The sequence below is a fragment of the Entelurus aequoreus genome, linkage group LG04 (assembly GCF_033978785.1).
Source record: "Entelurus aequoreus isolate RoL-2023_Sb linkage group LG04, RoL_Eaeq_v1.1, whole genome shotgun sequence".
In the NCBI taxonomy this organism is placed as follows: domain Eukaryota; kingdom Metazoa; phylum Chordata; class Actinopteri; order Syngnathiformes; family Syngnathidae; genus Entelurus; species Entelurus aequoreus.
The window spans coordinates 56,771,777-56,843,865 of NC_084734.1; positions in this window are offsets into that span (position 1 = coordinate 56,771,777).

Consider the following 72,089-nt stretch of genomic DNA (forward strand, 5'->3'; position numbering starts at 1 on the left):
TCTTTAATGCGCCTATAGTCCGCGGTAAGAAAGTCGGTAGATCTCTGCATGTCAGTATCGCGCCTCTCACACACATACACATACTGTAAATATACATTCACTGTACAAACACACAAATACATATACTGTACATATACATTCACTGTACAAACACACATATACACATACTGTACATATACATTCACTGTACAAACACACATACTGTATACACATACTGTACATATACATTTACTGTACAAACACACACATACACATTATATACATATACATTCACTGTACAAGCACACATATACACATACTGTACATATACAAGTACATATGCACACATACACTCATGCACATAATCACGTTTCATCAAACATATATTAACGTTGTTGCCCTAGGGTAAACTGGGTATAACACATGGCACACTGACAAAGCTTAACCTATTGTTACTATAACAATCTACAAGGTTAATGTAGGTTGCTTCTCTTTCTTCCCCTCCATTTTTCTGCATTCTTTCATATCTCAAGTTATCATTACGTATATGTATTGTTGCATTTGAACAATTGTATTGTTGATAATAAAGGTAAATTATTGGTATTGTTTATTATCAATAGCACTATTTCTATTGGTATTCATATTGCTCCATTTTTAGTGTAATAATGCTCATTGTCATTTCTGTATTATTTTTTATTTTCGCTAACTGCTTATTTGCTATTACTTTTACCATCATATTTGTACATGTCATATTTGCTGATGTTGCTCTGTTGTTGTTGTTGTTGTTGTTTTTTGTCTCTCTGTCTAATCACCCTCTTGTAGTATCCAGAATAGGTATCCAAAATAAAATATGATATATTTGCGACCTAAAATTAGATAAAAACGCCAATTCCTGTTCGCGGCAATGCCTTGAGCTCTTATTTTGAAGGAGCTAAGAGCGGAAGTGGTGACCTGATGTGTGTATATATATATATATATATATATATATATATATATATATATATATATATATATATATATATATATATATATATATATATATATATATATATATATATATATATATATATATATATATATATATATATATACAATGTATACAATATATAACAAATCACAGTTACCATTCACAAGATTACAAAATATATAACAGCCACAGCCAAAAAAAAAAGGGCAGCATAAAATTATAAGAATAGATAAAATAAAGGTAAATGCAATAAAAAAATATACATTGTAAACAAAGAAAGGTCTGCTAACTTAGAAGCGGTCTGGTATTAGACAAATATCATCGAGGGATTATACAGCTGGATGGAATAAGGAATGAAGGAGTTCTTGAATCGCACACTGTGGGAGCGAAGCTGCAGGAGCCTGTTGGAGTATGAGCTCCGCTGTCCCTCGATTGTCTGGTGGAGTAGGTGGGTAGGATAGTCCATGATGGAGAGCAATTTGTCTAGTGTCCTCCTGTCCGTCACTGACACAAACACCTCCAACTCAATGACATGCGGTGAATTAAACACCAGGTGAGGCATAGATACTTTTGGAGTTTTTTTTCTTCTTTTTTTAAAATTTAAATTCATATGTGCAGCTCTAATCATTGTTGATTTAGGTTGCACATTAAAATCACAGGAAAAAGAAGGGAGTAATTTGCTTTCATTAAAACGTTATCATAATGATATTATGATATCCCATAGCAAACCAAAATTGAAGATGAGATCTCATGTATGTCTTATATACATCTCCTAGACATAAAAGAGCACTAATCGAGACCAAAGTAGTTTTCTCGTTCTTCTCAGATGTATCTCCTGAGAAATAAGGCTCACAGTGAGCACTGTGAGAGATCTCAAAGTTGTCTTACACTTATCTCTTTTCCCGATTTCAACTAAGACCAAAATGGGAGATGAATGAGCTGGTCTCCAATATGTCTCTGTGAAGAAGTCTCTGTCTCGGGTTCTTCTGGGACCACAGGAAAGGGCACAACACTCTGCTGCGGCGTTTTACAATTGTTTTAATTATTTTTCTCACTCTTTTGGCTTTTCAGCTCTTCTCCTTTTCAGCTCTTCTCCTTATCAAATGTCTCTCCTTTGGCTTTTCAGCGCTCTCCTTTGGCTTTTCGCCTCTGCTTTCCAGCTCCACCCCCTCTTCATGGTCTCCGACGCTGCTAATAAAGGAACAGGTGATTAGATAACTCGTTCCAGCTGTGCTATCCACTCACCTGTCTGCTGCTTCATGGCCGGCCCCTGCACACACCCCGCCCGCAGGGAACGCGTGAACCACGCCCCCCTCCACATGCCTCCACCGCCAGATTCAGGCCGGGCCGTCCAGGTGCGCCCACCCCCTTCCCACCCCCCATAGCGGGCCGAGAGAGGAAGTCGGCCACGGCCATCTGCGCACCCGGCCTGTGGACCACCCGGAAGTTGTAGGGCTGTAATGCCAGATACCACCGGGTGATCCACGCGTTGGCATCCTTCATGCGGTGGAGCCAATGGAGCGGTTTGTGGTCTGAGCAGAGACTGAAGGCACGCCCCACCAGGTAGTAGCGGAGGGTTCCGACCGCCCACCGGATGGCAAGGCACTCCCTCTACACCGTGCTGTACCTTGCCTCCCGGTCCGAGAGTTTCCGGTTGATGTACAGCACGGGGCGGTCAACGTCCTCCACCCGCTGGGACAGCACCGCCCCCAGTCCCCGGCCCGACGCGTCCGCTTGCAGACAGAAAGGGATGTCAAAATTAGGCATGCGCAGCACCGGCTCCTCGCAGAGGGCTGTTTTTACCTTCTCAAACCCCCGCTGGCACTGCTCCGTCCACTGGACCAGTTCTGAAGCACCCTTTCGGGTGAGGTCAGTCAGTGCGCTGGTCAAGTCCGCGAACCGGGGAATGAACCGGCGGTAATAGCCCGCCAGTCCCAAAAACTGCCTCACCTGTTATTTTGTCTTGGGGGGTGGACAGGCCGCGATTGCAGCTGTTTTTTCTACCTGTGGCCGCACCTGTCCCCCTCCCAAGTGGTACCCCAGATACTGTACCTGCCTCCGGCCAACCGCGCACTTCGCCGGGTTGGCGGTGAGCCCCGCCCGCCTCAGGGACTCGAGCACCGCCCCCACCCGCTGCATGTGTTTTTCCCAGTTGCTACTCTGGATGATGACATCATCCATGTAGGAAGCCGCGTATGCAGCGTGGGGTCACAGCACACGGTCCATGAGACGCTGGAACGTGGCGGGCGCACCGAACAAGCCAAACGGAAGTGTCACAAATTGGTACAAACCGTCCGGAGTGGAAAAGGCCGTTTTTTCTCGGGACTCTGGTGACAAGGGAATCTGCCAGTAGCCCTTGGTCAAATCTAGTGTCGTGAAAAAACGAGCAGTGCCCAGCCGATCCAGGAGCTCGTCGACCCGAGGCATTGGGTGCGCGTCAAACCGTGATTGTTCATTCACCCTGCAGTAATCCACACAGAACCGCACAGTCCCATCCTTCTTCCGAACCAGAACAATGGGACTGCACCACGCGCTGTGGGATTCTTCTATCACCCCCAACTCAAGCATGGTTTTTAATTCCTCCCGAACTACTTTGCGCTTGTGTTCGGGAAACCGATATGGCCGAGACCGCACCGTAACCCCCTGGCTGGTCTCAATATGATGTCAGATGAGATTTGTGCGACCGGGCCGAGAGGAGAACACATCAGAGAAGAGCTACTGTAACTCAGCAACCTCCGCTCTCTGCACTAATGTGAGCTGGTCATCACAGGATAGCCGAGGGGCCGGGCCAGATCGCGGGACCTTCGGCCCCAACTCCTCCCCCTCCCTCACTACTGTCACCATGAAAACAGGCTCCGCCTCTTTCCATGTCATCGTAGGTTCAGATGGTAGATCTGAGTGTCTCTGCGTTGGTCCGAGCGCCGAACCTCATAATCGACATCACCCACTTGCCATGCGACCTAAAAGGGTCCCTGCCACTTTGCAAGTAATTTGGAGCTTGAGTTTTGAAGCAATACAAGTACTTTTTCTCCCGGTGTGAATTTGCGTAGTTGGGTCCCTTTGCTATACGTGCGCCGCTGACGCTCTTGGGCACGGAGCAAATTCTCACGTAACAAGTGCCCCACCTTTTGGAGTTTTGCTCGCATGTCCATGACGTACTGAATTTCATTTTTGCTGGAGCTTGGACCCTCCTCCCAGCTTTCTTTAATGACGTCCAGCACTCCGCGAGGCCTCCGGCCGTACAATAACTCAAAAGGTGCAAAACCAACTGAGGCCTGGGGTACCTCCCGCATCGCAAACATTAGGGGGTCCAACCATTTATCCCAATTCTGTTTGTCCTCGTGCATAAATTTACGGATCATGGTTTTCAGCGTTTTATTTGTGCAAAATGCGGCTGCCCGTCTCCTCACCAGTACCAAAAAACTCGAGCACATCACCCCAGTGCTGGCCTCACTCCACTGGCTCCCTGTCCGTCACCGCATTGATTTTAAATTACTTTTAATTGTTTTTAAATCCCTAAATGGTCTGGCCCCACAATACTTGACCGAGCTGCTGCATCACCATACCTCGTCTAGAGCCTTGAGGTCAGCTGACCAAATGCTTTTGGCGGTCCCCAGATCCAGGCTAAAGACCAGAGGGGACAGAGCCTTTTCCGTTGCCGCCCCTAAGCTCTGGAACAGCCTTCCCCTCCACATTAGGTCAGCCCGGAGCCTGGGGGTCTTCAAAACCCTCCTTAAGACCTACCTCTTCTCGCTGGCCTTTGACCCGAGCTGAGTCCGCCCACTAGGCCACCATTTCTAGTCCCCCCCCGTAGCACTTTTATTATTATTATTATTTTTATAATTTTTAATTTGATTTATTTATTTTTTTTTTTTTATTCTGCAAATTTTTTTAAACTTATTTATTCGACCCCTTTTACCGTATTGCATTTGCATTATCTTGTTTAGCACACTCATTGTTTATGTTCTTTGTTTGTTTTTTTTGTTTTGCATAGTTGTTTTTTTTTTGTTGTTGGTTTTTTTTTGTTTTGTTTTTTTTTTGTTTTGTTGGTTTTTTGTTTGCTCCATGCTTTTTTAACCTGTAAAGCACTTTGGTGCAATCTAAAAAGTTGTTGAAAATGTGCTATATAAATAAAGTTGACTTGACTTGACTTGACTATTTAATCTCTCCACCAGCCCATCTGTTTACGGATGCTATACGCTGGTGAGGATCGCTTTAATTCCCAGTAACCCGTAGAGTTCCTTTATCGTGCGCGACACAAAGGACGTGCCCTGGTCAGTCAGAATCTCTTTCGGGATTTCAATTCGGGAGATGACCTGAAACAGCGCTTGCGCAACACTCTTGGCAGAGATAGAGCGCAAGGGCACTGCTTCGGGATAACGCGTTTCGTAATCCACCAGGACTAACACAAAGCGGTATCCCCGTGTGCTCGGGTGAAATGGTCCGATGAGATCCATCCCAATTCTCTCGAATGGGATCTCCATGAGCAGTAATGGGCGCAAGGGCGCCTTTGGGGTGGCCGCTGGGTTCACCAGCTGGCAGTCCGGGCAGGCAGCGCACCAACGGTGCACGTCTGCCCGGAGGCCTGGCCAATAGAATCGGACCATGACCCGATTAAGTGTCTTATCATACCCTAAATGGCCAGACATGGGATTAAAATGCTTTGACACCAACAACTGGGTGTGTTCCTCCTCGGTTTGAGTGTCACGGCCCACTCGGTATAATCTATCCCGAATAATTGAAAAATGGGGGAATTACCCACGCTTTCCCCGGGCGCACCAGCTGACCGTCAATGTAATCCACCTGGTCCCAGGCCTCGCGCAAGGTTTCATCACGGGACTGTTCGAGGGGAAAGTCCTCAGTAGGTTGCCACCGGGGGGCCGGGGGAGCATCCCGCGAAGCCCCCACCGGTTCCCGCTCGGCAGTACTGAATGAAGCCGCGTCGCTGCTGAGAACCGCGCGGATACTCCCCTCGCAGACTGTCCGTGAACGCACCCCCACACATTGTGTCACCAAATGGTTAAATCCCGGCCAATTCGTCCCTAGAATTACAGGGTTGCGTAAGGTGCGCACTTACGGCAACCTTGACCTTATGCTAGGTACTTGTGCACATCCCCATGAATACACCTAATTTTCACCCGTGTCGCCTGCCTCAACGCCCTGGGTCGAACCAGGTTTTGGTGGATCATGGACTGTTTTCAGCCTGAATCCACCATCGCCCGATATGTACCCCCTTGTACCCTTACCGGGACACAGTACGTCTCCCCCAGATCGGGGGAGGGTGCTGGAGGCCCGACAACCCGCATCACCTGCCCCACCTCCATCATGGAGCACTCCCGGCGCACGTGTACGGGCTGTCCGCACCTCCAGCACATTGGCCCTGGTGTTTGAGGTGCCATCTGCGAGGGAAGCCCTCTCCCCGCAGCGCCGGTACCCTGGAATGCACAAATCGGAGAGATATTATGACCCCGTGCCCCCCCCCTTGTCGTGTGTCTCTGGGTGCGTGTTCTTTTTTTATGTCCGTGTGGGGAACCTGTTCGCTGGCTCCGGGTGGCTCAGGCTGGCGTGGTCGCCGCTGCAGAGGCTCTCCCTCCACCCCCCCCATAGCGGGGCGAGTCGCCGGCGGGGTGCTGGGGTGGGTCCCTCGGCAGTCTTGGTTGCCGTCTCCCGCTGGACCGCCAGGTGTTCCTCCGCCAGTTTCACTGCAGATTTGACGTCTGGGGGGATGTGGTAACGTACCCACGTGGAGGTCCGGGCCGGGATGGCCTCCACGAATCGCTCCAGAACGATGGCTTCCAGCATTTTTGGATCCAGCCCTTTGGGCTGGAGCCAACGGGTTGCTGCGTCTCGTAGCTGGAACGCCAGCATGACGGGCCGGTCTCCTGGCCCCAACATCATGGCCCGGAACTTCCAGCGATGGTCTTCGGGGCTGCTGCCGACCCGGTCCAGTATGGCGCAGCGCAAGTTTGCATACTGCATGCGGGCGGTCGCCGGGAGACTCAACACCGACCGCTGCGTCTCCCCCACCAGGAACGGCAGCAGCTTCGCGCCCCATTCCTCCTCCGGCCACCTGCACGATGTCACCGTGGCCTCGAAGACATCGAGGAATGTCTGGGGGTCCTCCCCCTCCACCATGCGCTTCATGGAGGACATCCCTCCCGCCGCCTCTGCTCTGTCCATCAGTGCCTGCAGCACCTGTGTCTGCTGCCGGCTTGCCGTTGACACCTCGGCCAGTACTTGGCCCAGCGCCTCCAGCGGGGTTGTTGTCGACATTTCTGTGGTCCGCCTTGTTGGGTGCCACTTTGAAGAAGTCTCTGTCTCGGGTTCTTCTGGGACCACAGGAAAGGGCACAACACTCTGCTGCGGCGTTTTACAATTGTTTTAATTATTTTTCTCACACAAGTCTCTTTTGGCTTTTCAGGTCTTCTCCTTATCAAATGTCTCTCCTTTGGCTTTTCAGCTCTCTCCTTTGGCTTTTCGTCTGTGCTTTCCAGCTCCGCCACCTCCTCATAGTCTCCGACGCTGCTAATAAAGGAACAGGTGATTAAATAACTCGTTCCAGCTGAGCTATCCACTCACCTGTCTGCTGCTTCAAGGCCGGCCCCTGCACACACCCCGCCCGCAGGGAACACGTGAACCACGCCCCCCTCCACAGTCTCAGTTATGTCTCAGTGAGAGATATACATGGTTTTGTTTCTCACTACTCACTGTTTGAGTTCTCAGATGTCTCTTTTTTATTTCGGCAAAAAGAAAATTGATGAGTATTGGTTTCAATATGTCTCAATGATGTCTCAGGGAGAGATATACTTGGTTTTGTCTCTCACTGCTCACCATTTGAGTTGTTATTAAATACTTTTTGGTCCTATCTGCTTTTAACAAAAATAAATCAAGTATTGTGAGTGTATCTTACCTTTCTGTATTTGTATCTGAATCAGCAATAGTTATCCTCCATTAAAACGTACTTTGTATGATCACACTCAGTTTAGAGACGTATTTAATCTTGGGTACAGTATATAATCCTCCATATTGGCAGACACATTCATTTAATTCAATTTTCATTCCAAGCAATAAAACAATATTTTTGCATCTGACAAAAACACCCCAAAACGCTGGCTTACTCTAATAAAAATGCCATGTTTGTCATAAGTACAGTTAAAAAAGAAAAAAAAAAGACTGGCTTCCGCTGGAGAGACATGTGTCTGCTAGCTTAAGCGCTTTTACTTTTCCCAGTGTGGCGAGTCAGAGTACTGCTGAGGCTGTACTGAAGTGAAGTGAAGTGAATTATATTTATATAGCGCTTTTCTCTAGTGACTCAAAGCACTTTACATAGTGAAACCCAATATCTAAGTTACATTTAAACCAGTGGAAACAGTGTTGAAAACAACAACTTTGAGGCAGAGGTACTTGCTGCCTTTTTACCAACCCGCCTTTTCCCCGTGGCAACAAGGATGCGCCCCCTCGCACGCACACGCTAAATACACTTTGTGTGTAGCAGTGGAGGCACCACCCGTGGCTGTCTCACTTCTCGTCTGCCTTGTTATTTTAAACAGGAAACACAGAATTTTTGCGATTTTGACCATGAAAATTATCTAAATATTCAGGAACCACACCAAAATCACATAGAAAGCATAGACCAAAAGAGAAATATTAAAATGTATCTTATTTTATTACTTAGTTTTTGAACATCTCATGGTTAAGCCTTTTACCCCCTGGTGGCAAGGTGAGACACTGCCTCACTTGCCTGCCCTGACAGCAGGTCGCTGCTCCAACTGCGTGCCAATATACTTTCAAAATAAGCCTTTGAGGACTTCTCATCTTTTTTTTAATGTTTTTTGGCATCATTATCGTTTTCAACCATGTAACTTTCTAAAGTTAGAAAATACTGAATAAATGTTTTAAAGAAAGTAATACTAAGTGAATATCTGTTTTTGGCCTTAAAAATAAACATTTTACAGAGTACTATAATTAAATTGACTAAATCATGATTGTCAATGAACTCTCCTAAAATAACAGAAACCACATAAAGCTTCATAAACAAACCAATCCTTAAACACATTTTTTCAACTTCCACCCAAAACAAAGACACAATATGACAATACCAAAACAAATGCAGGGTGGATTCAGGCTCCTGACAACAAAATCGGCAATCATCTGACTCTGTCATATTCCATAATTTTAACATTTTCCCTGTGGGTAAGAAGTTATAAATAATTTTAATTTGAAAATAACGATTTTGCACATCGATAGTGGTTTTATAGATTAGTTTGAATATGGCATCCCATGGCAACGGGCAGTCAAAAAAATCCTCCCATTTTCCATTTGTGTTGTATGAGGCAGCCTTCAAAGATTTCTTTATTAAATAAAAATTATATATTTTTCTATTTATTTTAGTTCCCTTTTGCCAACTAGAATTTCTTATTAGAGGTTTACAAACTAATAATTTAGTAGTTCCACAATTAATTATTTGTTTCCATCTTTTCCCAATTACTCCAGTTAGTTGATAAAATGAAAAGCTTGAGCAAGCATCACCATACATAGCTCTAATTTCATCATACTTCATAATTTTACCATTCTCATTGATAATAACATTGACAAAAATGATTCCTCTTTCAAACATATTTTTCCAAAAGAAAGGCTTTCCATCTATTACAATATTAGAGTTCATCCATATTAACTGCTGCAAAATATTGTCTCTTTTTTCTGGCACATAAAATTGAAAACACCACTATGAGTGGATTGTTTCCTTTATGTTTCCCAGCAGACTCTCTGGGAGGGGATCACTTGTAAAAAAGGATACAATTTCTTTTGATACAGTACATGTTTTTTGTCCAACAGGACATTTGTGTACCACTCAATGTTTAAATACATCTTTGGAACAATTGATGCTTTTAAAGACAGACACATAGCTTCAAGGTTGAGAAGTTTCAGGCCCCCATATTCATACTCTTTGTACAAAACCTTTCTTTTAATCTTTTCTGGTTTGCCGTTCCAGACAAAATCGAAGACCCTCCGCTCATAAATCTTAAAAAAGTTTTGTGATGGAGCTGGTAATGACAAAAACAAATAAATAAATTGAGGAATAATTAACGAGTTGGCAATAGACATTTTACCATACAAGGTTAGGGATTTCCCTTTCCATAATTGCATAATTTTGTCCAGCTTTCTTAGTCGATTATCATAATTTACTGAGCCTAGATCTTCCAGATTTTCTGGGACAACAACACCAAGTATGTTAACTGGTCCATCTGTCCACAAAACAGGTACTTTGCATTCCATTCGAAAGGACGTTCCCTTTAGATTTCCGATCCTTAACATTTTACATTTATCATAATTAAGCTTAAGGCCAGATTGCTGTGAAAATATGTCCAAAAGATTAAGAAGGTTCCGCAAACAATGAGGAAAAATCTTATCTTTGTGAATCAGCCTTTTCTGACATGAACTTCATCAAGAACAAACACAGAACACGCCTCACTGATGCACATCTGCAAGACTCACTCAGAGTTGCAGTGTCAAGTTACACACCAGAGTACAACACACTAGTTAACAGCATGCAATGCCAGGCTTCCCACTAACTGACAAAGAAACAGATAACAGATTTGGTGTCCAGTTCAAAGTGTGACATGATTTAAAAATTTGAGAGTTTACTTTTGTATTTTACATGAGTTATTATTTGTACAAACATGGTGCAAAGTAATTCATGATTTGTTAAAAAATATTAGTGGCTAGCTAGTTAAAATGGGATATTGTGATTTCACAAGACTGTCTTAGAAGTGATCATTTGAAAATGTTCAATTTGAAAAATGTGCACTTAGAGAAAATATAAAAATAAAGTGTTGCATATTGATATTTATCTGTTTCTATATATATTCATTGTGAGAAATCATTAAGATGATCAGTGTTTCCACAAAGATAAATATAATTAATTATTAATAATAACAGAGTTAAAGGTAAATTGAGCAAATTGGCTATTTCTGGCAATTTATTTAAGTGTGTATCTAACTGGTAGCCCTTCGCATTAATCAGTACCCAAGAAGTAGCCCTTGGTTTCAAAAAGGTTGGTGACCCCTGGTCTAGAGACTTGATTTTCTCACTGGAATAATGAAAATAATTAATATTTTTTTTCTTCAAGGGTTATCAGTTTATTGGTTCTTGTTTTATGCTCTTTTACGTCGTTTGCAAACTGTTTAAGTCTTGCTATAGCTCTTACTATCCGCAAAGTCAGTACCGCTGTGACCAATGATGCTCCAACCCAACACTGACCTTTGTGTATATGTCTGGTTCTCATTGCCTGTAATGACATCTCTGGGAAGTAGGGCTTGGGGACAGTCGCAGTCGATTAACAATCCTGCTTCACATTACGGTATATTCCAAGTAAGGCCATGATTTTGCGGTTGTGCTTGTCGGTATGTGGGGTATGTTTGCTTGCAATCCCTGGTATTGTTTGTTGAAAGTTTGACTTTAGTTTCAGAGCGAATGCCTCTTGCTTGCAGTCCTTTTGGCTATTTACAACCATTGTTCTTGATGTTACTATAGATATTATGAGCTTTACTGGCTCCTTCTTGGCACACAATGCTTCAGCTGCATGTTGCATGATAAAGGCTGTGCCACTGACTATCAAGTAAAGCATACACTACCACCCCCTTTGCTTCGTTCCATCGACATGGAGACATAGACTTAAACAACAGATGAGTTTGAGTGCTCATCGTCTCTTAAACAACTTTGTTTGAGGTAACTTGCTGTGTTTCTACAGATTCAGACTGTTGGTTCTTGTCTCATTTGTTTTCATTAGACCTTTCTTGCGTGCTACTAATTCCTTGTTTATTTTTTTATCTCCCAAAATCTTGATGTAGACATGTGCTTTCCACATAAATCACAAACACTCCTGGGTGGACGAGCTTAGGAGTTATGACTGTTTGTAAGGCAGCCAAAAAACAACTTCTCCAGTTGTACAAACTTTACTCTTTCTTAAACTGCTTTTTACATAATCGGTATAGCTCGGTTGGTAGAGTGGCCGTGCCATCAACCTGAGGGTTGCAGGTTCGATCCCCGCTTCCGCCATCGTAGTTACTTCCGTTGTGTCCTTGGGCACAACACTTTACCCACCTGCTCCCAGTGCCACCCACACTGGTTTAAATGTAACTTAGATATATGGGTTTTCACTATGTAAAGCGCTTTGAGTCACTAGAGAAAAGCGCTATATAAATATAATTCACTTCACTTGTGCAGAGTATGACTCCCTTTCTTGCATAAAAAGGCATATTGTTTCACTTGTGTTAGTGGTGAAATTCTTAGCGCTAAAGTTTTGATTTTGTTGGTACATGGGCTGATCTTGTTCTGTTGGCTTTAATTTGTCTTGGTCAGTTGGCTTCATTGTATATAGCGATGTAATGGGGTTGCATGCAATTTGAGCTTCCATAGTGAGAAAACTCAGAAAGTATCTGAAGTCAGGAAACATTTTGTGTTCATCTTTAAGCCATGTACATATCTTCTCACAATATCCCTTGGCAACTATGAAATAATTAACAAACCTGGCTTCAAGTATGTCCCAGGCAGCACAATGAGATGTTTCTGTATGTGAAAAGAAATGACCATAAATAGCTCTTTTGGCTATGCCACCATCATACTTGCGATAAAATAATAGCTTTCCTTGAGTTGGCATGTTCTTGCAAAATATTAGAGTACAAAAGGATAGCTTTCAATCATTATACTTGAGAGGATCTACTCTAATGACCTTTGGTTCTGGGATTGGAACTCGGTTAGCTGTCATTGCTTCGGCAGAAGTTCTCACAAGGTCATTGGTAGCTTCATGAGAGGTCGAAAAAGTCACTGCTTGTGATGAGATAGAGGGATGGCTGAGAGGTATTTGACAGATGAGGCCTCAAGTGGATACTGGACTTGATTTGGTGTGGGTTGTGCCACAGCATTTTGGGGGACTTGTACTTAATGGGATGGGAAAATGGTTCCCTTAAAGGGTTAGGTGCAAGTGGTGAGTGGAGAGATTCGAATAAACTTTCAGTCTTGCTTGTGCTGCGACATGCCATTTAAGTTCTTCTCTTCATTCATTTTCTATCCTCATTCTCCTATGAGCACTTTCTAACACAAACCGAGCTCTTTTTTTAGCACTGTCTGCTTCAAATTCCCTTTCTTTAGCTTCTCTTTCAGCTTTTAAGACTTGATCTTTCATCTCAAGTCTTAATTTCTTACTTTTGTTGATTTTGAGCAATCACAATCTTTATTACCTCTTCAGTGGCCACAACTTCAGCTGCTGCTTCTTTTGCTTTCAGGGACAATATAGAAGTGTTTGGATGCTGCGGAAGAAGCGTTTGGCTTAGCGAATTGCACTGAAGACACACTTAAGACTGTGCTGTCAAACTCAAACTTATTATCTGCCCAAGATTTGTCTTCTCTGTCATCACCATGTGTCATTCATTCGCCGAAGGTCAGATTCAGGACTTGAAATTTCTTTCCTTTTAAAATCGGCATTGTCAATGTCAGCTTGGATTGTGTTGATTACATTTACAATCTAATCAATCAGGTCATCTGCATCATTACTTTTAATGAATCACTACAAGCCATTAACGTGATATTTCCATCTTGTGTATTTTTTTTAACAAAATTTACATTTAGATCGGTCAATTTGTGATCTAACAGAGCCTTTCTTTTTCAGTGAGCTTTTGTGTGCGTCCACTTTTCCTTATTTCAGGAGGCAGTGAAGTAAAGTGATTTATATTTATATAGTGCTTTTCTCTAGTGATTCAAAGCGCTTTACATAGTGAAACTCATTATCTAAGTTACATTTAAACCAGTGTGGGTGGGCACTGGGAGAAGGTGGGTAAAATATCTTGCCCAAAGACACAACGACAGTGACTAGGATGGTGGGGTGGGAATCGAACATGGAACCCTCAAGTTGCTGGCATGGCCGCTCCACCAACTATGCCACGCTGCCCGAGTGTGTGTGTCATCTGTGCCAATCTGAGATGCAGCGTCTTCATTTAGCTCACTTATGTCTGCTTGCATTGTTTGCTTTGCCTCACTTTCTCAAATAGGATTTCCATGGTTGGCCTCTTCATTTGTAAATAAAAAAAAAAAAGTTTCCTTTGTGTAGCATATTGAATGTACAAGATGGTAAATGTGTTTGAATATACATAAATCTATTATTTTCTCTAATGTGTGCAACTATAAAATGTGATTATAAATATTACTGGTCACCTTAACTTGACCTTTGAATAATGCACATAAAACACACAGTAGTATAAAATACAATTAACCCTGGTATTTGTATGTAACTAAAAGTATACATCATTGTATTATTGTCTATTATATTACAAACTATCACAAGATTTCGTACCGGTCTATTTAAAAAAACATCTGTCGCGAGACTTTAAGTTGGCGTCTCAGCCATTACTTAGTGCTGCACATCGCCACCTGTTATGTCTAACACCTAGAGAAAGCGCAGCTACTTTTGTGAACAAGATGTCTGCATGCGATTCGCTGTATGGAACAAAGGAACTGGCCAGGTTTAAAGACCACATTTAAGGACCACCTTTAAAGACTACCGGTACATCTAAGGACACATTACATTTCTGGATTAAACACCTGGAGAGTTAGCTGCTGGGCCAATTAGCCTGAAGCCTTGACATGTTCACCTGATAGTGTGATAGGAGCTGTCTTTCTATTTTTATTTGTGAAACTCATACGAATCCTTAACATTTTGACCATGGACTAAAATATATTTTTGTACTAAGCATTTGTAAATATTGTATTATATTTTATACATATTTGGGGTTTTGTCTACCTTGTAATGTACTCACTTTGCATTAAAAACTTGCGTTGAGTGTCATTAGCACAGCATTTTTATATATATGTATATATACAGTATATATATTTTTTATTTATCTATTTTATTTTTTTGTAGTGGCTGCTGGTGGCAGGAGCTCTGTGCTCTTGTGTCATTGTTTCCCTCTTGTTTTAATGTGGGTTTTTTTGCATTTTGGTTCGGGACCTTTTGGGGCTGTGTGACATGGGGTGGCACTTTTGTGACTTCTGTGGTGCTTTTTTGTGGGCTTCTGGATCTGCCTCCCGGGAGCCTTTTGACTATGGAGACCAGCTGCTGGGTCTTTGCCACACCGGAGTCCGTTTGGAGGGACTGGAGGAGAGGAGATGCGGATGAAGAGACAGGGCTGCTGAGCTGGCGGTGGGCACCGGGACGGACGGGCTTCATGGTGTCTTGGCTGAATGAGCGTGTATCGGACGTCTCGGTCTCCTTGGACGCATCCTCGCTCATCCATGCGGACTGGACACAGGCTGCGAGTTGGTGGGCGGCCTTGGTTGCTTTGTTGGGTCTGCTCCTGTCTCTGGCCATGCTCCAGCAGACGATGGCGTGGAACGCCGCAGAGGCCACCATAGTGTGTGTGGGTGTTGAAATTATGTTATTGTTTGGTTGCTTGTCTCGGCATGGTGCAATTGTGTGTGTGCAGTATATATTATTGGTTAATTTTTTTAATTTTGTTTTGTTGTTTTACTTTTGTGGCTGTGTGTAGGAGTGGCAGCTGGTTGCATCACTTCTGCTCTTTTAATGTCTTTAATGTCCTCTTACGCACATGTTTATGTGTGCTATGGCCATGAGGTTTGTTTTTTCTACTTGGCCTCAGTCTGTTCCCCCTCTCCAAGGGCCCAGGCTTGGACTGATTGATTTTTTTTTCTCCCCCCCCCAGTGTTTACCTGTTTCTTACCTTTTTTGTAAGGGGCGCCGGAAGTTGGCAGACCCGGAAGTTGGCAGACCCGGAAGTTGGCAGACCCGTCAGCGAACCTGTTCTGTGTCCCTGTAATGTTTGTCTCCTCTTGAATGGGATTGTGCTGAAAATCTTAATTTTCCCTCAGGTATTAATAAAGTGATTCTGATTCTGAGTCTGATTTCCTCCGAGGCCAATCTAGACTTTTGATGCATTACATTATCTCTATTTCAAAGAGTTACAATTCATATATGCTACATATAGCTATCTGCTACATGTTACACACACTTACATTACTAAGTAATATACGACAATGTGTAAACACTCTTTGCTGTGTAAATATGAAATACAAACTTGAAAGAACAATGCTTTGATATAGACTTTAAATACCTTGATCCTCATGTAATTATCAATTGCAGAAAAATGTCCACTGCTGTTTTAGAAAGAGCACAAATGAAATGTCTGTGTGACAGACTTAATGGCAGCCAACTAGTATGTGTGTTACTTATTAGACATCTTCATTCAATGCCCACTTGTGTAACCGTGTCACTTGTAGCCCGTCCCTTGTGTTTACACAAACAATTTAAGATGTGGCACCGCCCTTCACCGCACGTGGCTTGCTGGTTGTCTTCCTCTACTCGGAGTAATCACCGATGCAGAACTGTTCTACCATGCCGCCCATGACTCAGACTCCAGTTATTTTTACTGATGTCTTTTACACCATAGAACGAAATACAGACAGACAAATAAAAAAAAAGGTTCATACAATGAAAATAGCACCACTTAGCATTGGAGCTAATTAGTATGTACATAAAGTATTACTGGCCACTTTAGCCTGCTTCTCAATCAAGGCAGAATCTTTCCAATAGGCAATCTGGCTTCATACAACTTTGTACTTTTACAGCGTTGACACTTTTCTTCTTATTTCGTAACTTTTTCCTAACTCACGAGTGCACAACTTCACTGCGTATGCTTCCTGTCTCTCTCTCAAGCTACCGCAGTTAGCAGCACGACTTCTGGTTTAGATCAGTGTCACAATAAAAGCAAACATTTCAAAATAAAAGCAAACTTACTACTGCAGTTACAGTCTTCCTAGCAAATGTCGCTGTGTATAAGAGCCAGCATCCACTACTTAAGTCAGTCCGTATTTTTAGCATTGTGTGTTGAATTTTCACTTCTTGGCCTGATGCCACAACCTTCTACTACACAGGTACGATGATTTATAATCTAGAATTAATTTATATGAACACTAAACTGTTACAATAGCAGCAGCTCCAGTAGCTAGCATGACCTCATGGTAGCTGTCTGAGGCGCTTTAAGGAAGGCGCTGTCGCTCCACTAGAAAAACAGTTCCTTTGTGTTAGCTCTCGCAATAACAATGTTGTTTGGTTAATATGCAGGTCACAGCATGCTAGTTGAGTATTGTTGGCTGTTTTGTGATGTTTTTAGAGATCTTTAGAGGCAAACTGGATGAATACCCATTACCTGCACTGTTAGCTGCCTCTTGCTACCAGTTTATTATTGTATAATATTATTTTCGTAATCAATATCTTAGTTTGTTGGATTAAATGAGTCATCGGTTAAAACACACTTTATAGCCTCAATGTGTATTTTAGGGAAAATTATTCAAATAAATAAATGGGTTATACTTGTATAGCGCTTTTCTACCTTCAAGGTACTCAAAGCGCTTGACAGTATTTCCACATTCACACACACATTCACACACTGATGGCGGGAGCTGCCATGCAAGGCGCTAACCAGCAGCCATCAGGAGCAAGGGTGAAGTGTCTTGCCCAAGGACACAACGGACGTGACTAGGATGGTAGAAGGTGGGGATTGAACCCCAGTAACCAGCGACCGTCCGATTGCTGGCACAGCCACTCTACCAACTTCGCCACGCCGCCCCTAAAATAAACAATTATATTTCTGCTTGCCATAACCTTCATTCTTTTGTTCTAATAAATTCCGTTGTCAGTAAAATTGCACTTTTAAACGTCTGCCTTAATACAAATAAAATGTTTTTTTTTAAATGATCCGCTGTTTGCCGCCACATAAATCATGGGACCCACACACCACGACTCTCACGTGCCCTCTATTGCAGCAGTCGCGCAGAAACTACATCAGCATTGTTAAACTTCCTGGAACTCCATGCCGTCTAGATTTTTATAAATGTTTCTTATTCGAAGCAACAGAATACAAGTCGAAGCTGTTTTTCTAATCTTTCTAATATGTTGTTGATCAGATTACATTAAAGGGGAATTGCACTTTTTCCGAAATTTTGCCTATCATTCACAATCATTATCAGAATCAGAATCAGAATAGTTGTTATTGCCATTGTTTGAGAACGGGTTCACAATCTAGGAATTTTACTTGGTGCAATTGTGCAACATAAAACACATATAACACAGAATAAAATAACATGAGCTGTAACTGAGCTATCTTGTTATTGTTCATGTGCCTGTAGGCACATGAACAATGAAAGACATGTTAGAGTATAACATTTGGTCAAAAGAATGGAGGGTTGAGATAATCACGAACGAACCATATTTTATGACTGGCTCATTAACATGAACAATGGAATTGGGACATTGCAGCAATTTATATTTATATGGTTGGTGCTTCTCTTGAACTCTTTTTCTATGGGTGCACGCGCTCCCTGCATGACGAGACAGTGTGAGTGACCGCCGCAAACAGCAATTTTTTTTTCCGGGCCGGGAAAATTTGTAATACATAAACTTAGTAATTGTGGTAAAATATAGACAGTTTTAAAACAAACATGTTCTGCTAAACCACTAATGTTTTTTTTTTACTTTGGAAACTGTAACTGTGAGGAAGTTGTAAACAGTCTCTTTAATGTTTTAAAGTAAAAGGTAATGTTAATGTGGAAATTTATTATTGAGGAGCACATATTTGGTTAAAATCTGATAAAAGCCCAGAGTTCATCCATCCAGACATCCATTCAATTTCTACAGCTTGTCCCTCTTGAGATCGCAGGGGTGGCTAGAGCCTATCCCAGCTGCATTCGGGTGGACAAGTCGCCACCTCATCGCAGGGCCAACACAGATAGACAGGCAAACAATCACACTCACATTTACACACTACTTCATTTAAAAACCTGTATGAAGCCATTCAATTAACATTTAGTATTTTTAATGTTTTTATATAAGAGTTTTCACCTACAGTGTACTCATTAAAATACCCCAGTAGCTACATAGATCAAAGACAATCGATGACACGACATGCAGGCCAAAATCTCAACCTGGATGGCACAAAATATGAAATGGCTAAAAATAGCAAAGCAAAGCGATCAGATAAGCAAGTCAGCTATGTGGCGTGGTAATTCCAGTAGGAGTGCCATCCAGGCGCCACAGAGGAGATTAAGGGGAAGAAGCTGATAGGAAACATTTGCGGTGCATCTTGCAACTCCGCACAGCTCAGATATGTTGAAAACCGATGCACAACACACAACAGAGGTAATACATATACCAAAAGGGGTCAAGGAAGGAACCAACAACAACAACAAAAAAGTACAAAACTGGTGTTGCAGCCAAGTGTGACAGCTAGACTATCATTGTTTACGTCCACAGGAATGTTGAAGTCCCCAATTATAATCATTTTATTTACAGTAATTACTACACTTGAAAATTATACTGACAATCCAGTTAAAACCTCAATAATGGTCTAGAGGGTGGTACTCAACAGACAAATAATAGATGCTTTACCTCCCTGTGAGCTGTATGTGCAAAACTAAGAACAAACTGTCAAATCATTAAAAATGAGGGTTTGGATATCAGAATCAGAATAGTTTTATTGCCATTGTTTGAGTTCACAGTATGCCAATAAAGTTAAAATTGCCTCAACTCCTCCTTTGCCAGTATCTTCAGAATAGATCAGAAATTCACTAATCTGATGTTTAAAAGTCCACATTTAATTTTTAACAATTTTTTTTAATTAAGTAAGTTTTTGTGATAGGAGAGTAGATTTAGTAGAGTTAGAGCAGTACCTCAACCTATGAGTAATTTAAGATACAAGCTATTTCTTGGTTTTTTATGCTTCAAGGCCATCACTTGTTGGTGTAATGATTGTCAGAATGAATCCCGTAAGATTCGTCTCACGTCCATTTTTACTTGACATCAATAGCCTACAGCGACGCAATCCGTCACTCAAACCACAGGAACGGAGGAAGCGAATGCAAAGGGAAACACCAAGATGAATAACCGGACGACACCCACCGAAATGGAAAACAACTCATCAAAAACATGACCGACTGTATAGCCGACCCGGCGAGGCAGCTTGAGCGCCGCGTCGTCAGTCTACATCACACTCAAGCAGGAGCCAGCCTCAAGACATTTATCCATGAACGTATGAAGACGTGTTTCAGTTCGTCCTGGACAATTAGATATCACCCTTACTCACTGGGTCTTTTTATTTTCCAAAGTAAATTTTGCTTGCCGTCAACATTAACCTATGGTCCGTCACTCAAAGATGTCCGTGTGAAACAAAAACAATCACAATTCTTATTGTTACACGACAAAGAAGCAGCCCGAAGGAGACAACGCAATAGTCCACTCTCCAAAGTATATGCCGCACATTATTATTGCATTACTTCATAAAACTTGTAGTTGTTTGAAAAACAATGCAATATAATGTAGTACATACATTTTAAAGTTAGTTTTTTCCAAAGGCATGTTTAAGTAAAAAATTGTATGAATTTTTCACTGGCGTACCATACCACAGTTTGAGAATCACTGATCTAAAGTGTATAAAATTGTGTATGGGCAGTAGGAGACATTCAAGGACATCAGACACAGACACAAAAGAAAACCAATTAGCTAATTCTTACCTTTTATAACACACTTAATTCTGTTCATGAAACAACACAAAAACATATTTTGTCCTAACCCCTTTGTGACATTCCAGCAAATTATTAAGTAAAATTAAGTTCAGCCAATGCATAAATTAGAGGGAAGACACCGGCACTAATCCCATAGCTGTTCATCTCCATTACACCTTAATGATTAAAAACACCTTAGTTAAGGTGTGTTTTTGAATATTGCTTCATCAAAACCACTGCATTAAAGTTATTTTTTCAAACCAACTATTATTCTTGCCAGGCTTCTACTGAGCTTTGAGAAGACAAAAACACTCCAAAATGCAATCACACATACAAAGGACACACAGAAGACATGGACAGAAATCGATGAAGATGTTAAGCTATTTTGAAACGGGTCCTTTTATTGAATGACTAAGTCGGTTGCTAATTTGATGTGACATAATTAAGTAGAGGCTATTAGGTAAACAGATGGGACAATGTGGGGGGGGGGGGGGGGGGGAGGGAGAGCAAGGATCATTAGTGTGTGAGCGGCTGGATGATCACTCACATCAGGGCCACCAGTGTATCCGAGAAGAGGCCGATAAACTGGTGAGTGTATTTTGCTGCAAGGACCAAATGCAAACATTACAAAGCATTAGACTAGCAGGCAGCTTCTTTGGCATTTCTCTTCATGAACTTTTGGTGCATCGTTACACGTCTCTGATCGGAGCAAGTCTGTCCATTCCGTGACGGTCTGGTCGGGAGAGTTTGTTCTCAAATCACACTTCCTTGTTCACAAAATGCCTTGTGCTCATGGTCAAGGCAAATACGGAACGTCTGGTCTCACTGTCCCACATGCATCTCTCCATGTCTGTATCTTGCTGAGCTGTGATTGACCTTTGGCCCTGAAAATCCATGGCGTCAAAACGGTTCCAAAATCATTGTGTCTAAAAACCACACTCTGCGTGGACAATACGAGTCTGCCCGCGCGCAGACTAATTTTGGACATGCCCTGTCTCTGTTTGCACTTGTGTGGATCGTACTCTGTTAGCATGCACCGTGTTTTTGTTTGCGTGCATTCTAGGTTTGCGTTCGCGATATGTTTCTCTACGTGCAGGATGTTCCTCCCTTTTGGCACTGGGGAGCAGGCATTGAATAAACGGTCCAGCAACTCCCCTCTTTCTGATTGGTCTTCTTTAAAAGCTGTTGCGTCCGACCAGTCTTCCACTCAGGGAATAAAACACACTGGTCAATCCCAAATTCTTTCGGATGACATATATGTTGAGTAAGAAGGACGACCAAAACAGAATAGTAATATTATCAAGTTTTACTAAAGCTTTAGGAGACCAGCCCCTATAATGCGATAATAGCAGCATTAAGAAGCGGTCTAAAAATCAAACGGGAAGAGTCAGCTTATTTAGTATGAAAACAGCCCCCTCCCGCCCAGAAAGAAATACAGCCTTTTTGTTCTAAACTGATAAAGCTTCATCCACAAAAAGGGAGTATGTTATTCCCCGAACCGGACAGCAACAGCGCCTTCAAGGTGAAACACAGAGTTTACTAACGGACATATGGTAAAAACCCAAAGTGTATACATGGGAAAATATTAGGTGCTTAAAACATGACTACGGATAAAGAAATAACTCTTAAAAATATATGCATTCTTCACACAGCCTAACTGTTTTCAGGTCAGAGCCAATCCGAGGTAGCTGGTGTCCCTTTTGAGTCTTTAAAAAAAATAAGGCAATATTGTTGTATTTTATCATATATGGTTTGGGTATGGTTATGGATTAAGTTTATTTCAAACATGCATACAGTTACAATATGATACATCACATTTTTCCTCATTAAAATATCCTAAAAGGAGTAGGAAGAAGCAGAGCTTATTTAATCCTATCCATTTTCGATTTCACAGCAATTTGGAACACAGTTGTTTACTTCCTGTTCTCACTTTGTACACAATTTAAATCCATACATAATAAAAAGTGTCACGCTTTGCTTTGCTGAGTGCAGTCTTTACCCTCCGCCAAAGAGGTTATGTTTTTTGCCAGGGTTTGTTTTTCTGTTTGTTAGCAACACAACTCACAAAGTTATGTGCATATTTTGATGACATTTTTAGAAAATGTCCACAAAAAAACAATTTCTCTCATCTACTAAGAACACTTCACTTCCTGCTTATGGCGTTCAACGCTCCCACCGCGCTGCAGAGGAATCTGGTAAATGTAGTTTTTTTCAGAACCGGCCATTGCAAAAGCGCCAGTAAAAAAAATACACTTACCAAATATTCTCACAAGTCACGACATTATTCTGATCAATCAATCAATCAATCAAGGTTTATTTGTATAGCACCTTACAGACTTGGAGACCGCATTACCGCGGTAATACCGTTACATCCCCATTAAACACACTTAGTTGCTGAAAGAGATGCACAGAGTGAACCTTCTTGTACCCTGTTTGAAAGCGAGACCCAAAGTAAACAAACACACACGGACATGGCAAAGGTATCAAGTTCATTTTCCTTAATCGTTCAATTAATTGATGTATCGGGCCAATAGTCAAGGCTGCAATATCGGTATCATATTGGAAGTGAAAATGTTTTGTAGAAACACCCCTAATAAACAACTAGTGGGGACTGCCCCCTCTAATTGCACTCAGAAGGAACAATTCTTTGTGGCGGTCCTATTTTCCGCATTTCTGATGGTAATATAAAGAGACCCCAAAAGTCCAAATGCCTTCATCAAGACTACCGTGGAAAATTCAAATGTCCAAATGGGGTTTCATTCCAAATAGACATGCAAAGTCTGAGAGCGAGTATTAAAAATATGACTCAAACACTGCTATAGTGATACGTTTTCACGGTGTGTGCTTAAACTGTGACTCAGCATTGACAGTTCTAAAGACACATCCTTGATTATGACTGGTCTTTTCACACAAATCTGTCTCACCCCTTTATACCTGTTTTGATCGTTCTATGTAATTGGAATAGTGGCAACATTAAAAAACGTATATACAGAAAGGTAGTCAGAGATGCTTGTTCGGTCACAAAATAACCCAGGGTTAGGGTTTGGGTAGGTTAACTCGGTCAACTCTGTTAAAGGCAGCACTCAGGTCCAGCAGAACCAAGACTGAAACATGCCTGCTTCTGTGTATCATTTGTCACATCAATCAGAGCTGTCTCAGTGCGGTTGTTGAGTCTAGAGCAGAGGTGTCAAACTCATTTTAGCTCAGGGGCCGCATGGAGGATAATATTTTCCCAAGTGGGCTGAATGGTAAAATCATGGCATGACTTAAAAATAAAGACAACTCCAGGTTGTTTTCTTTGTTTTACTTTGGCCAAAAATAGAACAAGCACATTCTGAAAATGTACAAATCCCAAATAATCCTCTGGACAAAACACTTCAAGTTTGTTGAACATTCTGAGGAAATTGGTGCAGTTTCAAAAACACAATGAGATAAGATTTCATGTCAGTGTATCTACAAAGCCAGGATTAAACTTTTAAGTCTTAGTCTTTCTGGGATTTAACAAAAAACACAACACGTAAACTCTTCTAGATATCAAATACCTCCTTTGTCATGTCCACGTATCAATCCAGTGATAACTCAACAAATCGTAAGAAACAGAGGTAAAAACTATTCAAAAGGGTTAAGTTTTCTCGTTTTTGACAGAGACTTTATGGGGGAGTAAGGGTGCCAAATAACAATGTGTTTCGAAGCAGAAGACATAAAACGGCAGGTTTTAAGTTTAATTTGGGTCGAGGGAGAGGAGCCGCAGCCACACTTTACTTTGTACCTCTTGCTAGTCCTAACAGAATTGCTATTGTGACATCCAGTGGACAAATCTAAAACAGCAGTTTCTTTCATTCAAAAAAAGCCAGCTCATTTTAATACTTGGCAAACTCATCACGCTGGCCGGACAAAACCTGTCAGGCCCGTGGGCCGTAGGTTTGACAACCCTGGTCTAAAGCCTGATTGCAGTTAAAACACAATACATAGTTAAACACTAATTAAAACACAATAATTCATAAATTATTAGTATCATTAATCTCAAGAAAAGGTTTTAATACACCGTGGTACCCGTTGTGTTTGTGTGTATTTAGGTCAAAGTTGGCCAGTCTTGTAATTAAACAACATTGTTTGTCACTGCTGCTGTCTCACTGTAGATCCCAGCAGTGATTTCAAACAAAATACATTAAGCCTGTGTGTGCTCACATACACAGATGTGTGGATTGCTGAGCAGTAGAAGCGTGTCTTGGGAAAAATAATTAATCTTTTAACCTTTGGTAAATTACCCAAATCGAGATGCACCACAGCCGATTGGAGATATGACCTAAATGGGTTTGGAGATTAAAATCGGATACATTTGTTAAATCTGTGTTATAGCTAAAGCATGTTAATCTTTACAGTTTAAAGCTTTGCTATGGTAGGATGTGACATATATGTTATATACTCTTACACACTCACACAAAATGTCACACTTTTATAGTCTAAACATGCTGTTTATCAATTATTTCTATTATCCGAAAATGTGTTCAAACATTTAACTTGGGGCGGCGTGGCGCAGTTGGGAGGGTGGCTGTGCCAGCAACCTGAGGCTTCCTGGTTCAATCCCCACCTTCTACCAACTTTGTCAAGTCCGTTGTGTCCTTGAGCAAGACACTTCACCCTTGCTCCTGATGGGTCGTGGTTAGGGCCTTGCATGGTAGCTCCCGCCATCAGTGTGTGAATGTGTGTGTGAATGGGTGAATGTGGAAATAGTGTCAAAGCGCTTTGAGTACCTTAAGGTAGAAAAGCACTATACAAGTTGTCATATATGTTGTATGTATATGTATGTGCTGCGGTTGCTTTAAGAACTTTGCGACAGCTGTCGTAAAGGAGGTGCGTTGCTAGCCTGGTTGCTATGTTTCCGGTTAGTTGTAAAAGTGTTCGTCAAGTGTTTGTACCCTGCTCAAATCTCTCAGTAAAGTTATTCATTGGATTATACCCTTTGTTTTGAACTTTATTACATGGTGTCAGAAGTGACGGATAGTTACGTCACGGCAAGAAAATGGCCAAGTTTAATCCTCCGGATAGTTTTGCGTTCGACCGACCAAATGAATGGGGAGAATGGAAACAACGTATCGGTATGGCATAGCAACAAAACTAGCAAAGGAGGACGGCGAAGTACAAGTCAGTGGCCTGATATATGCTATGGGTCCAGAGGCTGAAAACATTTTCAAGTCGTTCACGTTGTCAGAGGATGATCAGAAAAAGTTTGACGTTGTGTTGGGAAAATACGACGAGTACTTTTATCCCAAACAGAACGTGATTTATCCGAACACTGTGACTTTGGAGTAGCGAGGGACGACCACATTCGTGACCGCGTAGTTGTGGGTATCGTGGACAAAGACCTGTCACGCAAACTGCAGCTGGAGGCTGGTTTGACGCTAACCCAAACTATACAGATTGTTCTCCAGTCCGAAGAGGTGAATGCACAAGTGTACCAGCAACAAGGAGAGGCGTGCACGGCGGTGCAGGAGATCGCCTGCGGACGTGGGAAATTTGCATATAGAGGAAAACAACAGTGGAGAACTAAAAGGGAAAGTGGACAGCAAGAAGCACCAAAAATGCCTAAATGTGGCAGATGTGGAAAAATACAGCTCAAAGACCATGAAAGGTGTCCAGCCCTGAAATTGACATGCCCATCCATCCATCCATTTTCTACCGCTTGTCCCTTTTGGGGTCACGGGGGGTGCTGCAGCCTATCTCAGCTGCATTCGGGCGGAAGGCCAAATGCAAAAAGGTGGGTCACTGGGAAATTAAATGTCATACAGAGGCAGTCAGAGAAGTGACAGAGACAGAGCCTGTCTCACAGGCTCCATACTTTCTAGGCGCAGTCACCAATATAAACATAAATAATGACAAGTGGACTGTACAGACTGTGATTGGAGTGACACCAGTTACATTTAAAATTGATACTGGGGCAGATCTAAATATCATGGAAGAAGAGACATTCAACATGTTATGCCCTAAGCAGCAACTGGTGCAGTCAAATATCCCACCAATGAGCAGTCTTGGGGGTCAGCTGATATGTGTGGGGAAGTTTCAAGCTAATGCAAAGTACAAAGAGAAGCACTACTCATTCCTAGTGTATGTCATCCGCAGCTTAAATACAAACAACCTGCTAGGCAGAGACACAGCATGTGCAATGGGCTGGTGAAGTGCATTGAAGAAGTGCACAGTGCATTTGGAGAACATGGAACTCTCAAAACAGACCCAGTCAAAATACTGTTAAAGGAGAATGCTGAGCCATATACAGTGTATACAGCCCGCAGGGTACCACTGCTTCTTATACAGAAGGTCAAAGAGGAGCTACTGCGTATGGAGAAAAATGCTGTCATTGAAAAGGTAACTGAGCCTACAGACTGGTGTGCACCGATGGTGCCAATTGCAAGAAAGAACAACAACGTGCGCATCTGTGTGGACCTGCAGAGGCTAAACGATTCTGTAAGGAGAGAGAGGTACGTCCTCCCAACTGCTGAGGAAATAACTGCAAAGCTGAGTGGTGCTACAATGTTTACATCACTGGATGATGCCTCAGGGTTTTGGAAGATACCCCTAGATCCAGAAAGCAGTAAGTTAACCACTTTCATAACACCCTTCGGGAGATACTCTTTTAAGCGGCTCCCATTCGGCATCACAAGTGCTCCAGAAATCTTCCAGCGGAAAATGGTGGAGACTCTGAATGGCTTGGATGGAGTAGCTGTTTACATGGATGACATCCTGGTGTATGGAAACACTCCAGAACAGCACGACCAGCATCTAACAAAGGTGTTGGAGAGAGTCAAGTCAGCTGGCCTAAAGCAAAACAGAGACAAGTGTGTGTTCAGACAGAAGCAACTTAACTTCCTTGGCCAGCTGATCAACAAAACAGGTGTGAAACCGGATCCCAATAAAGTCAAATGGTATTTTTTTGTTGTCATAAAAAAATACAATCATATGTGCTTATGGACTGTATCCCTGCAGACTGTATTGATCTATATTGATATATAATGTAGGAACCAGAAATATTAATAACAGAAAGAAACAACCCTTTTGTTCCTATCTGTCAGACTTAATTTCAAATAGTGTCAGCAAGCCACGTGTTCTTTTTAAATCTATAAGTTCTGTTCTTAATCCAAACCCAGCCACTTCACTGGAGATGACAAGTGAAACTTGTGAAAAATGTCTCTCCTTTTTTAACGACAAGGTTGCTACTATTCGGGCAAATCTTTCTCCTTCTCCATTGAGTTTCAATGTGAGCACTCAGTGCTCGGCTGTGTTTTGTCAATTTGAGCCTGTGTCGATCCCTGAGTTTACAGGAATAGTTGACAAAACTAAAACCCTCATCCTGTCCCACAGGCCCAGTCCCCCTCGCTTTTTTAAAGAAGTCTGAGACACTATTTACTTGTCTGTTAGGGACATCATCAACAGCATCTTGATTTCTGGCAGTGTGCCCTCTTTTTGTAAAGGACCTGTTGTTAAGCCCATACTTGCCAACCCTCCCGAATTTTCCGGGAGACACCCGAATTTCAGTGCCTCTCCCGAAAATCTCCCGGGACAACCATTCTCCCGAAAATCTCCCGATTTCCAGCCGGACAACTATATTGGGGGCGTGCCTTAAAGGCACTGCCTTTAGCGTCGTCTCTCACCTGAAAAGGAGACTATTATATATGTCTCCGTTATCCATAGGTTTATCTATAACCCATAAAGTAGGCAGGCACGGAGCTATTTCTCAGCGTGCGTTTATTCCAGCCGGCACGTTTATACACTGACACACAACATCCACAAGGCGGCTGAGACGCAGTATTATGGGCCACCTTGCAAGCAACATTCCGTTCTCATTTGTGGATGTTTTCAACAAATCCGTGAAGGATATGTTCCCGGATTCAGAGATCGCTCGCCACTACTCAAATCAGCAAGTACAGTACAGTTAGTAGAACAACTGTGTTTTCATTACTGTTTACTGTACTATATATATATATATATATATATATATATATATATATATATATATATATATATATATATATATATATATATATATATATATATACACTACTGTTCAAAAGTTTGGGGTCACATTGAAATGTCCTTATTTTTGAAGGAAAAGCACTGTACTTTTCAATGAAGATAACTTTAAACTAGTCTTAACTTTAAAGAAATACACTCTATACATTGCTAATGTGGTAAATGACTATTCTAGCTGCAAATGTCTGGTTTTTGGTGCAATATCTACATAGGTGTATAGAGGCCCATTTCCAGCAACTATCACTCCAGTGTTCTAATGGTACAATGTGTTTGCTCATTGGCTCAGAAGGCTAATTGATGATTAGAAAACCCTTGTGCAATCATGTTCACACATCTGAAAACAGTTTAGCTCGTTACAGAAGCTACAAAACTGACCTTCCTATGAGCAGATTGAGTTTCTGGAGCATCACATTTGTGGGGTCAATTAAATGCTCAAAATGTCCAGAAAAAGAGAACTTTCATCTGAAACTCGACAGTCTATTCTTGTTCTTAGAAATGAAGGCTATTTCACATAATTGTTTGGGTGATCCCAAACTTTTGAACGGTAGTGTATATATATGTATATATACATATAAGAAATACTTTAATTTCAGTGAATTCTAGCTATAAATATACTCCTCCCTCTTAACCCCGGCCCCGCCCCCTCCTCCGACCCCGCCCACCCCTTACCCCCCAATCTCCCGAATTCGGAGGTCTCAAGGTTGGCAAGTATGGTTGAGCCTTTGATTAAAAAAAACAGGTCTTGATCCTACAAGTTTGTCAAATTATCGACTCATTTCTAAATTACCTTTTATGTCAAACATTTTGGAGAAATGTGTTTTGGCGCAACTGCAGCCTTTTTAGATGAAAATAGCACTTTAGATCCATTTCAGTCTGGATACAAAACTTTGCACACTACTGAATCTGCACTTTTAAAGGTTTTTAATGATTTGCTTTTAATGTCTGAGTCTGGCAGCTCTACCATTTTAGTGCTTTTAGATCTTACAGCTGCCTTTGACACACAATTCTTTTAGATCGCCTGAGAGACTGCACTGAAAAAAAAGATTTTTTGGCCTTGTAATTGTTACCACGGATATTAATTTAAACTTTGTAAGGATTTATTATTTCACTTCTTTTACTTTAAAATCTCACCTTTTATTTAATGTCTTACTTGATGGTTGTCTGTAACTTTGTATCCTCACTTTTATATGTAAACTTGATCATTCACTCCAAGTAATATTTACTTAACTAATATATTGATTTTACAACCTAATACCAGAAAGTAAAATATACTTGGGTAATAGCAGTGAACCTCGCCACCTTGTGGCCACTCAGCGCATGCGTCAGAGGATCGTTTGCACTTTTCCTCTCAGACATGCCCAGGGGCACCAAGTTTTCACTGGAGGACAGAAGATGGTGTGGACAGTCATTTAACAAGAAAGTTCATGGATATGGAGCCACATGGGTAGGTTATATGCTTAATTAACTTTGTACATCGCCTTTGCTTATCTGTTCAAGTCAGTGTTGGAATATGGAATATCAATCAATCAATCAATCAATGTTTATTTATATAGCCCTAAATCACAAGTGTCTCAAAGGGCTGTACAAGCCACAACGACATCCTCGTCAATGTGAATGACTATGAGAAACCTTGGAGAGGACCGCATATGTGGGTAACCCCCCCCCCCCCCCCCCTCTAGGGGAGACCGAAAGCAATGGATGTCGAGTGGGTCTGACATAATATTGTGAAAGTCCAACACATCTGGCGCTCTTTTTAAACTTTTATTGAGCAAGCTATACTAACACAGCTCAACATATCTCGTTCCTTCCACACGCACGTCTCCTCACTTCTCATTTACGCAACTCAAGAAGACAACATCTACTTCAGCAGGTCGTTACACTATATTCTTTAAAGACAGCAACGTGTGTACCACAAATAAGCACACGGCTTTACCTTTACTTGGCAGTCCATGTCTTTTTTAAAACACGCCGTTCGTGTGCGCCTTCCCTCACAGGACATACGCACATATAACACTTTTCAAAATAAAAGCAGCACAGTTGTATTGCACGCACGACAAAGATGTTTTTTTTAAATTTATTTTGTATTTGTGATTGCCGCTGCGCACACGAGCATACGTCCGCACGGAAGTAATACAAATAACGCTTTTCAAAACAAAAGCAACACCGTTGTATTGCACACTCGAAATAGATACTTTTTTAAATTTATTTTGTAATTTATAATTGGCCTCACGCGGGCCGGACAGGGACGTACAAATGGCCGGATGCGGCCCGCGGGCCGCAGAATGCCCAGGTCTGCTCTATGGCATCAGGTCCGGTTCTAAGGGATGTGGTTGAGTCTACCTTGAAAAGCCATAACTGTGAACTGGATTCAGATGTTATCTCAGATTTGGTGAAAAATATTTCTGAATCACATCCTATTAGTACTGCTTTGGGGACAGAGGGGCCTTTCACTACTTCATACAAGAGGAGAGAATTTATGAAGAAACATTTTTCAGTTGTTGAACCAGAAGAGCACATACTTGACAAAAAGAGGGGAAAACATTCCAGTATCTCCCAATATTGCAGTCCTTGTTGCAGGTCTGAAATAGTAAGACTATTCAAGAAAAGGCAATCTGGTGTGAAAGAAATTCTGAAAATACAGCGCAATACCGGACATTTCATGACGGCTCTCACTATCAGAATTTTTTTTTTTCTCTGTAGAGGAAGACAGAGTGAGTCTCATTCTGTACATTGACGACTTTGAGGTGTGTAATCCTCTCGGGACATCCCGAAAAAAAACACAAAGTCACAGCTGTATATTGGGTGTTGGGAAACATTCCAGTACAGTTAAGATCCACATTGACATCTATCTATCTAGCAATTATGTGTAAGGCACAAGACACTAAGCAGTTTGGATTCCAGAGAATGTTAGAGCCACTGTTAGCAGATATTCAAAGCTTGGAGAAAGATGTTTTTTTTGTTCCAGGGTTAGGAAAAGTTGTCAAAGGGACTGTGGTATGTGTGGTGGCTGATAATTTGGGGGCCCATTCTGTGGCAGGATTTGTCGAAAACTTCACAGGATCATACATCTGCCGGTTTTGTCTTGGGGACCGATCTGAATTTCAGTCTAAAAAGTAAGATCTGTGTTTTTTCAACGGAGAACTAAAGAGCAGCATACACTGCATGTCCAGACAGCTGTGTCTTCACCAAATCACACACATTGTTATGGTGTGAAAAAGCAGTGTGCACTGTCAGAAAAACGTAACATCTGGTTACCTTCCAGATATTTTACATGACCTTCTGGAGGGCATTGTTCCACGGGAACTGGCTTTGTCATTTGAAGTCTTGAAGAAGAAAAAGTATTTTTCTCTCATGGAACTCAACAATGCAATTTGTCAGTTCCCATACAAGTGGAGCGAAAAAACAAATCGCCCTCATCTGGTACCTGGTAACTTTGCCATTCGAAAATCATTGGGAGGCAATGCACATGAAAATTGGTGCTTATTGCGTCTGCTGCCTCTAATAATAGGTTTAAAAGTACCTGAACCCGAGCTTGTATGGGAAATCCTGATGACATTGAGGACCTGGTCATGTCTCCAGTCCATACAGTGGAAAGCATCTGTTATCTTGATAGCATTATTTCTGAACATCGAAGCAGGATCCTTGAAGCTTTCCCCCAAGAAAAGCTCCTACCTAAGCACCACTTCCTTGAGCACTATCCTCAGCTCATTCAGGAATTTGGCCCTGTGGCTTCTCTGTGGACAATGAGGTTCGAGGCCAAACACAGCTTCTTCAAGAGAATTGTCAGGCAAACACGGTGTTTCAGGAATATCTTGCTGTCCCTTGCAAACAAGCACCAGCTTATGATAGCCTATCATGAGTCACATGCTGGCAAACCATCACTCGAAGTCACAAAAACAACAGAGGTCTCTTTAGATGTACTTAAGGATAACTTAAAGGACTTGGTGAAGTGCAGATTCCCAGCTGTCACAGCAGTACATGTAGCTAATAATGTTTGCTTTTTAGGCACTAGCAATGCAGTTGGAATGTTGGTGTGTTGTGGTTCCCCTGCAGGTTTGCCTGACTTTGCAGAGGTGTTGCAGATAATGCTGATTTGTGGCAAACTGACCTTTTTTGTCAGACTACAAAACACATGGTACAATGAACATCTTAGGAGCTACGAGTTAGAAAACACACGAACAAAGAGAGCTTGCAGATTTTTACCCTTTGGCTGCATACACTCTAGCAGGGAGACGATTGGCAACTTTGAAGCATCACATTTGCCTCTCTTTTTAGGTATGACATGATTTTTTGCACCAATTTATGTGAAGGATGTATTTTAAGTGTATTCAATATTAATTTCTGTATTCCTGATGCAGATTCCTCCTGTTGAGATGGGTACCCCAGCAAAGCTGCGGATCATTTTGGAGGAAGATGACATTCGCAAATTGGTCCTACCTTCAGGCATCCCCACTACACTTCAGGACCTTACTGATGTTATTCAAGAGACATTTCCTATTCCAGGGTCATTTACTGTAATGTATCAAGACATGGATTTTGGTGGCCAGTTTTTCACTTTGACCTCAATTGAAGACATACAAGACAAGGCTACCCTAAAGCTTGTAATGACTCAACCACTTACCATAACTCTCAGTCCTGTGGAAGCATCAGATGCTGAATCCCCAGTACCACAACCTTCTTCTGATACAAGCTCTTCCCACTCATCTGGGTCTCAGGACACAATCCTGTTGTCTTCTTCAGATGAAAGCGGAACATCACACAGGTCTCAGCCATGGCCAGCTGAGTTTGAAATACCGACCTTTTCTTGGGATGTAGACATTGTGCTGGAAACAGGAAACCAAGCCTATGAAACTGATGGCACAATGCTGAACAATCCAAGAGTGACAAGTAACATACTCGAGAGGCTAGCAGAGACAATATTTGGTGTCCAGATTTTAGCTGTGGTAGAAGCCTTGGTAAAAAAGGACACATGCCTCAAAGAGCCAGGGTCTTTTAATGGCTTATACGGGTGGCAACAGAGAATGAAGTATAAAATGGGCAATTATCGGGCGACATTAAGAAGTCGGCAACTAGCCTTTTCAGAGCTGGAGGTTAACACACTGAAAAGAAGAATCTCCAATGAAGAGGGTTTATCCAAAGGCATCAAAAGGCCGAAGAAAGCTGAAGTGAACTACCTGCCACCACTACCATTTGGTGAGACAGAGGACACTTTAGAGAAGGAGAGAGTAGATTTGCTGAATGAAGTAAAGAAGAAAAACAATGAAAAGATAATTAGTGAGAAAATGGAGAAGTCTTTCTTCTTTCGAAGATTAGAAGTTGTCAAGCAATGCCCTGCAGTTCAAGACCTCATGGAGAAATGGCCAGCTCTTTTCTTTGAAACTCAGGTAAATCCATTTCTTGTTTCTTTACCTGCTCCTTGGCAGGCTGCAAGATTAAGATACACTTTGCAAAACTATTATATATACACATTGTGATGATGGTTGTGTCACACTAAATGTATTTCATTAGGGGGACTTAATAATGCAGCTACTCAGTAATCTTGTGTCTTGCTGTTTAAAAGAACCATGTATGTTAATTTTGAAGGCAGACGTTTGTGTTGATGCTCAATAGTATTATATTATATTGGGGAGACTACAGTATTAATTGTTCTAGCAAGGTGCGTGTCTTGATCAAGTTGTGTTTTTGTCTTCTGTTTCAGATCAAAGAGGAGTTCAGAATGATAACAACAGTTCATCTGGAGCGAACCTTTTTGTCAAAACAGGACACACACACTCCCAAACTCCTGGAGATATTTAGGACAAAGGGCGGGGTTGCATGCACGAAAATCAGACCGATGCTGGATTCACTTGGCCAGGTAAAGTTACAGGGACATTAATGTAATTTGTGTCAGTGATCTTGTGTTGGGCTCATACACACTGAGCTAGCTATTATCATCTCTCTCTCTCTGTCTCTCTCTCTATCTATCTATCTTTATCTCTCTATCTATCTCTATCTCTCGCGCTCTCTCTATATCTCTCGCTTTCTCTCTGTCTATCTATCTCTCTCTATCTCTCTCAAATTAAATATCCATCCATCCATCCATCTTCTTCCGCTTATCCGAGGTCAGGTCGCGAGGGCAGCAGCCTAAGCAGGGAAGCCCAGACTTCCCTTTCCCCAGCTACTTCGTCGTCCAGCTCCTCCCGGGGGATCCCGAGGCGTTCCCGGGCCAGCCGGGAGACATAGTCTTCCCAACGTGTCCTGGGTCTTCCCCGTGGCCTCCTACCGGTCGGACGTGCCCTAAACACCTCCCTATGGAGGCGTTCGGGTGGCATCCTGACCAGATGCCCGAACCACCTCATCTGGCTCCTCTCGATGTGGAGGAGCAGCGGCTTTACTTTGAGCTCCTCCCGGATGACAGAGCTTTTCACCCTATCTCTAAGGGAGAGCCCCGCCACCCGGCGGAGGAAACTCATTTCGGCCGCTTGTACCCGTGATCTTGTCCTTTCGGTCACGACCCAAAGCTCATGACCATAAGTGAGGATGGGAACGTAGATCGACCGGTAAATCGAGAGCTTTGCCTTCCGGCTCAGCTCCTTCTTCACCACAACGGATCGATACAGCGTTCGCATTACTGAAGACGCCACACCAATCCGCCTGTCGATCTCACGATCCACTCTTCCCTCACTCGTGAACAAGACTCAGAGGTACTTGAACTCCTCCACTTGGGGCAAGATCTCCTCCCCAACCCTGAGATGGCACTCCACCCTTTTCCAGGCGAGAACCATGGACTCGGACTTGGAGGTGCTGATTCCCATCCCAATTGCTTCACACTCGGCTGCGAACCGATCCAGTGAGAACTGAAGATCTTGGCCAGATGAAGCCATCAGGACCACATCATCTGCAAATAGCAGACCTATTCCTGCAGCCACCAAACCAGATACCCTCAACGCCCTGACTGCGCCTAGAAATTCTGTCCATAAAGGTTATGAACAGAATCGGTGACAAAGGGCAGCCTTGGCGGAGTCCAACCCTCACTGAAAACGGGTCCGACTTACTGCCGCAATGCGGACCAAGCTCTGACACTGATTATACAGGGAGCGGACCGCCACAATAAGACAGTCCGTTACCACATACTCTCTGAGCACTCCCCACAGGACTTCCCGGTCGAATGCCTTCTCCAAGTCCACAAAACACATGTAGACTGACTGGGCAAACTCCCATGCACCCTCAAGGACCCTGCCGAGAGTATAGAGCTGGTCCACAGTTCCAAGACCAGGACGAAAACCACACTGTTCCTCCTGAATCGGAGTGTGATCCCACGATAGTTGGAACACACCCTCCAGTTCCCCTTCTTAAAGAGAGGAACCACCACCCCGATCTGCCAATCCAAAGGTACCGCCCTCGATGTCCACGCGATGTTGCAGAGTCTTGTCAACCAAGACAGCCCCACAACATCCAGAGCCTTAAGGAACTCCGGGCGGCTCTCATCCACCCCCGGGGCCTTGCCCCCGAGGAGCTTTTTAACTACCTCGGCAACCTCAGCCCCAGAAATAGGAGAGCCCACCACAGATTCCCCAGGCCTTGCTTCTTCATAGGAAGACGTGCTGGTAGGATTGAGGAGGTCTTTGAAGTATTCCCTCCACCGATCCACAACATTCGCAGTCGAGGTCAGCAGAACACCATCCCCACCATACACGGTGTTGACATTGCACTACTTCCCCTTCCTGAGGCGGCGGATGGTGGTCCAGAATCGCTTCGAAGCCGTCCGGAAGTCGATTTCCATGGCTCCCCCGAACTCCTTTTTGCCTCCACAACCGCTGAAGCCGCACACCGCTTAGCCTGTCGGTACCTGTCTGCTGCCTCCGGAGTCCTATGAGCCAAAAGAACCTGATAGGACTCTTTCTTCAGCTTGGCGGCATCCCTTACCACCAGCGGGTTCTAGGATTACCGCCACGACAGGCACCAACCACCTTGCGGCCACAGCTCCAATCGGCCGCCTTGACAATAGAGGTACGGAACATGGTCCACTCGGACTCAATGTCCAGCACCTCCCTCGTGACATGTTCAAAGTTCTTCCGGAGGTGGGAATTGAAACTCTCTCTGACAGGAGACTCTGCCAGGCATTCCCAGCAAACCCTCACAATGCGTTTGGGCCTGCCAGGTCTGTCTGGCATCCTCCCCCACCATCGCAGCCAACTCACCACCAGGTGTTGATCGGTAGAAAGCTCCGCCCCTCTCTTCACCCGAGTGTCCAAAACATGAGGCCGCAAATCCGATGACACAACTACAAAGTCGATCATGGAACTGCGGCCTAGGGTGTCCTGGTGCCAAGTGCACATATGGACACCCTTATGTTTGAACATGGTGTTCGTTATGGACAATCTGTGACGGGCACAAAAGTCCAATAACAAAACACCACTCGGGTTCAGATCCGGACGGCCATTCTTCCCAATCACCCCTCTCCAGGTTTCACTGTCGTCGCCAACATGAGCGTTGAAGTCCCCCAGTAGAACGAGGGAATCACTCGGGGGAGCACTCTCCAGTACTCCCTCGAGTGTATCCAAAAAGGGTGGGTACTCTGAGCTGCCGTTTGGCGCGTAAGCGCAAACAACAGTCAGGACCCGTCCCCCCACCCGAAGGCGGAGGGAAGCTACCCTCTCGTCCACCGGGTTGAACTCCAACGTGCAGGCTTTGAGCCGGGGGGCAACAAGAATTGCCACCCCAGCCCGTCGCCTCTCACTGCTGGCAACGCCAGAGTGGAAGAGAGTCCATCCCCTCTCAAGAGAACTGGTTCCAGAGCCCTTGCTGTGCGTCGAAGTGAGTCCGACTATATCTAGCCGGAACTTCTCCACCTCACGCACTAGCTCAGGCTCCTTCCCCCCCAGCGAGGTGACGTTCCACGTCCCAAGAGCTAGCTTATGCAGCCGAGGATCGGACGCCAAGTGCCCTGCCTTCGGCTGCCGCCCAGCTCACACTGCAAATTAAATAAATAAATAAATATAATTGAATTACATTGCCTTTTACATGGCATAGTGAACTTTGTGTATCTGTTTGCATATACATGTTCTTTACAATAAATTTGCTTCTCTGTTTTAAAGCAACATGTTGAAGGCAGACGAGATCTCATCATACGTTGCCTAATGGAGTTCCTTGGAGAGTCGGGAGAAGATCTGATCAAAGACTGCCAGATACATTTTGAAAATTTGGGATTTTCTGATGATTATTCTCACCATAGTAAATGTATCTCTTCTCCAACCTAATACTATAACCTCTGTTCTTTGTGTATTAATGTACAGTATTTACATAAAAGTCACATGTGCCACTATATATGAGGAAAAACATTTGTATTCAGATTAACAAATTATAGGCCATTAACTTAAATTGGCAATTAATTGCAATGTGTCCCAATTTTTCAACTAGTTCTGAATCTGAAATGTTTGAAAGGCAAATGTTTTGAAAGTATGAAAAATGGTATTTAAAACAACCTTCTGGATTTTTTAGACAATCTTGTTGAAAAAAATGATGGTTGCCTCAGTGACCCAAGTGTACACTGACAAATTAAAGTGCAAACCTGGGTTAACCCAGACAAAGATCAAATAAAATAAAATCAATAGTTACCTAAATACTTCCCCAGCATTTAACCAATGCTGTGGTCTCTGTATGTATAGGTTATATGAACTAGCTGTTTTAACATCATGGATCACCTCTTGGGAATTTAAGAGAAAAAATGTGTATAATATTGACTCCTGAGCACAGAATCACGTGTTTTTCACAGGATGTAAGTGAAGAAGACTCTGTTCATCATGTCCTCAAGATCCTCGTCATCAGTGGAAATGCAGCACAGGAAGGCCACAATCCTGCCCATGTGTCAGTCATCGTCGAAGGAAAAGAGGTTCTGGATGACTGCAAAACCGTGGCAAAGGCTTGCCTTCTGCTCATGGGCTTATCTACGCCATGAACTTGAGTTACCCACTGAAACTGAAATACACATTTGAAGTGTTTCAGAAGCTGTTTCTAGAGCTGGATGTTCTGAAAATGTCGCCCAAGGTACGGTCTTCGCGAAATAAACTTCTACTGTGAGTGTTTCCACAGTGTACATATACTGTTCTAGCATATAGCTGTTCTTTGGTGTGTGGAAGCAGTACATGACGCTTGTCAATGTAACTTGTTGAAAGATTTTGCTGTTGTGCTTAAAAGTTACAATTCAGGACATTTTATTGGGTCTTTTACCTGTAATTGTTCGCATTATTGTGAATGTTCTAAAACAAAAAAATCACTGTTTTATAATGTTTTGTCTGGTAATGCTGCTGGAAAATGTAATAAAGGTGCTCTTGTTTGAAAGTATGTTATCATTTCATATTTGTAGAAGATGTGTTAAGATAATTAAATTTTATTAACAGTAGGCCATGTTAAAAATACAACACATTCATATTACAATAGTGGTGTAGGTGGTAGCTTAAATATTATGTAAATATTACGTAAATATTGCTCCGAATAGAGTAAAGAAAAACTAGTTAAATTATCCTGAAAATCAAGCAGTTTTATAAGGGTTTTGTAAGTAGATACAAAGGTAGTTTTGAGTAAAATTTACTATCAAAGAGTGAGTACATTTTGTCTTTAAGAAAGAAAATCTCTAGTAATGTTTACTTGAGTGTTTTTGATAAAAAAAATAATTATTGCTGGCAAGTAAACTTTACTTGACTATTTCCTAAGTAAAAGTTACAAAGAACTTCTGTGTGGAAATTGTTACCTAGTTTTTTTTAAGTAAATGTCACTCCAAATGTATATGCCGATTTCAAAAGGCCACGGCCCCCTGACACCCCTTCTCAACTGTCTATGCGACGTCAAGGCTTAGTTAGCCCAGAATTTTTTAATAATGAATGAGGGAAAAACGGAAATTTTAGTTTTTGTTCCGGCCCTCACTGACTTGGGAACATTGCAAAATTATGTGCGTCCCAAAGTCACCAGCCTTGGCGTCACTATAGAGAGCGATTTTAAACTTGACAAACAAGTCAATGGCGTTTTAAAATCGTGTTTTTATCATCTTTGTCTTTTAGTAAAGGTAAAACCGTTTTTATCTTTTAACCTTTTTAAACAAGTCGTGCATGCTTTTATTTCAAGTCGCCTGGACTATACTGCAATGCACTTTATGCTGGCATTAGCCAAAAAGCTCTCTCCTGGTTGCAGTTAGTCCAGAACGCGGCAGCGCGACTTTTAACAGGGGCCAGGAGACGCCAGCATATAACCCCAATTCTTCAGAGTTTGCACTGGCTCCCTATTCATCTTAGAATTGATTTTAAAACCTTGTTGTTTGTTTTTAATGCTTTACATGGACAGGCACCTCAGTATATCCCAGACCTCATCCAAATTTACAATCCTGCACGCGGTCTGAGGTCCGAGAGCCAGCTCCAGCTCATAGTGCCCAAGACCAGACTTAAAACCAGGGGAGACAGGGCCTTCTCTGTGGTCGGCCCTAAGCTCTGGAACACGCTGCCCCACCATGTTCAAACTGCTTCCACAGTGGAGTGTTTTAAGTCTCGTCTTAAGACCCACTTTTATTCTTTGGCTTTTAACACTACGTGAGTTGTGTGGTCCTCTGTTGTCCTCTGTGTTTTTAAAATTTTGATTTCTATTTACTGTTTTAATTGGTTTTACCCTTTAAAATTGTTTTTAATCATATTTATTTTATATTGTTTTTTATATTGGTTTTATATGTATTTATTTTTAATTTTTATTCAGTCATTAGTGGAGCTAAGGATAATATTTGAATATTGTTTTTAATATTGTTGTGAAGCACTTTGGAAACATTTTGTTGTTTAAATGTGCTATATAAATAAAGTGGATTGGATTGGATAGGATTTTGTGCGAATGAGTGTGAATGAGTGTAAATGAGGGAGGGAGGTTTTTTGGGTTGGTGCACTAATTGTAAGTGTATCTTGTGTTTTTATGTTGATTTAATAAAAATAAAAAATAATAATTTAAAAAAATATATATGTATATATATACAGTATATATATATATATATATATATATATATATATATATATATATATATATATATATATATATATATATATATATATATTATATATATATATATATATATATATATATATATATGTATATATATATATATATATATATATATATATATATATATATATATATATATATATATATATATATATATATATATATATATATATATATATATATATGTATATATAAATAAAATAAAAAATATATGTATATATATATATGAAGATGAGGTAGATCACTTCGACTTGGTTATTTGAAAAGTAGCTAAGTGTAGTGTGGGCACCCCTGCTCTAAAACATAAGATTCTGGATCATCATTTGTCCCAAAGTTGTTATCGGCGACAGCTCTCGCAAAGACTGCAACGATTAGTGGTAGATCTTAACGGAAGTAGCGTTTTTTGCTATGCATTCTGTAAAGTCAATGCACCCAGGAAAGAAGTAGGTAATGCTTAAGAAAATATTGTAAAAAAGTTTTTGTTATCATAAAGGTGCCTCCTCTTACATGGCTACAGCATCTATAATACGTTTTTAGAGGGTTTTAGAAGTGGACTGGGACAGGGGTCAACAACCCAAAATGTTCAAAGAGCCATATTAGATCAAAAATACAAAAAACAAATCTGTCAGTAGCCACAAACAATTAAAAGCCTTACATAAATGTTATAATGAAGGCAACACCTGTTGTAAATATCTATATTAGACTACGAGCTCTTATACGTGAGGAGGGTGCGGTATTTGGATTTGATGTTGTTCATGTTTGAGAATATCTGCTTGCACAGGTATTTGTTTTGTTTGCAACAGCCACCTACCTGGCACCACGCCGTGCTGAAAGAAATGTGTATCGCAGGCTGACGCAAATCTTCGTTGACAGAAATGTTGAAATTGATTATTTATTCTGCACATTTTTACAACATCGGAAAACATTAATAAAACAGAGACTTCTCAGAGGTTGAGGTAACGCCTGAAAATGACTGTCTTAGAATTGCCAAAGGTATAGATGTGTGTGTCCAAGTTAAAGGAAACGTCAGGCTGTCATCTTCTAATGGATTTATTACAATCTTTGGCAAGCTGGGTAACGTTTGCTGTGGTCTGGAACAACATGGCACACAAGCAACTATCAGAAATGGAGCCAATATTACATACAGATACCAGGTTATGAGACATGTGACTATAAATTAATTACAGAGGACATGAGTAAAGGAAATTAAATGAGCTAAAATATACCTACAAACGAGGCATAATGATGCTAACCTAAATAGGATCTTAGCATCGATTAGCTTGCAGTCATGCACTGACCAAATTTGCCTGATAAGCACTCCACACAAATCAATCACAAGTTTCAATCAAAGTTTATTTATATAGCCCTTAATTACAAGTGTCTCAAAGGGCTGCACAAGCCACAACGACATCCTCGGCTCAGATCCCACAAAAGTCAAAGTCAACACAAGTCAATAACATCAACAAAGCTCACCTTTGTACATACACGCACAGCATTAAACTCTTGGTTGTCAAATCAACCGGTAGCTCGCGATCGATCTAATGGGCACCCCTGATGTAAACAAACTGCTGCTTCACAGGCCACACAACTACGGTGAGTTCATGGACCGCCAAAATTAGTAGGACAAAATGGCTCTTGCCAAATACTGCCATCACCGAAGCATAAACACAAACATATTAAACAGTGGGTTTTCTTAAAATTAGGAAGGTTTGTGTCATGTTTGTCCTCCTACAGAAACCATATTACAACAAAAAACATATTATTCGCCCCATCTTTTTCCATTTTCATATATTCTTGAAAAAGCTCCAGGGAGCCACTAGGGCGACGCTAGTGGCTCGAGCCGCTGGTTGCCGACCCCCAGACTAGGAGACTACCCATTACCTGCATTGTTAGTGAAATACACACAAAAAGGAAAGACGTGTGTTCTTGCCTCACATAAGGATTGTGGATGATGGGCAAAATTCCCCCTCAAATTTTTATTTCTCATGTGGCTTGGCTTGGTTGGTAGAGCGGCTGTGCCAGCAACTTGAGGGTTCCAGGTTCAATTCCTGCTTCCGCCATCTTAGTCACCGCTGTTGTGTCCTTGGGCAAGACACTTTACCCATCTGCTCCCAGTGCCACACCCACTGGTTTAAATGTAGCTTAAAGATGTATATAATGGTGTTCCATTTGTAAATTGTGTTGAGTCTCTGGATAAAAAGTGCTATATAAATATAATTCACTTCATTATACGTCTTGTACTACTACAAAAGAGGTACTTTAGGGCCATTCAAAAAAACTTCATTGAATATATGCATATAAAAAAATTATATTTCTGGGTTATTCCATGTGTACTATCTGAGTGCAGAGTGATATATTTGTTTGAGTCTTTAAAAATGTCCTTGACATTCAGAGTTGACAGAACCACCAAATGCAGAGAAGCTGATAAGCTTGTATGCTTTTTCTGGTCCTAAATCGTTGTTGCTGCTATATCATGGTAATGTTCATGTACTGTACATCAACCAAGTATTATGTGTTTACATACTACCTATATGTTTGGCACCATTATTGAAACCCATGGTCAAACCTGACTCATTAACTTGTCAGTGAAAGCCGATAGACGTCACTTTCTTTTTACATCTGAGCTGCACATAGTTTATTTGAAACAATACGGAGAGCCTCTGGGTCCATCCGAGGCTACCTTTATACTGCATGTCAATTCAGATTCGATATGGATCTGATTTCGTCAAGTCAAAGTGAACACCCAGGCCTCCCTTTCCGTACAATCGGGTCCTGTCAATCTGACTTTTACAACATCGAAAGGTGACAAACGTCACAATTCTTCGCCAAAATAGTCTTGAAAATAAATATTGGAGGAATGAGCAGAAAGTACTTCAATGATAAATGGGTTATACTTGTATAGCGCTTTTCTACCTTCAAGGTACTCAAAGCACTTTGACACTATTTCCACATTCACACACACATTCACACACTGATGGCGGTAGCTGCCATGCAAGGCCCTAACCACGACCCATCAGGAGCAAGGATGAAGTGTCTTGCTCAAGGACACAACAGACATGACAAGGTTGATAGAAGGTGGGGATTGAACCAGGAACCCTCAGGTTGCTGGCACAGCCACTCTCCCAACCGGAAAATATATTTTAGAACTCATGTTAATGTTTTGCCCCAACGCTACTCGGAACACACGTCAAAGTAAATGCTCCACAAACTGCAAGAGCCAAAATCCTTGCCCTCTTCCTCCATAACCTGAAGCACAAAATAATTTGGTTAGGAGAATGTTGACTATGGTTTTACAAAATCTTTTAAAATGCCACAAATGCGCCAATATGATCGATGGCCTGAAAAGATTGGATTTTGACAAAAAACCCGAATTGGTCATCATATCCTGCAGTGTGACCGTAACCTAAGTTTGCTACTTTGTTCGTGAACTTTCACTGTGTTTTCATTGAACTTGATCAAATTTCATGTTCATATAATGATGTGAAATTGATACATGTAATATTGTGTTGCATGTTGATGTGAATAGTGCACATAGTGTGTCAGGGTTTGACTGAAGGACCTGATGCTTGTGCGGTTCTGGAGCAAAACAGTTTGACATGAGCATAAATTGCTTTTAATTACTCACTTTTAAACTAACTCCCACAGACCTCGACTACGCCCACTCTGATTGATCAGAGGGAGAATAAAACTGGTAAGACACTTATTTCAATATTCAATCAGTTACATTTGATTGCATCAACAAAAAGACATCTACATACAGAGGCACTCTGAACAGTTGACAACACCCGTCACCACGCACGTTGAATCATGTGAAGGCAAGAGCCCTTTCCCTCAAAATCAGCAATTTCTTATACCAAAAAGTGGGGCTGTTACATGACTTTGACATTATTTACCATTCCTACTTGTGTCTTTATTGGTGTTTTTTTCTCATTTGTGCAAGGTGTTAACCGTAACATATGGTAGAAAGCCCTGTTGCTATGACAACTGTCTATTTCAAATCTCCCCATATGTAGCCACTCACATTTTCCCCTCATACCTTATCATACTTTTTAAACAGGATATTGCAAATCTGGGCAGCACGGTGGAAGAGGGGTTAGTGCGTCTGCCTCACAATACGAAGGTCCTGAGCAGTCCTGGGTTCAATCCCGGGCTCTGGATCTTTTTGTGTGGAGTTTGCATGTTCTCCCCGTGACTGCGTGGGTTCCCTCCGGGTACACCGGCTTCCTCCCACCTCCAAAGACATGCACCTGGGGATAGGTTGATTGGCAACACTAAAAAATTGGCCCTAGTGTGTGAATGTGAGTGTGAATGTTGTCTGTCTATCTGTGTTGGCCCTGCGATGAGGTGGCGACTTGTCCAGGGTGTACCCCGCCTTCCGCCCGATGCAGCTGAGATAGGCTCCAGCGACCCCCCGCGACCCCAAAAAGGGACAAGCGGTAGAAAATGGATGGATGATGGATTGCAAATCTATCTTATAGGTTAAGTTCGACGGAGGTCCATAACATATACAATTGTAAGCATAATATCCTCGATACCAGTGATTTTCAAACTGTGGTACGTGTACCAATAGTGGTACATTGGCTACATCTGGTGGTACGCCAAAGAATCACTTGATTAAAATACAGTGTTTTATTTTCCTATATTAAAACACAGTGTTACTGTTCAAACAGTGTGTAATGTTACAGTAGCCAAAAATATTAAATACACTTGTTAAATAAAACCTCTGCCTTGTTTTTAATGAATATTTAGGCCTACGACGCAACTGTATTTTAAAGTTGGTCATTATGGTGGTACTTGGAGAAAAAAGTTTGAGAACCACTGCCCTATACTAATCTTTATTAAGCATGAATATTCAATAAGCGTCATCATGACCAATCAACATTGAAATACATTCTAAGCTAGTTTTTATTGAGTATCAATATTTCATAAGCAGTCCCAAAAGCAGTCTCAATCCCTAATGATAAATTTGATGTACACTCGGCGGTAGGGTTATGTGATTTGCTCTCGGGCAGGGGTTCTTAACCTATTTGATCTTGGGGCCCAACTTTTCCAGACCGAAATATTAACACTAAATTAGAAATCATACCGTATTTTCCGCACCATAAGCCGCACCTAAAAACCACACATTTTCTCAACAGCTGACAGTGCGGCTAATAACCCGGTGCGCTTTATATATGGATTAATATTAATATTTATTTTCATAAAGTTTAGGTCTCGCAACTACGGTAAACAGCCGCCATCTTGTTTCCCCGTAGAAGAGGAAGCGCTTCTTCTTCTACGGTAAGCAACCACCCCTATAGAAGAGGAAGCGCTTCTTCTTCTACTGTAAGCAACCGCCAAGGTGAGCACCCGCCCCCGTAGAAGAAGAAGCGCGCGGATATTTCATTTCATTTGTGTGTTTCTGTAAAGACCACAAAATGGCTCCTACTAAGAGACACGCGTACAAGATTCCACTGACTTTTGATATTCCTGTGAACCGCACTGTGGATACAACGGGAGCACGTACGGTGAATATCCGTTAGCTTGCCATGCTAACGGCCAGAAACTTCCACCCATGGTGATATTCAAAAGGAAGACCTTGCCAAAAGAGAACTTTCCAGCCGGCGTCATCATAAAAGCTAACTCGAAGGGATGGATGGATGAAGAAAAGATGAGCGAGGAGACCGGGTGACTTTTTTCACGCAGCTCCGTCCCTGTTGATCTACGACTGCATGCGCGTCCACATCACAGATGGTGTCAAAAAACAAGTGAAGCACACCGAAGAAGAAGAATTCGAGGGATTTGTGGATGAGTAATAACTTCAGAACGTGAGCTTTAAATGTTTATTTTGTGTGTTGTGTGACATTAACGTTCGAGCAACGTTGAGTTATTGATGTTGCTATTGCTCTGCACTATTTTGAGTGTTACTATTTTTGTGATTGCACATTTGCACATTACATTTTGGGAGTGAACAGAGTTGTTAGAACGCTGGTTTGTAATATATTATTAAAGTTTGACTGACCTATCTGACTGTTTTTTTGACATTCCCTTTAGCGCAGCGTAGGTGCGGCTAATAACACGGGGCGGCTAATAGGTAAACAAAGTTTTGAAATATGCCATTCATTGAAATTGCGGCTAATAACACGGGGCGGCTTATGGTGCGGAAAATACGGTACTCTTGATTTCACATTAAATAACTATATTTAACCTACCTAAAGTTTAACAGGATAAACATAAAAAATAAAAACATACAAATAAATTGTCAAATATTCTGCAAATAAAGGGTCTCATAAATAGCTCATCAATCAATCAATCAATCAATGTTTATTTATATAGCCCTAAATCACAAGTGTCTCAAAGGGCTGTACAAGCCACAACGACATCCTCGGTACAGAGCCCACATACGGGCAAGGAAAAACTCACCCCAGTGGGACGTCGGTGAATGACTATGAGAAACCTTGGAGAGGACCGCATATGTGGGTAACCCCCCCTCTAGGGGAGACCGAAAGCAATGGATGTCGAGTGGGTCTGACATAACATTGTGAAAGTCCAGTCCACAGTGGATCCAACACATCAGCGGGAGTCCAGTCCACAGCGGGGCCAACAGGAAACCATCCCGAGCGGAGACGGGTCAGCAGCGCAGAGATGTCCCCAACCGATGCACAGGCTAGTGGTCCACCCGGGGTCCCGACTCTGGACAGCCAGCACTTCATCCATGGCCACCGGACCTATGCAACTCCCCCTCGCAAGGGACAGGGGAGAAGAGGAGAGAAGAAAAGAAACGGCAGATCAACTGGTCTAAAAAAAGGGGGGTCTATTTAAAGGCTAGATTATACAAATGAGTTTTAAGATGGGACTTAAATGCTTCTACTGAGGTAGCATCTCTAACTGTTACCGGGAGGGCATTCCAGAGTACTGGAGCCCGAATAGAAAACGCTCTATAGCCCGCAGACTTTTTTTTGGCTCTGGGAATCACTAATAAGCCGGAGTTCTTTGAACGCAGATTTCTTGTCGGGGCATATGGTACAATACAATCGGCGAGATAGGCTGGAGCTAAACCGTGTAGTATTTTATACGTAAGTAGTAAAACCTTAAAGTCACATCTTAAGTGCACAGGAAGCCAGTGCAGGTGAGCCAGTATAGGCGTAATATGATCAAACTTTCTTGTTTTTGTCAAAAGCCTTGCAGCCGCATTTTGTACCAACTGTAATCTTTTAATGCTAGACATAGGGAGACCCGAAAATAATACGTTACAGTAATCGAGACGAGACGTAACGAACGCATGAATAATGATCTCAGCGTCGCTAGTGGACAAGATGGAACGAATTTTAGTGATATTACGGAGATGAAAGAAGGCCGTTTTAGTAACACTCTTAATGTGTGACTCAAACGAGAGAGTTGGGTCGAAGATAATACCCAGATTCTTTACCGAGTCGCCTTGTGTAATTGTTTGGTTGTCAAATGTTAAGGTGGTATTATTAAATAGATGTTGGTGTCTAGCAGGACCGATAATCAGCATTTCCGTTTTCTTAGCGTTGAGTTGCAAAAAGTTAGCGGACATCCATTGTTTAATTTCATTAAGACACGCCTCCAGCTGACTACAATCCGGCGTGTTGGTCAGCTTTAGGGGCATGTAGAGTTGGGTGTCATCAGCATAACAGTGAAAGCTAACACCGTACTTGCGTATGATGTCACCCAGCGGCAGCATGTAAATACTAAAGAGTGCAGGGCCAAGAACCGAACCCTGGGGAACTCCGCACGTTACCTTGACATAGTCCGAGGTCACATTGTTATGGGAGACGCACTGCATCCTGTCAGTAAGATAAGAGTTAAACCAAGACAAGGCTAAGTCTGACATACCAATACGTGTTTTGATACGCTCTAATAAAATAATGAAAAATACATTAACATACAATTACGCAGTGCTAAAATTAATACATTCTAACTAAATTAATAAATATATATGTGTTTCTTTAATAAACTAACTGTCAGTCAAATTAAAGTGCAAATAAAAATACATCTTTTCCACTTTAGTCATGAGTTTTGCGCTTAATGGCCTACTGAAACCCACTACTACCGACCGCGCAGTCTGATAGTTTATATATCAATGATGAAATCTTAACATTGCAACACATGCCAATACGGCCGGGTTAACTTATAAAGTGCAATTTTAAATTTCCCGCCACACTTCTGTCATGTCTGTGATTATGTTTTGTTATAGTCATGTTCGGATTTGGTTTTGGACTTTTTGTGCACTTTTATGTGTCACCATAGCAACCATTAGTTTCACCTGGTTCACATTGTCATGTCACGCACCTGTTCACGGTTAGAGTCACGCACCTGTTTTCACTGATCAGGTCACTATATAAGCTTTTCTATTTCTGTTGTTCGTCCTGGCGACATCACATTCACTCCTGCCACTCTGTTCACGCTCATGATCCATGCTGTTCTTTTTCATGTCCTGTTCTGGTTCCAAGTTTTCTTTATTCAAGCCTTAGTTTGCAAGTTTGTTTTATGTCCTAGTTCTGCCTTTGTGCAAGTCTTTTGTTTTGTCATAGTCAAGTTTTTACCTCCACTGTGAGCGCCTTTTGTTTGTACTTTTTTTTAGTTTGAATTAAAATGTATTTAAATTCACGTCTCGCACGCGCCAATTTTCCGTTGCCTTCTGGGAGAACAAACCACGCCAAGGACCGAGTCCAATTACTGTTGCGCCTTTCCTCCCTCACATCCCTAAGTGAAGCCCAGAACAAAAAAACAAAACAAAAAAAAACTAATTACAAATTATGGCCATCACAAGCATAGCAGTTGAAATATAACAATTTGAGGAAGCAGTGACTTGGGGAAAATGCTGCTCTCAATGTGCACTGGCAGGCACCTAATGTCTTTGTGACTGAACTGTTAGTCCAGACTGGAAGAATACATTTGCCTACTTTAATCGTAAAAAAAATATATTTTCATATTCAAATATATTTGAATTACACCTTGTTTGTGTTGCCCTGATTAAACTCTTCAGATATGTATTAAAAAACAGCCAAAATAAAAAATAAAAAAAACTACAAAAACGTTTTCTTCAAATCAATTTTGGGTTTGTGGATAAAAACTTTTTTGTTCATGTAATTAATCTTGTTTTTGTGTTGGTACACATTATTTTACAATACCTCAAATTCAAACTGCATTTTAATGTTTTTTTTTAACTTAATATATGCTTTTCAAGGTTTTTTTTTTAAATCTGCAATTTGGGTCATTGCTGGCTGTTTGCCAGACCACTGGTGATAAATAGGCACACATGTGGATAATAAGGGTGTAAATCTTTTGTCACTAAACGATTTGATCCGATTCCGAATCTGGGGTGACGATTCAATTCAGAATCGATTCTACACAATTCTCGATTCAAACCGATTCTTGCACTGTATTATTTGGTATAATAATTATAATTAAACTTTTTTAAACAGGTTTCGGGTTAAAAAACGCTTCTGCTGGTTGCATGGAGATGGCCTAAAAATATATTTAAAAAAATGTATTCTTATTTAAAAAATACAACTTTTATTTTTTTTCAATTATGAATCGATTTAGAATCGGGATGAATAAGAATCGCGATCTGATGCGAATTAATTTTTTTGTGCACTCTTAGTATATATATGTAAAAAAACTCAATTTACCTTTTAAACGTGCTATTTACTGTTAATGTAAATCAATCCTTGTCAAATAGTGGGGCTGGGGGGGGGGGGGTTTCGGTACGATGCCGGGGTGGCAGGTGTGACCTCTGGGAACATGCTTTCTTTGCAGTACCAGAATATGATGAAGCGTATGTAGCACTTAGCTTCACTGTAACCACGGTGGGAGACGAGGAAAGACCGGTGTGTTGTTTCCTTTAAAATAAATAAGCTTACTAAGTTATGCAGAGGTATAGTTATAACAATTTTATAGACAAATGATACTAGTTATAGTCATGGTGGAGAGTGGGGGGCGCAAAATATTGTATTTTTCCTAGGGGGGTGTAACAGAAAATATTTGAGAAGCACTGATTTAAACGAATGCAGCTTTTGCGGACAAGGAAAATACGTTTTTATGCCCCAAAAAAGTACTGTGGGCTACCTGTACAGTTGCACCCCTATTATTCATTCACTCCAATATGCACACCTTGATGGAGGTAAGCTACATTCGTAGCCACAGTTGCCCTTGGGTAGACTGAGGAAAATGTGGCTGGCAATTTACGCCAATGGCGTGTCCGACCGCCAACAAACATTCAATCACATTCATATGCCAGTGTGAGTGACACTCTTGGCAAGGTGAGTGAAGTGTCTTCCTTAAGAACACAACACCCTCTGGCTTGTGAACGACATGCTTTACCACCGATAAGGGATAAGGGTTAAGTTCACTTGACATGGTAAGGTAAGAGCATTCACAGGGAAAAGGATAAAACTTTGGATCAAATGGTACTGTACTCTCCGGCAACGCAAAACAAGACATTTATTGACAGTGAAAAACTAAAGATGTATGCACAGTGAGAACAGAGTAGACACAGCGACTAAGTGATAGTGTTTCAGACAGTACAGTAATTATGGAGGAACATCTGCTAATTAGTAAGGTCTGTGACAGAGGGCACTGGCACTGTTGTCACCAGATGAGATTTACAGTGACAATCTACCTTAGTGCACAACTGAAAGGCTCTCTGTGAGCGTGCGTCTGGAAGGCTGTGATTTAATGGATAGGGGGATTTTGTGCATGAGTAATTTGATGTTTGATTGTGAATGCACGGCTCAGACTTAGGCGTGGTCCTGCAACCACCCTGTTCCGACCCCTGAGCCATGCTCGGGGCTCAAACCTTGGTCCCCTTAATGACGTTGAGCTAAAAGCCCGACTTATTGTCAAGCATAACCCCTGAAGGCGTCATGTAGTGCAGTTTAGCAAAGTACACTTGCACTGGTTGGCCTCTGTTACATTCGCACCTGTAATTTGGTCTTCTGGCGAAAACCATGGCAGAAAAACATACATTGCACATGCATGCATTTTATATCACAGCTTTAGTCGGAGTTCACATAGCATGAACTGGCATTGATTGGGGTGCCTTACACTACACAGGAACACAGGAAATGTGTCCTGTGAAAAAATGTCTGACCGAAACTCTCTAATAACTAAAGTTCCTTGGGTGAATAATGTTAACTCACTACATCAGTATGTTTTAGCGCTTTCATGGCGAGTTTACTGACAGATATAAGTAAGAACTTTTCACTACTTTATATTAAAAATGGCAACAGCGGAGGATGATTGTCCCATAACAACAAACATCGACTTGCGGACGCACGCAATTTTTCAGGACTTCTACAGATCCCAAATGCAGATCAGCAGGTACCAGAAGTTAGGAAAAGTTGCTTTTGCATAACATTGCGAAACAAAACGCCAGATAATATCCATCCATCCATTTTCTACCGCTTATTCCCTTCGGGGTCGCGAGGGGCGCAGGAGCCTATCTCAGCTGCATTCGGGCGGAAGGCGGGGTACACCCTGGACAAGTTGCCACCTCATCACAGGGCCAACACAGATAGACGGACAACATTCACACTCACATTCACACACTAGGGCCAATTTAGTGTTGCCAATCAACCTATCCCCAGGTGCATGTCTTTGGAGGTGGGAGGAAGCCGGAGGGAACCCACACAGTCACGGGGAGAACATGCAAACTCCACACAGAAAGATCCCGAGCCCAGGATCGAACCCAGGACCTTCGTATTGTGAGGCAGATGCACTAACCCCTCTCCACCGTGCTGCCCTGATAATATGTCTTACCTTATACACACACCATAATAATACTTGTATGTTTAATGCGTCGACAATCCTTCAAGCGGTGCGGCTTCATAGCTTACCAAAGTTGTACTAAAAGATTTTGATAGATTTTTGAGCGCCGTGTGTAATGTTCTATATTTTCAACGAAACATTTGAAATGTTGGTGTTGTTTACTTGAGACATATTGCCATCATGTTGCTGTCTACACTTATTTCTTATGTTTGACTGCCATCTACTGGTCACACTTATCGTTACACCATGTAACAAATAAAATAGCTTCGAGGTGAGTAAGCTCAACCAAACTTATTCCTTACATTATAAGGCGCACTGTCGAGTTTTTGAGAAAAGAAAAAATATTTAAGTGTGCCTTATAGCCCGGAAAATAAGGTACATGTCAACACTTCGACAGCAACAACACAAAAGTAAACAAACATTATGAATGGACACAAGTGAGTCCCAGCTCATAATACACGCTGTGGCTCTCTAAAGCACATTAAGAGGCTCACAAAACATTGGAAATACCTCTTATTTGTTCTCCATCTCAATGTCAACCTTGTCATATGCTGCCATCCTTGCTGGAAATCGTTACTGCAGTCTTCCCAAATTGAAAAGAGACGAGTGGGTCAGAAATAGTGTTGTCCCTCATTTAGTCCTAAAGTTGGTCAACTTGACAGTCGCAGCCACAACCATTAACTGCATTGTTAGCATTCTGATTTGTTAGCATTTTGTGTCCTGCATTGTCATTCCACATCGCTGATGTTAAAGGCTCACCAATGTCATGTGAAGCTGATTATGTCGAAGATGAAGCGCATCAACAGAGGTTATCTCCACTTAGCATTGCCTGGACAGCTGCTAAAATCTGATAGCAGTCTTGCTAGCATTAAGTACCAAGCGAAGTCATATCGAGTCCTGTACGTTTTGCTACTCTTCTGTTGGTAAAAGTTGTTCTGCCAAAAGTTGGTCAACTTGATTGCCCGGTAAAGATAGCGGCAAGATTAGCCACTTTTTGTTGTTAGCATTGTTCACGCTTGCCCGGAGCCGCAAGTCCCAATCTATATCGCTTGCAACAAAATAATACATCTAAAATAGGACAAATACTGCAATTTACTACATTTGATACATAAATAAGACTTGATTTAACAATTAATTTAGGCCAAATATATGTAGAATATGCTTTAAAAAAACTTAGTGATGTACTAAAGTGAAGCCACAACATTTCGCAATGTGGCGAGGAAGGACTGTATTTGTATAATGTACTGGTCAAAACAAGTTTTGAGAGGGAGATTAAAGAAGAGGAAAAAAAATACTAGATCCTGTAATCTGTTGAAAAAACTAATAAATATGAGGCAGTCAGTGACATGGGCCAAGCTTTATGGTTGGAGGTTTTTTCTTTTATAAATTAATGTGGTCTAATCAATGTTAACACAGGTTTCTCATTAAGAGGATGCTACAAAAATGAAAGTTTAATTACTTTTGTTCTTTTCAAATAGAGTAGTACCTCAACTTATATGCACTATTCGTTTCACAACCGAGCTTTGGATTTTCGTTTGTTTTTACGTGATTTGGTACATGTACCGAATGATATACCCATCCCAATTCAGGACTGAGCAAATTTAGCAATATTAGTTTCAGATCATGTTAAAAATAATTGGAATCATACAGAAAATACATTCATAAAACAGTTAAATGTACTATTACTGCTCCATTTAACAGGCTCTGCCTCACCTGACTGCGCATATGTGTTAATACAGAACTTTTGGGACCTGGTTGGTGAACCTGTGGCTGGATAGTAAAAGAAAGAGCAAAAAGCAATTACACGGAATAATGACAGAAACAACAGAAAATCAATTTCCTGCTCATTTTGGTTTTTGCTTAATTTACGAAGTCAGTGGCTTTCAAACTTTTTACACCAAGTACCACCTTAGAAGACAATTGGCTCTCCAAATACCACCATAAAGACCAACACTAAAATACCTGTTGTGTTGTAGGCCTAAACATTCATTGAAAACAAGGCAGAGGTTTTATTTAACAAGTATATTCAATATTTTTGGCCACTGTAACATTGCACAGTTTAAACAGTAACCCTGTGTTTTAATATTTAATTAAGTGATTTTTTAGCATACTACTAGATGGAGCATGTACTAAGTTATACACTGTAAAAAATGGCTGTAAATTTACAGAATCGTAACATTTTTGTAAAATATGGCTCTTTAGTGTTAATCTGGCATGCAAACTGTGAATTACATTATCTTATTGCATTGTAAAAAATGTACTTAAACGTGTGCACAATTGCACAAGCACATGCTGAATTAGCTCTTATCCACCCATCGACAGCCTCCTAATTAACTGGTGATTAGCAGTTTTATTTCATTAGTAACTTTGTTAAAAGTAAAAAGTAAGTAAAACATTTGATTGATGTTTTCAATTTGTTGGTATTACCGTACGTGATGTTGCAAGCTATGCATCCTCTGCGCCTGACAAATTTAAATCGGAAAGAACGCAGATAGCCGTGGACAAAAGAGAGGACCTACAGACATGTATGGTTGTACCAATCTGTATCATAATCAAATTAATGATACAGTGGAGAAAAAAGGTCAACAAATGGAAGAGATCAACGCATGGAATAGTTTCGATTGGGATGACAGGGCAGAGGTACAGCAATGCATGGCAAAAATTATTTATTTGCAGCAGTGCAACATAAATGCTCTTCCAGCACCAAATATCGTGGGTATAAAATTAAAGTGTCAATAATGGTTCAGTCAAAAAGGGCCTTTTTCTCACTTTGAGCTCTTAAGTGACATCCCCATTCTGCATACACTTGAGCTCGCCATTGAGGAGTCTGGCAGACGCATCGTGGAGTTTTTCAAGACTACATTCATGAAAAAAATCAAGGAAGTGCTCCCACTGAGTGAAGATTTTGACCTGTTCGGTTTGATCATTCAACTTCTGATGGGTCACATTTCAGAGACCACAACAGGACTGATACTTCATGCGAATGTAAGTTTCCTTTTTTAACACACATACACTGTACTGTATGTTATATGTTTACTAGTGGCGGGCTGTGCGTTTCCCACTTAGGCCTTCAATGATGTCCGACTTCAATAATTACCTCTCAAAATACCATCATTGATGTGACCACATGATCAACGTAGTTATTTTCTGGCGCATTTAAAAATCAATTAAAACGCATCAGCAATTATAACATATACCGTAAATTTCTCTGCTTGGCTTATGCAACTTCCGGTCAATAAAGTTTCTCAAAGATATATTAACTGCCCTGACCACATGATGGCGACAAATACACATGTAACAATGTTAATTAAATGACAATCATGACACACTTGAACAAAAAGAGTTTACAACTTTTAGTTGTAACAGAACAGCAACTGTCAACAACTTGTGATCTGATTGGCTATCGCAACTGTCTCAACTCTATGTGTTCTCAAATCTGATTGGCTATCGCAACTGTCTCTCACCTCTGTGTTGTCAAATTCATCCGCTAACGGCCCCGATGACGTATCCAATCACAGTATGCGTAAATGTCACGTTCAACGTGACGCCATCTAAAAGGCCTTACTGACAACAACTCGTGATCTGATTGACTATCGGAACTGTCTTTTAACTGTATGTCCCCGTTCACTTACAGTGCACGGACGCCTGCATTGTTGATTCTGAAGGCGTCTGGCAGATTTGGTACAGCATGGCAACATAAGTTAGCTGAATTCTGATTGGACACAAACTAAAACTAAAAACAACAGCGCTGGAAGGAGCATAATATGACATGAAGAGAATATGAATAATGTTTTATATTTAGGGAAAATAAATTAAAAAACTATTCTATCTATCTTTAATTAGATCATGATTTCTGGTTATGTTAGGCCAGCAGAGAAGGCCTTGCTGGCCTTGACGGCACACCACTGATGTTTACATTTTATTATTCGCTTTTTGTATGTCCTAGGGCTCTGCCAATGCAGGTGCCTTCGAGGGGACAATATGAAGTGAATTACAGTATATTTATATAGCGCTTTTTCTCCAATGACTCAAAACTCTTTATATTGACAAACCCATAATCTACATTTGAACTACATCTACACAAGTGTTGGTGGCACTAGGAGCAGGGTGGGTAAAGTGTCTTGCCCGAGGACACAATGGCAGTGACTAGGATGGCGGAAGCTAGATTCGAACCAGGAACCCTAGTTTCTGGCCAGCCAATGGACAAGGTCCATTCATCTCCCCACAACTTTTACTGCTTGGAATGTTTTCACTAATAGATGATATGATATGAAGGTCAATAATTCCTACTTACCAGTGAGTGTTTCTGAATTAAATGCCGTGAAACAACCTATTTGGGAGACATGTTTAGAGCAATGAGCACAATTGGAAAATACTGTAATGGACTGAAAATAGTTTCTTTCCACCGCTATAAACCATTTTTTAACAATTCCTTTTCATTTAAGTATCATATGAAAGTGCAGGAAGCAGGCTTCTGCACTGGATGGCCAGCCTGAAGTGCCACATCATTTGTGGGGGGGAGCCAACCCACATTTTCAACGAGGCTCGCTGCGGTTTTCTGCACTATGTCTTTAATCTGCCATTCTAATACCAATACTAAGAGGAGGCAGCATGTACGCTTGAGTTCATACTAAGGTAAGATTATTTCAGTAAAACCTGTGTGTGTCTTGTCTTTTCGATTAGATAATGTTGGACGGAATATTTGAAGAAACACACATTTTTCAGGCGCCTCATCGTATAAATCTAGAGCGAGGCAGCAAGGTTGAATGGGGCAGCTATCTTTCAAAAAACAGGCAGAATCACTGTCTGAGCCTGTTAATGCTCGTGTAGCCAGTTTGGTAAAGCGACACAAAGATTTTCAGTCAGTCTTCACTGACTGGAAACACTGTTAGCACTTTCTTATTGTTTACTATATTTGTTATGTATCCCACTTCTTATGTTATCTGTTACGGTCAGTTGTGTGTTGATAGCAATACTTAAATAAATAAAATAGATTAAGAAGCTGTGTCTATTTTTTATTTTTTTTAAAAATATTTTTAGTATTTCACATGAAGGGAAAGAGTGTGAAATTAAAAGCAATAAGAGAAACATCAACAACAATAACAGTATTGCCAAATAGTGTTTAGTTTAAAAAGGAAGGTGTCTGTAGGAAAAGAGGGTGCACAATTCAAATTTAAATGTCAGGAAATAATCCACAAAACACATCAATATGAATTGAACAAAAATAAATACTGTATGCAGTAGGAACAACAGGAGCACTGACACTGAGTGAAAGAAGGGCAGTGTTGTCGTTCAATAAAAAAAATAGTAACTAGTAATTAGTGACAGCTCTAACCACAACACAGAGATAGGGACAGATAATTGCTGTTTGCTGGGGAGCATACATAAAAATCCAACAACCGTTCACAACACGGGACTTTAACATTTATCTTAAGCAGGGGAGCTGTGTAGTGCAAGAGAGTTGGGACAATTCCAACTGGCAGGGTTGTTTTTTTCCATGGCGCCTAAAATTCCTGACAGCGCCCCAGTTTTAAGAACTTTAAAAAGTATATGATTGGACAAAAATAATTTTACATTTGTCTGGGTCTCAAAACAATACAGGTGAACAATGCAGTACGCGTGTCCTGCGTTTACACACAAATGTACGCATTTGACGCAGTAATGTACACCCAGGCTAGAAATGTTCAGAGGCCTCTACACAGATAGCTCACATACTTTTGTCTCCAATTGCACGATAAGAAAACAGTTTCTATTCTTCAAATGTCAACAGGCTACAATGTGGTCTATAATTTCCCTGAATAGAGAGACGCTGGCTGTTGCTGCTGGTGCGGATGACCTTGCCATCATGACGAGGAAGAAAATGTTGGGAGGTTATTGAAGAGGGTGCTTGGATAACTTGGCTGCCTACCTTCACAAGTGGCGGTTGCAGCTCATTACTAGGAAGACCATTTTGGCAGCATTCCACCTGGACAGAACACTGTCCCTCAAATAACATATAGAAAATTTGAGGGCCAAAGCCATTGCGATGATTTCATTATCCGCCGCCTCGCTGGTACAACCTGGAATGCCTCAAGCCAAGGTACTTTGTATCTTCATGCATACTCTTGTCTTTCCTGTTGCTGAGTACTGTGCCCAAGTCTGGAGCAGAACCCCGCACATCGAAAAGGTAGACGTCGTCATCAACAGTGCCCTCAGAGTTGTGATTGGCTGTCTGAGGCTCAACCCCTGTGTTCTACCTACCAGCCCTTGCAGGCGTTGCCCCAGCTAGTCTGCGGCGGAAGGCAGCTCAAGAGATGCTCATTTCCATCCCAGAGGACCTAGATGTGAAGGCATGGCTGACGGAAGCAGTAGTCGGCAGGATGGACACAATTACACCAGTACAACCGGGACCTGGAAACGGCATCCAGAGTGTACAGCTACTTCGCCAACAATAGACCCTTCTCAACCGCTTCTGCACTGGAACCTCAATTTATGCACTTAATCTGCTCCTGAATGGGGTTCGTAAATGAAAAAAGTTTAAATAGTGAAGCATATTTCTCCATAAGAAACAATGTAAATATAAATAATGTGTTCCAGCCTCAACAAAAACAATCATATATTAGTGACGGTTTGTACACTTTGAACACCATACAAAGTGCTAAACAGCACTGTATAGTATATCACACAAACGTAAGGGGTGATGGGTGCTCTGGCATCACATGCACACACACACAGAAGCCATAATAGTGACCTCACAAATGATCAAAAATCCTTAACTTTAACAACCATATTGCTCTAATAGTAAACATTTAAAAAAGTTGAATTCCTCCACATCAACACCGGCAGAGAAGCTGAGGAGAAAACAATAGACAGGGAGGAAGGACGGGGGCGGGAAAGGGATGTGTGCATGTGTGTGATCTTATGCCACTAAAGGAGAGGTACCTGTAAGTCTGCTCTGGCATTGTTTTCCAGAAAAGTTTGGTAAAAAACCTGCTTTGTCAGTACTATCTGCTTAAATGCAGATAGAAACAAAAGAAATAAGCCCCTGACTGGAAGGATAGACAGCAGATCAACAATACTACTATCAGGAGACACCGAACCAAACACTGGACCTGTAACTACACGGTTAATGCTGTGCCGTCTGTCGAAGCCTAGGAATGCTGTTGCTAACGACGCCATTGAAGCTAACTTAGCTACGGGACCTCGTCAGAGCTATGATGAAAACACTAGCGCTCCACCTACGCCAGCCCTCATCTGCTCATCAACACCCGTGCTAACCTGCGTTCCAGCGATCGACGGCGCGACGAAGGACTTCACCCGATCATCGATGCGGTCGGCGGCTAGCGTCGGATAGCGCGTCTGCTATCCTCAAAGTCCTCCTGGTTGTGTTGCTGCAGCCAGCCGCTAATACACCGATCCCACCTACAGCTTTCTTCTTTGCAGTGTCCATTGTTCATTAAACAAATTGCAAAAGATTCACCAACACAGATGTCCAGAATACTGTGGAATTTTGCGATGAAAACAGAGCTGTTTGTATTGAGATACAATGGTGTCCGAATACTTCCGTTTCAACCATTGACGTCACGCGCAAACGTGATCATACATAGACGTTTTCAACCGCAAGTTCCCCGGGAAATTTAAAATTGCATTTTATAAGTTAACCCGGCCGTATTGGCATGTGTTGCAATGTTAAGATTTCATCATTGATATATAAACTATCAGACTGCGTGGTCGGTAGTAGTGGGTTTCAGTAGGCCTTTAAGTTAAAGTACCAATAATTGTCACACACACACTAGGTGTGGCAAAATTATTCTCTGCATTTGACCCATCACCCTTGATCACCCCCTGGGAGGTGAGGGGAGCAGTAGGCAGCAGCAATGGCCGTGCCCAGGAATAATTTTTGGTGATTTAACCCCCAGTTCCAACCCTTGATGCTGAGTGCTAAGCATATGTAGTTAGCATTAAACATTTTCAAATCCTTCATATATCTAAGACCAGGGGTGTCAAACTCATTTTAGCTCAAGGGCCGCATGAAGGAAAATGTATTCCCACGTGGGCCGGACTGGTAAAATCATGGCATAATAACTTAAAAATAAAGACAATTCAAGATTATTTTCTTTGGCCAAAAATAGAACAAGTGCATTCTGAAAATGTATATACTACAACTAATCCTCAGGGCAAAACACTTGACGGAAGTTGAAAACTCTATAGAAAAAATTGGTGCAGTTTCAAAAACACCATGAAGAACACAATGAACTTAGACTTTGTCTCAGTGTTTTTACAAAGCCATTAAACTTTAAGCACTTCCTGTTTAGCATTCTAACATTAGCAGTTTATTAAAAATGTTTGGAAAAGCAACAGATTGTTTCCACAATCCGCTGCATTGGTGAAATCCGCATACTGCCACAACACATTCATTTATCATCTTTCAAATATTACAATTATAATTAAACATGGTGTCATCAGTTATCAAAACGACACAATAGTTTTGTGATGTGTCTTTTGTGAACAGAGCCTGCCGGGACTTAAGACCTCGTTTTAATTCTTTTACCTTCTGTAGCCATTGTTCCGTATCCATATTCTTGTCTTTGTCTTTCTTAAACGTTTCGTAGTGCCTTCTTAGATTATAGTCTTTCACCACAGACACACTTTCTCCACACAGAAGACACACAGGTTTGCCTTTTACCTCCATGAACATGTACTCTGCTTCCCACCTGGCTTGAAACCCCCTGTTCTCACCGTCCACCTTCCGTTTAACCATTATAGCGGAGAGGGGTTGCTGAAAGTTCGCATCTGCCCTGACTGCTGATGAATACTGAAGCAGAGGCCCACTTGCGGCGCTGCAGTGAGTTCACGGTCTACTGTTGCATTTTGGGGAATGGAGTATTGGTGCGTGCAAAACAGCAGCAGGAGGCTGTGGCCTGCGGTCCGGTTCTAATACTAATCAAATATCATCTCGGGGTCCATAGATAATTCATTCGCGTGCCGGATTTGACCCGCGGGCCTTGACTTTGACATCTATGTCTAAGACCAACCTAATGCTGGAGGACGTAATTATTCCAGGCATAACCGAAGAATCCGAGATAAGTCAGACCTCTTTGGACTCACAAGCTAATAAAGTAGGATGGTTTGTTACTTGGCATGGAGCTGGACTTCTCGGTGACGGTTTTAGAAAGATTTTTGGACAAACTACTTCTCATCATCGATGATGCCAGCCACCCTCCACAGTCATTCTATAGTGTGGAGAGAAGTATGTTCAGTGACAGTTTGTTCCCAGTGCCATCAAACTGTATAACTCCTCATTTGGCTGGATTGAGAGGACAAGCAAAAGAGATGGAAGAAACACAGAGACAATGTAATAATTAGACATCAACTTTTTGCCTTGGATGAAATATACATACATATCCTCTTGAGAACCAGCATCTGCAGTGGGCGTTTGTCTTTTTCATAACTGGGCTATTCTTTTACCCAAAATATTACAACTTTTTGTAATCAAAAATAAATGTTCGCTACACAGTGTACTGGTTCCCAAAAGGATATATGTTGTTTTATATCAGATGATTATTTATAGTTTAACACAATAACAAGTAAACAATAATTTTCTTCAATTACATTATGTGTGAGCGTCGACACGTACTGTAGGGGAGATAACACATCGGCTAGGAGCCCGCCGATGCAGGGAACCCCCACAACACAAGCAGACCAGCCCAGAAAGTCTACAACAAGCAACTACAACAAACAAACCCTCCACAGAAATACTTCAATGGTAGTCAACATCCCTAACCCTGCGACCGATCAATGCTGTGCAGTACGAGTGGCCCCCCAAAACAATTGCATTGTCATGAAAACTGAGGAGGCACATCGCTGACACTCTCCAAGACAATTGTTTTAGTGTCATTCATAGTATGGATATATAGTATAGGACTCTGTGAGGAACTCGCATGGCTGCAGTAGTTGTGACCCCAAGATGCAGGAAACAGGAAAACGGCGTGCAGGTAAGAGTCTTTATTATACTCCAACATAGGAGGAGCAGTCACAAAGGTCCCTAACATAATCAATCCTCGAGCATTGACGAACAGGCAAGGCAGGCATAAATGGCCGCCTGATTGGCAACTGCAACCAGGTGTGTCAGCCTGCCAATCAAGGACAGGTGAGGGAAACGAGTGAATATAGTGCGTACAAGTGTGTGCAGCATGCTTTTATAAATCTGATTAGTTTTTGCATGCAATGGTGTGTCACAGTAATGTAAGAGATTTAAATTCACAAAAATCAAATGTAGGTGAGCGTGATTGGCTCAAAATGTTTCTTTTGTTGTCCTAGTGGTTCAGATTCATAGTTTAGTACTTCTTCGCTGCGTTATAACTTCTAATATAAAACAATTCTCTGACCCCCAACCCAAGGCTCGTGGACCATTGGGGTGCCTCAGAACCCTCATCCAGAGCAGTCTATTTTGTGTTTGCTTTAGTGCAAAAGGATATTAGAATATATCAGGTTACATCCTAAATTCTCATAATACAAACTAAACATGTTGCTCTAATTTTCAATAAGATTGCTTAACACCCCCTTAACTTAGTCTAAGATGTTTAAATACAGCTAAATTGAGTTAACAATGATTCATTGCTGTTTACTGATTAAAACCAGACATCATGTACCTTCATTGAAGTATAATGGACCGGAAATCCATTAATGGGAAAATAATTCATCAAGTTTAATGCAGTAAATCAAAGCTGGGCAATAAGTTGAATGCAAAGCAGTTTTCCTCTTGCTTACGTTTTGTGTCAGCTTGCTAATTTACCTCTCAGAAGCAGCACTTTCTCATCTTCTCTGTCTTGCCCTTGTATATTATAAATCTTAAGTGCAACATTTAACGGTTCATGTTTTCAGTGTACATTATGAGTGCCTCTATATGGAGAAAATGCTCACTTGTATAGCACTTACCTCATTTATTTTCTGATGATGCAGCAAGTTGATTATGATAAAACTCCAGCATTTTTCCCCATGTCCCATAATTGGCAACAATGTCAAATCAGGTATTTGCTTCTGTTTACTTAATGTTGTTTTGTCGTGTAAAACGATTTATGGATTCCCTCAAACGAGCTATGCCAATTCACTTATACACTCAAAAGAAAACACCCACACACAATATACTCTCTTTAGCAGAAAAAAACATTAAATATTGTTCTGGTTTTGCAAAAGCCATATTATTATTGTTATTATTATTTAAATGTTTAAATATGTTGACTTTTTACCATTTTAATTTTTTTCAAAGTTTTTAGATTGTTTATTTTAAAAGGTAGATAGGGTGCTGTTTGTAATTGGGAATTAAAATGTTAAGTCTTTTATTAAGGGGATTTAAGCTATCTCCTGATTAGCGTGCTAGCTATTTCTTCAAGAAATGAGCCGTCTCACCGGAAGTTTACCAAAGTAAGCGACCAAGAGCACTAGCTCTTGGTCGATGCTGGTCCTTCGGGCTTCCTCTTCTGTGGGGCAGCCAGAGGTTGGGTGCGGTCGCCCTGATCCTGCGACCTATAGCTCAATCCAAACAAAAAAACACTTTTTTCGGACTTTCCCCAAAGAACACTACACAGTAAGAAACGGACTGAATTCCAATTTAGAACGAATTTGAAACTTCATTGATTTACAATTTAATACATTTTTATGTGAATGATTATTGACGCTGTGCAGTGCTTATGCTATTGAGCCTGCAATAAATACAATTATAAAAGTACCAAGATTGTATCCTTCATCATGCCATTACGTCCCTGACGTAAAAAGTTAGGAATCCTTTGTGTACTACAACTAGCTCTGAAAGGTTGCTCTAAGTCAATCCACTTAAACATATGTCCTGAAGGACTTCTATTCCCAGCCCTCAAATTTAACCTAGTCAGTAACAAAAGCAAAGATTCATTCACAATATTATGCTAGATCCACTCGACATCCATTGCACCGGTCTCCCGGTCCCCTCCAAGGTTTCTCATTGTCATCCCATTGGGTTGAGTTTTTTCTTGCCCTGATGTGGGATCTGAGCCGAGGATGTCGTTGTGGCTTGTGCAGCCCTTTGAGACACTCGTGATTTAGGGTAAACATTAAAAATAAATAAACATTGATTGATTGATTGATTGATACACATATACAGAATCGGCTGACCCCTCCCCTGAGAATCGGCTGATCCATCCCCTGCCTCTCACAAGTCTGGCTGCATGCCTCCCACCCCTAGTGACGACCCCCGATAAGCCCGCACCCAGACAACGGCACGACATCAGGCGCAAAGGACGCTACGGCAGAGTGCGAGGGCAAGCCAGGCAGGCAGGCCGACACCTGATAAGCCAACCAACATGACAACAAACACAAGCGGTGCCGGAAAGTCCATCGGTTCAAACACTGATGACATCTATTAATCAGACAAGAAGCAAGGAATCAATCAGAGACAGACTTCAATTTAGCTCATGAGGAGAACGCATGGAGCCAAACCCTTAGTCACAGTCTCGCCCTACGCTCTAAGGTCCAGCTCTTGCGTCCCTCTTTTTATTCAGGAGTTCCACAGTCAACAATACTAAGGCCGCCTCTAAAAGGAGAGGTCACATATTTTGTGTAAAGCAGGTCCAGGACGCACGATACGTGACGGAATGTTCTGGGGCCTTGTGATTTCGCCTTGTCCCCGCTTTGTCTGTGTGTTGGAATCTTATCTTTGTTGAGGTCCTTGAAGTCTCTGCTTCGTCTGCATGCTGTCATCTTATCTTCGTTGACGTCGTTGAAGTCCTTGGCTGTTAGCGGGCTAAAACAAAGATAACATCTACGGCTGAGGCCACTCCTCAGACAAGAAGTATTTGTCATTGCACACATTAGAAAAAGTCTAACTTGAGCACAATAGCTAATAGCTAAAGCAATGGACTTTAAGCATACTAAAGTTAGTGTGATAATATATACATAACTATTCTAACATCCAGCCCCGACAACCACCACAACAAACCACAATAGCGGTCACTCCCTTGCACCGGACCACAGACAAACGGCAGCAAAGATAACTGCTGCAAAACCCCCACGCCAGCACCACCTGACCAAATCAAAACGACCGAAAAAACGTGACCAACAACCACACGCTGACAAAACCATCAAGACCAACCAGTGCCAGTCCGCTAGTTTGCCCAAACGCCAACATGCAAAAAAGAGACATCAACAACACCCCCCACCAAGAAACTCCACTCCCCAATCCAAACCTGCACAAATACATCACCCCCCACAGCACCCACTCTGAAAAAAAAGGCTCCGCTGCCCTCACACCAAGCCATTGATACAAACCCCACATCCAAACACACAAATGACCCCGATGACCCCTCTGCCAAAAAAGCCACTTAACACAGTCATATTTAAGAAAAAAAACACAGCCAGGCTAAAAGACCCCAACTGGTGGAGAACCACCCTCTGAGTACACCAAACAACACCACAACCACAATGACAACCGTGGCCACTCCGGACACAACAATTCCATCCAGCTACTGTATTTTATTGTTGGTCAATATGGTGGTACTTGGAGAGCAAAGTTTTTCTGAGGTTTATGCATTTGATTATTATATTTTTTCATGTACAAATTGATTAATAACTTGCTCTGAAATCATAAGTCAGGGTGACGAGCAGATATTTTATAATAGCCGTATGTTTATTTGTACAAAAAGAAAGTATAATATATGTATATAAGTGTTGAATAATCAAAAAACATCACTTTCTGTCAAAATGGAAACAACAATACATTTACTAAGAAAGATTAAGTATGTATTTGACACACTTTATTTCCAGGGTTCCTCGGGTCACATACAGTAAAACGATTTGGTGGGCCAAATCTAACCTCCTTGGGTTTGACACCTGTGCTAAGTTGAGTGATGCTGTTTAACGTTAACGAATGTTTGCAAAATTATGTCAATTTAGCAATTTTAGCCAATTTGTCTCAGTTAAAAAGCCTAATAACTTCGTAACATAGTAATACTGTTACTTTGTCCCATTTACTTTAGATGGCCGGATTGGTGGCTAGCTTTATGTTGGATATAGAAACTCTCCTGAAATTGTGCTCTGAAACTATCTATTTCTTTGCACATAGTCTACATATTTATTGTCTGTATTATTGCAATAGAAATACAATTGAGATGACAAGTTCAGACATGCCAAAGGTTAATGTAGTCTCCTTCTTGCCCAAGAGGACACATAGGAAGTTTTTATTTTTGTTACCTTTGTTTACCCAGGAAGCCCCATGAGAATCTGTTTTTCAAAGGGTGTCCTGCGACATACATTCAAATTAGAGCGCCTCAACAGGTTTCTTCAAAGTCCAGCACAAATGAAATGCTTTCAGCTGTCACTAGTGTAAAAGACAGGATAACTGGAAAAAGAACACAGGGGACATTTCAAAGCACCTCCAACAGAGCAACACAAATGTGTGAAACTCTCAAGCGGTTTCCATCTGAAGAAACCTCCCAAACACCTGGCTGGTAGGATGTCTCATTCTTATCTCATTCGTCAAGTCATCGTTTTCTCAGGACATTCAATCAATCACAACTGGACTCTTTAGTTTTTTAAAGTATAAATAGTTGGGGTTATGGCACCAGAATTTATACTATAGCTAACCAATGTAATTCTATGAGCATGAAATGATGCAGCCTACTCGGAGGAGAGTCCAAACGTCTTCTAAGACAAACGGAACAGTCCAAATGTGATCAGTTGGATGACCTGAGAACCTACCTTGTAAGGGTGGAGCTCATGACCTCCCTCTTGAAGTTGACTACACTACAACATCATTTTCCAAGGTTATGGATGTTATGAGTATATCCATTTCCAGACAAGTTTTTTTTCAGGATTACGGACCTTGAAAAGTTATTCTTAACAGGAGAGACGAATGTTTTCTTGCCACACTGTACGGTGCTGTGAAGTAGATTACTTTAATAATTGCTATGTGAAAACATACAAAATATAAACTTGGACTTTCTCTATCTTGTGTTTGATATTTTTATGATAGTCATTAAACAAAGAAAACTAAGTGGAACATTTGCATTGCAAAATAGGCCAGTAATAATTTCACATTATATGCATTAGGTGTGATTTTCCTTTGCACGTTCTTCCTACTATTAACTAATGTCAATCTAGTTGATAAAAATGTACAGTACAGGCCAAAAGTTTGGACACACCTTCTCATTCAATGTTTTTATTTTTATTTTCATGACTATTTACATTGTATCTGAAGGCATCAAAACTATAAATTAAAATGTGGATTTAAGTACAAAATGGTGAAATAACTGAAAACATGTTTTATATTCTAGTTTCTTCAAAATAGCCACCCTTTGCTCTGATTACTGTTTTGCACACTCTTGGCATTCTCTCGATGAGCTTCAAGAATTATTTACCCGAAAGGGTTTTTACTTCACCGGTGTCACTACAATGACTACAATGTAGTCATGAAAATAAAGAAAACACATTGAAATGAGAAGGTGTGTCCAAACATTCGGCCTGTATTGTATATGAAAACACCTTTCTGACGCAAGGAGCAAAATAAATGTACATGTGCATGTTTAAACAAAATATAACAGTGATTAAGGTATGTCAAGTGTTTCTCCATCTGTTGGGTGGTAAACAGGCCAACTATGATCTTATTCATTGATCAGTAACAGAAGAGTGCAGAGAGGGAACAGCAGCGGTATGAGGGTAGTTGGAGAGAACATGATTGATATTACATTAGGCTGAGTGAAAAGGGTCGGAGCCAGCAAACGAAAGATAGGAAGACAATGCAGCTGATGATTGATTGACTTGGTCTGAGATTAACTAAAAGCTCTGAGAGGAATGACAAACAACTGACAAATGAGATGCATTGATTCATCAGGGAATATTCTAAAGGGATGGGATTCAAAATGAGAGTGGTTGCAGTCTAGGATGAAAAAAAGGTGTGTATGTTTAGCAAATGAACGCGTTTTGTTTAGTTGTGTCACAACTACAAGAAAAATGTTTTGCAGACAAGATGCCATCAAAGTTGATGTAAGTGATTTTATGTATGCATGTGTTTTAAAATGGATTTCAATGTAGTTCTTAAATGGAGGTCCCTGGAATTTGAACTTTATGAATCCAAATGGAATCGGTTTAAGAAATTAACCATGATACCTAACCCTACACATAACTCAAACACACATTCAGTTATTCACTTCATCAACTAATGTCATCCCTTGTAAAATGAATGGAACAATTTTGTTCTGTTCTTCACTTTTCTTTTTACCGTATTTGTCAGACTATAGAGCGCACCGCAGCCACTAAATTTTAGAAGAAAAAAACATTCTTCCATATATTAGCCGCAACAGACTATAATCTGCAGATATATATGCTGCAAAATGAGTTATTTACACATAAATATTTTGTACATTTTTACTTACATACCTTAACATGACAGTAAAACACAGCAGTAAAACGGCTGATCAAACAGAACAGAAGTCATCGTCATGGACCTAGCTAGCTGAGGAAGCTAGCTCTCCAATCAGCTAAACAGACTCAATAACTCCACGGTGACTTCTTGGTCCATTTACTTAGTAATTAGTGAAACTGAAACAATAAAAAAAGAATTCCATTGTAAGTTAATGATACTGACACAGACACTCGTAGACGTGTTAGCATATTACCTAATACCTACGACGCTTGTTTCATTAGATTATAATAGCACGTACACACATGCATGAAAGCACTACTACAGACGTCACACATGGGTCGGTTTAATAAGTATGAATTGATTTAATCAAACTGTGAAACTTACAAACGTTGCTTGGATTGATGAATACAGAACCCTTTGAAGCAGCAACACTATGGATGGTTCGGTTTGAGGCAAAACAGGAAGTACACCTGCAGTGAGCAAATTCGTCCAAAAGATGGCGCCATAGCACAAAGAATAACACCACTTTTCAGTCCTCTGCTTGGGTTTAATTAAAACTATTGAACACAAAACATGTTGGCAATTAGTGAAAAAAAAAAACCATACATTTGCCACACTGTTTTATAAGCCGCAGGATTCAAAGTGTAGGAAAAAAGTAACTTTCATTTCAATGTCAAAAAACCTAAGCCAACTTGAATATTTAATGGATAAATCCATCAAATTATCATTAAAATTGATGATGGAAATACAACATAACACTAAATAGCATTAATATTGAAAAGTATGCAGAGCAGATCAATGACTGCTGATTTCCAAAGAAAAATGTTGTCCATAATATTACTCGCCATCTTCAAATTAATATATGCCATTATGTTACTAGAAATGCTGTCTTTTCTTGATTTATTGCCAGAACTCCATTTTAAAATTCAGTTATTTTAATCTGGGTGTCTTATTTAGCTGATTGGCAGTTAACTGCTGTAGATGGTTATATGTATATATTTATACTACTGGCTGAGTGTACATGAAGTTTGGCAGATCCGAGCCATAATAACAGATGCTGCATTTATTTGTCCGTGCAATATGTCACTCTAAAAGACCGTGCTGTGCAATCAGCCAAACATGGAATCCAAATGCAGTTCAGGTTCAGGTTCAAATTGTTGTATTTGAACATAAAATGATACGTCACATTTTTTAAATGTTCTTTACATGCCCAAAAAGGAGTAGGAAGAAGCAACATTCTACCCCTTTTCCACTTCATATCAATTAGTAACACATTCACTCCCTCTTCTCAGTTTGTACACATATCAACATTTCATAGATTTCAAATCAATGCAGTCTAAATACAAACCCCATTTCCATATGAGTTGGGAAATTGTGTTAGATGTAAATATATATACAGAATACAATGACTTGCAAATCATTTTCAACCCATATTCAGTTGAATATGCTACAAAGACAACATATTTGATGTTTAAACTGATAAACTTTTTTTTTTGCAAATAATCATTAACTTTAGAATTTGATGCCAGCAACACGTGACAATGTAGTTGGGAAAGGTGGCAATAAATACTGATAAAGTTGAGGAATGCTCATCAAACACTTATTTGGAACATCCCACAGGTGAACAGGCAAATTGGGAACAGGTGGGTGCCATGGTTGGGTATAAAAGTAGATTCCATGAAATGCTCAGTCATTCACAAACAAGGATGGGGCGAGGGTCACCACTTTGTCAACAAATGCGTGAGCAAATTGTTGAACAGTTTAAGAAAAAACTTTCTCAACCAGCTATTGCAAGGAATTTAGGGATTTCACCATCTGCGGTCCGTAATATCATCAAAGGGTTCAGAGAATCTGGAGAAATCACTGCACGTAAGCAGCTAAGCCCGTGACCTTCGATCCCTCAGGCTGTACTGCATCAACAAGCGACATCAGTGTGTAAAGGATATCACCACATGGGCTCAGGAACACTTCAGAAACCCACTGTCAGTAACTACAGTTGGTCGCTACATCTGTAAGTGCAAGTTAAAACTCTCCTATGCAAGGCGAAAACCGTTTATCAACAACACCCAGAAACGCCGTCGACTTCGCTGGGCCTGAGCTCATCTAAGATGGACTGATACAAAGTGGAAAAGTGTTCTGTAGTCTGACGAGTCCACATTTCAAATTGTTTTTGGAAACTGTGGACGTCGTGTCCTCCGGACCAAAGAGGAAAAGAACCATCCGGATTGTTAATAGGCGCAAAGTTGAAAAGCCAGCATCTGTGATGGTATGGGGGTGTATTAGTGCCCAAGACATGGGTAACTTACACATCTGTGAAGGCGCCATTAATGCTGAAAGGTACATACAGGTTTTGGAGAAACATATGTTGCCATCCAAGCAACGTTACCATGGACGCCCCTGCTTATTTCAGCAAGACAATGCCAAGCCACGTGTTACATCAACGTGGCTCATAGTAAAAGAGTGCGGGTACTAGACTGGCCTGCCTGTAGTCCAGACCGGTCTCCCATTGAAAATGTGTGGCGCATTATGAAGCCTAAAATACCACAAAGGAGACCCCCGGACTGTTGAACAACTTAAGCTGTACATCAAGCAAGAATGGGAAAGAATTCCACCTGAGAAGCTTAAAAAATGTGTCTCCTCAGTTCCCAAACATTTACTGAGTGTTGTTAAAAGGAAAGGCCATGTAACACAGTGGTGAACATGCCCTTTCCCAACTACTTTGGCACGTGTTGCAGCCACGAAATTCTAAGTTAATTATTATTTGAAAAAAAAAAAAAAAGTTTATGAGTTTGAACATCAAATATGTTGTCTTTGTAGTGCATTCAATTGAATATGGGTTGAAAAGGATTTGCAAATCATTGTATTCTGTTTATATTTACATCTAACACAATTTCCCAACTCATATGGAAATGGGGTTTGTACAACAGTTTTCTTCATAAATAGGTAAGTCATTGGGAATGCGATGAATAACATTTTATTTTCCTCAAGTTCAAGACATTTACCATTGTTCTTCTTCCTTGTACTTTGTAAACACTAATTTGAATAGTTTCTTAAACTGGATCATATTAGTACATTGTTTCACTTATATACTTAATCAATTCCATAATTTAATTCCACATACCGGTAATCTAAAGGTCTTAAGTGTTGTACGTGCATGCAAATGTTTTAGGTAAAATGTTTCCCTCAGGTTATATTTCTCCTTTTTTGTTGAGAAGAATTGCTGTACATTCTTGGGTAGCAGGTTATAGTTTGCTTTGTGCATAATTTTAGCTCTATGTAAATTCATCAAGTTATTGAACTTAAATATATTTGATTTATTAAATAAAGTGTTTGTATGTTCGCTATCGCCAACATTATGTATTATTCTAACTGATCTTTTTTGTAACACAATTAGTG